The sequence below is a fragment of the Perognathus longimembris genome, chromosome 6, assembly GCF_023159225.1.
Source record: "Perognathus longimembris pacificus isolate PPM17 chromosome 6, ASM2315922v1, whole genome shotgun sequence".
NCBI classification, from domain to species: Eukaryota; Metazoa; Chordata; class Mammalia; order Rodentia; family Heteromyidae; genus Perognathus; species Perognathus longimembris.
In genome coordinates, this window is record NC_063166.1 from 11,851,954 (window position 1) to 11,915,711 (window position 63,758).

Genomic DNA, 63,758 nt, shown 5'->3' on the forward strand with positions numbered 1-63,758 from the left:
CCTAAGACTGGAACCCATGGGCTCTCAGGTAAGCTTGGGAGATTGTCCCTCAGTCACCAGTCGGGATTTGGGCATCATCAAGTGTTTCATCATTGGTTGTGAAATGTGTCTATCTGGGACAGAGTGATGCTTTCTACAGAGGCGTTGCTGAAGTTGTGGGTCGAGCTGGCAGGAGACCCTCTGTCCGGCCTCACACCACAACATGACAGAAAAGTGATTGGAGTATTCGGCTATGATATGAGAAGGCAAGAGTGAACTATCCGCATCTGGCTGCCTGGGTGGTTAAGCTTAAACGGCATCACAGCTATGAAGATGCGAAAGTGGGAAACCACCGGTGAGGGAGAAGATGGCTGTGGAGGGAGCAATGGTTTGGGGGTTTCCACAGCTGAGACCACACACTCAAACACACAGACACTCCCTCCCTGTGGGGGCTGTGTGTGTGTGTGTGTGTGTGTGTGTGTGTGTGCGCGCGCACATGCGCTCATGCCAACACCTGTTCCCAGCAGCTGGCCACCATGACATGCCTGGAGGTGTTGGGGCTGGAGCTGAGCAATGCCTGAAAGCCACAGGCATTCCTAGAGGGGGGGCTGGGGAGCCAACCAGGGGTGCAGCTCGGCCCTCGCCATCCTCCATCACCAGACGCCTAACGCCGAACGGCACGCCGGTCAGTGAGGAGGAGCAGAACATCAAAAGTCACTGGAAAAAATGAAGGAAAAACGATTCAACCACAATAGGAAGAGCCACTAAGCCAACACGAGCTCGCAGGACAATCGGTGATGATGTTCTGTGTTTGAAGACACAACCTGTGTGGCAAGTGAGCACTAGAAATGTGGCTAACACCCTGACGTTTCACTCTTTCATTACACTGCAATGGATGCTTCTTGTATGTGCTGGTACTGGGGTTTTAACTCAGTGCCTCTTGCTCTTGCTTTTTTGTTCAGGGCTGGCACTCTACCACTTAAGCTACAGCTCCACGTTTGGCTTTTTGCTGCTTTATTGAAGGTAAGTGCCTCCTGGGCTTATCTGCCTTGGCTGGCTTGGAACGTGGATCCTTGGATGTCCTTAGAGTAACTAGGATTACAGGTGTGAGCCCTTGCGACTCAGCTTGTAATGAATTGACATTGGATAGCAATAGCTATAAACGGTGGCACCAAGGAATCAATACCTGAGGAAATAAGTTTAACACACAAATGGCAACAAAAGCAGCTGAAGTGGAGTATAATTGTTATCTCCAGGAGATTAAAAAGCAATATGAAATCTAACCCCAAAGAAACAACCCAAGGTTCTAGAAAACGGATCATTGAGTTTTGAACTCAGTTGATGACCTGAGATGGAGTCATTGATCTGGTTATTAGGAAGTTGGGACTAAGGCAGTCTCCTAAGCACAGTGAAAAGAACAGGAAGATGAGCAGTCTTAAAAAAAACACGAAGGGACATTTGTGGGGCAGGCATTACAAATGGATAGAACTTCAGAGTGTAGGGGGAAAAAAGGAAATAAAGAAAGAAACCAATAAAAGAAAAATTCCTAGCTTACTGAAGAAAGAAATTAATCATTAGATTGGCCATTCCAGGAACCTATATACACTACAATAAAATTGCAGAACAAAGATAAAGAGGCTGGGGTGTGGGGTGGGGAGGTGGAAAAGCCTAGAAGTTTCCGGAGAAGAAAAAAAAAACAAGGCAAGTCATCAATAAAATAATATTAAATTGGCATCAGATTAGATGTTAAAGGACAATGGAACATTATCTCCGAAGTCCTGATGGGAAATGAAATATTCAAGTGGGAGGTGAAAAATAATCAAGACATTTTTTGGTTTCACAAAGAGAAAGTTTGCCACCCCCAGTGCTTTAAGGAATTCCTAGAGGAGATAATTCAATGAAATAATAGTGAATTCAAGAAAGAGGAAGACGTGGGATGCCAAAACTCTGGGGGAACAACAACAAAAAAAAACGCAGTAAAACTTCTAGTAAATTCTAAATAATGATTGAAGCATAATGTAAACATTTCAAAAGCAACAATTTGGAACCATAAGCTACCCAGATGATTTCAGCGAGTAGGGGAGGAGAAGGAACGTTAATGCCTGCTAAGGAAGGCCAAGTTCCTGGCTACCTCTAAATTACAGGTTAAAGAGTCACAGGTCAAATCACGTATCAAGCCAGGTATAGTGGTATGTATCTGTAACGCCAGCACTTTTGAGGTGGAGACAGGAAGATAACAAGTTTGAGGTTATCCTTTGCTGCGTAGTGAGACTCTGCCTGGTTCCCCCTCTCTCTATATGATTCTCTACGTGGCAGTAGATTTGGAACTGAAAAATCAACATGCAGATACTTAGAGTGAATTGGAAAGGAAAGAGTGGTGGGCAAAGAAAACTTAATCTAACAAGAAGCAGGAAGAGAGAAAACAAACTAAAGAGAAAACATAAAAATGCCAGTCGTAATGGGTAACAAAGGGACTAGGGTGTGGCTCAGTGGTTGAATGCTTGCCACACATATACGAAGTCCTGAGTTCAGTTCCGCCCCCCACCAAAAGAGGGCTGTAGATGTGGTTCAAGCAGTAGAGCACCTATCTATCCAGCATAGGTCCTGAGTTCAAACTCTAGTACCACCAATTTTTTCTAATTTTACAACTATTAATTTAAAATGTGATAGTCATTTAGATAGTATTGCTAATCTTTGAATTTGCTACACATTTCCTATGTTAGAGGGGGGAAAAACACATGAGGAAAGGAAAATAATTTCCTATTAAAGAGAACTTTCGTTGCTATAAATTGTTTATACAGATGTACTGAATGGAACAACATCTTAAATATTAACTGATGGGGGAAATGTACTAAGCAAATGATAACAAAAACAAAGCCGTTCTATTAGTATTAGATAAAGTGGAATCCTTTAAAGGCAAGACACATTTAAAGAAACAAAGGAGGAAAAATACTGGTCATAATTACAATATTCCCAAAAGAAACCATTTCTATGATCCTTTATGCCCCCGGCTTTAAAATACACAAAGCAAACACAAATAGAAACCCAAGAGAGGGGCTGGGAATATGGCCTAGCGGTAGAGTAGTTGCCTTGCATACATGAAGCCCTGGGTTCGATTCCTCAGCATCATATAGCTAGAAAAAGCTGAAAGTGGCGCTATGGCTCAAGGGGTAGAGCGCTAGCCTAGAGCAAAAAGAAGCCAGGGACAGTGCTCAGGCCCTGAGTTCAAGCCCCAGGACTGGCAAAAAAAAAAAAAGAAGAAGCCCAAGAGAAATGAACAATTCTATATCTGTGGGTGACAGACACACCTCACAAGTCCATTGAACAAGTAGACAGAAATCATGATGAGCCAGGTGTGTGCACTCTGTAGGGGATGATAGCATTTGAGAGGCTGAAGCAGGACAATCTTCGGTTCAAGGCCAGCCTGGGCTACATACTGTATCTCAAAACTAAAGCCAGGCGCTGGTGGCTCAAACCTGTCACCCTAGCTATTCAGGAGGTGCCGACTCCGGGTCAGAGTTGGCCTCCAGGTATGACAGGCCAGTGCCCAGGGCCTCCCATTCCCCCAAGCCATGAGCTCTTCTGCCTGAGTGGCCTCCAGGTAGCAGACTGTCCTGCCTGTCCTCACTATCCAGACGCCACACCAGCTGTCCTCCTGCCCCAAGATTCACTGACTACTTGGTCCCCTTGCCCTCAGTCTTTCCCTTTTTTAGGTCCAAGATCGGGTCTTGAGCTCAGTACCTGACACTTTGGCTCACTGGCTAGCTCTCTACCAGCAGAGCCACACCTCCAGCCCTCTTTTCTCCCTTCTCTGTCATGATCTCTTTCCTGGGCCCAGGCCCTTGTCCACCCACGTCTGACCCTCATGGCTCAGGGAAATCCTGAGGGCTGGTCACTAACTTGATGGGCGCTGAATGGGCCTGGCTTGACCTGAGACTGATCGAGACACACACCTGGTCATCTGGGGGTGGTGGCCTGCCACCTGGGGTCCCAGGGCTTGAAATTCCTGCCACCACTGAGGCTTTTTTTTTTTTTTTTAATGCAGGCAGCTCCTGGGAAGAGGTCGTCTGTGCCCAGGGTCCCGTCTTCAGTCAGGCCTCCTGGATCTCAGCTGACCAGTAGCCCGCTGAGCCTGGGCTATCACCTTCCCAGAGGCGATCCTGGATCGCCGTGTGATTTCACAAGCAGCTCTCAGTCGCTGTGAACCCTGTGAGCAGTTGCCTTGCTGTTTATTGTGGATGGGTGTGTGTGTGCGCATGCGTGCGTCTGTGTGCGCAGGGACATGCACTCACAGGGACATGCACTTACACTCTTGCTTAGCTTTGACTGCTCAAGGTTGAAATTCTACCCTTTGAGCCACACACTCTCACTTCCAGCTTTTTTGGTGGTTAGTTGGAGATAAGAGTCTCATGGACTCTGCTGCCTGGGCTGGCTTTGAACCTCCATCCTCAGCTCTCAGCCTCCAGGGTAGCTAGGAATGAGGATGTTATGGGTGCCTGGCTTTTAAAGTTGGCTCTGAAGAGTGACTGACTAATGCTAGAAATCTAGACCACAAATAAGTGAGAAGGAAGTCAGGATGTGAGGGGCAGGTACTTTTTTTTTTCTTTGCCAGTCCTGGGGCTTGAACTCAGGGCCTGAGCACTGTCCCTGGCTTCTTTTTGCTCAAGGCTAGCACTCTGCCACTTGAGCCACAGCGCCACTTCTGGCTTTTTCTGTAATATGTGGTGCTGAGGAATGGAACCCAGGGCTTCATGCATGCTAAGCAAGCACTCTACCACTAAGCCACGCTCCCAGCCTGGCAGGCATTTTGTTTTTGCCCAAACGGGCACCACCTCTGCCCGCCCTTGACTCTAGGCCAGTCCTGGGTCTTGGCAGAAAGGAAAGGCTGCGGGTTTGACTAAGCTGTTTTCCTATAGGTGTTGAGCCAGGAAGAGCCTTTGCTTTGGCCATTTTCTGCTGCTCTGAAGAATGCCACGGGCTGGAGAATGTAGAGCAGAGGTCTGCATCTCGGGGTTCTGGAGGCGGGGAGGGCCCCGGGCCTTCCTGTCACCCCAATGAGGCAAGGCACAATCCGTGAGAAGGAGCAGAGACAGCCTGGTGGGGCAGTGGCCCTTCCCCAGGACTCCATAAAGATGGAGCCCTGGTTGCCACAGCGCCCCTGTAAAAGCCCCCCTCGTTCTTGCTGTCACCCTGGGGGGAACCCTCAAACCACAGCGGTCCGGGAACTCTTTCAGGCCCCGAGAGAGAAATCGACCCATTCGTCTACAGCAGGGGAACATATGCAGAAAAGGAGGGTGCTGGGGTGCAGGGGGGAGGCGCTGGGGGGCCCTGGGGAGGGGGCAGGAGGCAGAGGGGCCACACGGGGCAGGCAATGCGGTCTTCTTCCAGTGCTGTCGTCAGGCGGGAGAGGGGAGCCATCGCTGTGTACCGCCAGCACAGACACAGACAGACAGACAGACTGGCAGATGGACAGACTCCCTCCGTCCGGGCCAAACACGGGCTCTCCTGGCCGGGCTGCGCTGCAGAGGGGGCCTCCCGTCCCCAGCCCTGGGCCCACGGAGAGAAAGTCGGAAACAATAGACGCTAAACTGAAAACATGTCTGTCTCTCTGCAGAACAATGTCTATTAACAGGCGTGGAACTGGAGCAGAGACTGGCTGAGAGAAGCCCAGGGGCGTAGGGGGCTGGAGGAGCTGAAGTGGGGGTACTGGGGACCGAGCCTCCCCCTCTGTACCTTCTACCACCCCCCCAGGCCCTTCCACTGGGGAAACCACTGGACCCCCAGTGCTCTGGTGGGTTCAGAGGGACTGCAGAGCCCCCCCCCCCTCCCGCAACCCCCACTGTCCACCTCCGCCCGGCCCTGGGCAACCGACATGTAATGTCACCCCAACACCCCCCAAAAGAGGCACCCCTGTTCCCAGAAGCAGTGGCCAGTGACAGCCCCCACCTCTCCAGCTCCATTATGGGACACACACACCCCCAAGCCCGGACTCTGTTTTGGGGAGCAGCTGAGACATTATGACGCATTTTTCTGCAGCCGCAAGCCACTTTTGCTGGGGCCGCCCCATCGGGGAGCAGCGGAAACCTCATCCCACCCAGCCCGGCTTTTGTCTGTGCAACATATTTGTCTTATTTGGAAGATTTTTGTGGGTTTTCCCATCTTTCTCCAGCGCGTAGCGCCCTGAGGGGGATGGAGAAGTGGGGGTGGGGTGTCGGCGTTCTTGGGGGCCCTGGGCCTCGTGGTTTGAAGTACACTCTGGACAGCAGGAGAGAAATCTGCACCCCAAGTGGACATGTAGGGCCCAGGCAGCCCTCGGAGCCCCCCTGTCCTTCCTAGAAATGCGTCTCCTCCGTCTTTTGGTTGGTGGTGGGACTTGAACTCAGGGCCTGGGTACTGTCTCTGAGCTATTTTGCTGAAGGCTAGTGCTCTACCACTTGAGCTACAGCGCCACCTCTGGCTTTTTCTGAGTAGTTGATTGCCGACCAGCGTCTCATGGACTTTCCTACCCAGGCTGGCTTTGAACCAGCATCCTCAGATCTCAGCCTCCTGAGTAGCTAGGATTACAGGCGTGAGCCCCTGGCAGCCACCCAACGTCATCTCTTTTATTCCTTCCTACATCATCCCTCCAGCCAGTTTAGCTCACTGACATTTCCTACCCTCGGGCCTTCAGCCATACCTTTCTCCTGTTTCTTTCAGCTTGACTTGAGTTTCAACAACCTTTCAGGGTGTGTTTCTATCTTGCCTCCTCCTGGGAGCCCCCCTGGATTCCCCTAGCCTCGGTCAGGATCTGTTGCTTCTCCTTCTGAGTGTGTGTTTCCTGTTTCTCCTGGGGTTGCAGACGTACCCTGCCACCTTCAGCTCACTCAGCTACACAAGGACAGAGGCCCTGGCTTTTTGTTCCACAGTTCTTCCTTCCCCGTGTCTTCTACAAAGCAGTTGTTCAGGTAATAGTTGTTGGTTCCCGTTCTTGTTCGGGGCTGGGCACTGAATCCTCAGCACGGAAAAGAGCCTCCACAACGGAAGGGGGACTGAGAACTTGAAAGTGGAGATGTCCTCAAGGACAGGAATCTGTATGGCCAGGTGAGGAGGCGGGAGGGAGGCCACCGGGCAGCCGCCATGTCTATTCCTGGTTCTGGGCCTGGGTTCTCTGAATCACCGGTCCTGCGGGCCACACGTCCTTGGGGGAGCGGGCTAACCGCGCACCTCAAAGCCTGTCTCTTAGTCACTTGTGTGCGTTTTAATAAGGGCTATTCTGGAGGGCAGAGCTCATGTTTTAAACCAAAGGAATGACTCACTGGTGGCATTTCTGGCCAGTGAGGTATTTTGGGACAAGCAGATCTTTCTGGGCCGGGCCTGCCTCTCTCCAGCCCTCTGGGGGTGATGGAGACCACCAGCCCCGGGCTGTCTGTGTTAGGATCCGTGCTCGCTTAGCATGTGCAAGGGCCCTGGCATTCGACACACAAAGAGCACTGCTACTCAAAATCGCTCTGGTGATTGTGGGGTGCTTACACACGTCTAGGCGTTTACTGGAACGCATCAAGCTGGATTGGAAGTGGCTGCGTTTTATTGTATACGAGCGATGCCTTGACTTGGTTTCTAAAAAGTTTTCAGATGGTGCCTGCCCGTGATGCCAGCCCTCTGGGAGGAGTGGAGGCAGGAGGATTGTGGACTGGAGGCCGGCTCAGACTAGGAGAAGAACAACAGCCTGCCTCCAAACAAAACAAAACAAAATCATTTCACTTGCAGAGCCCGAAGCCCCGTGCTGCTGACCCCTGGCTTCCACGGGCTCCTGTGGATTAAGCTACCAGGTCAGGAGCCACAGGCATGAGCTGATGGCTCGGCCTGTCTCCTGGAGCAATGACAGAGCCCTGGCCCGGCCACCCGCCTTGCTCGCTCTGCCCAGTGGCTCAGGCGCGAGTCCCAGGAGGCGCCTGACTCCGCATCCTGTCCGGGCTGCGCGCTGCGCTGCGGTTCCAGTCCCCACCAGCTCTGAGGTGGCGCCTTGTCGCACACGGTGCCCTGCTCAGTCTTGCAGGACCAAAGATATCCTAGGGGGAGCTTGCCAGACCACAGCCGCTGCGCGGAGTCTTCTAGAAGCTCCAAGTCAATGGTCCCTGCCACCCGGGCTTTCCCCCTCAAGCCTCGGGCCATGGTGCTAACCTAAACCACATTTGCCTCTGTCTTCTTAGTCTTGGCTTGAGCTCGTGGGGCTCACCTGTGGGGAGAGACATGAGCGTGGGCAGAGTTCTAACCCTCGTCAACGTCTCAGCTCCTAGTTCTATGCCTGGTGCAGATAGATCCCCTTTAATGTTGTGGACTGAATTAATTGACTCACTGTTTTCCCTTTTTGCAGTACTGGGACTTGAACTCAGGGCCTTACACTTGCTAGGCAGAGACTCAACCAGTCGAGCCACACCTCCAGCCCCCTTTTCCACTGGTGACTTTCTTGCTTTATGCCTGGCTTGGGCTCCTCCTGCAGCTGATCCTGATGGGTATGCACCCCTACCGCCTCCGACCAATGTGCTGCTCTCCAGAGCTAAGATAACAAGCACAGGCTACTGAGCCCAGCCGTTAGTAGAGATGGAGTCTTTTGAATGTCCTTTCACCCTGGCCTGGGCGTGAGCCTTGATCCTCTATATTTACTTCCCAAGTAACTAGGAATGGAGGTTCGAACCACCATACCCAATGCTTAATTTTATTTATTGGCCCTGGGGGAGATGTCCCCCACTCAATTACACAGAAGCAAGGGGGGCTGAGATAGTGAGAATGTGACTTGGTATAATCATGCCTTCACAGGCCTTTTCCTATTATGATTATTATTAATTTTTGTGCTAGTCCTGGGTCTTCACATGGATGGCTATCAGAAACGCAGTAAACCAGAACCTCGCAGGTGACTGTACATAGCACACCAACAGCAGAGCATCCTTAAATACTCGCACAACCATATCTATGGGGCACAGAGATAGACAGGCCGTAAGGCAACGAGAAACACGGGGGTGATAAACAGCCCGTCGGCCATGGGGCTGAGATGCCTCACCGTTTCTCAACAAGTGCCCCGTGAGGCCATCCCTGCCCCAGTGCATAGTAAAATTGTACTTCCTGGTTGAGGGTATGTGTGTGTGTGCACGTGTGCATGCACGTGTCTAACAAGTTCAAGTCGTGAGCTGAAGCCCTAACTTGAGTCTTTGAGATCCTCTAAATCTGTGTTTTGCTGTGACACCATTCAGGATGGTGGCTGATTTCAAAAGGAAGCAAGGAGGGCTGGGGATATGGCCTAGTGGCAAGAGTGCCTGCCTCGGATACACGAGGCCCTAGGTTCGATTCCCCAGCACCACATATACAGAAAATGGCCAGAAGCGGCGCTGTGGCTCAGGTGGCGGAGTGCTAGCCTTGAGCGGGAAGAAGCCAGGGACAGTGCTCAGGCCCTGAGTCCAAGGCCCAGGACTGGCCAAAAAAAAACAAAAACAAAACAAAAAAACAAAAACAAAAGGAAGCAAGGAAGCAGCAAGAAGCAAAAGCAGAGCTGGGTACTGGTGGCTCACGCCTGTAATTGCAGCAACTCAGGAGGCTGAGATCTAAGGATCGAGGTTCAAAGCCAGCCTGGGCAGAAAAGTCCCTGTAGAATAATGGAGACTTTTCTGACTGATATATGCTTGTTGGTGTGCCTGGAATATTCAATTAAAACAAATAAACCAAACGAAGCCAGGCAGAGTAGCGCATGCTTGTAATTCTGACACTCAGGAAAGGAAAGCAAGAGGATTGGGAGTTCAAGGGCAGACGGGGCTACATAGTGACACTGTCTCAAAAAAAAATAAGGTAAATACTAGGAAGTGAGGAAAATTCTCCATGCCTTTCTGGCGAGTTCTTAAGACATGACAAGAGAAAAAGTTTGGGAGAGTCAAAGGCCGGCAAGGCTCCATTTCTAGACCCTTCCTTGCTCCCTTTACCCTCCTCCCCCCATGGGGGCAGTGGATGGGTTGAGCAGAGTTCTTGGGGGGCTTCTGGCTGGGGACTCCCCTGTATTTCATGACGCCCTCTCTTAAAAACTTCCTCAGCAGCTCTGTGCTCGCCCCTGGCTGGGCCTCAATTTCAAGAAGCTTCAACTCGGGCCTGGGCATTGTCCCTGAGCTCTTTTGCTCAAGGATGGTGCTCTACCACTTTGAGCCATAGCACCGCTTCTGGCTTTCTGGGGGTTCATGGGAGAGAAGGGTCTCACCCACTTTCCTGCCCAGGCTGACTTTGAACCGTGATCCTCAGATCTCAGCCTCCTGAGTAGCTAAGATTGCAGGCCTGAGCCACCAGTGCCGAGCTCAGTGCTTGGATTTCTAAGTTGCCTGTCTTCCTAAGGGCTCAAAAGACGTTCCTTCCTCTGCTCTCCTGTGTCAGGCAACAGAGCAAGAAGAAGATGATCTCATTTCCCAGGGAAGGAAGTGGGAGACCAGAGAGGGCAAGCGAATGTTCTGAGGTCACACAGCAGAGTGATTTTGGTGGACCAGACCCCATCTTCCCTTCTACCCTCTGACGTCAGCCCTGCCCCACCGGTGGGCCTGGCATCTCAGTGTGGCCGCCACCCTGGACTCTCACAGCCCTTGCAGAGGGGTGACCTGGCCCTCCCTGCCCGTCCCCCCCACCCCCGGCATCCAGCCAGCCTCTCCCAGGCCTGAGCAAAGATGAGAAGCTGGGAGAGGCATGGCAGCCTCGCCCCTGGGAGCAGTGACGACAGGCTGGCCGGGGTCCCGGGGTCCACGGCTGGGAGGTCAGGCCAGGGAAGCTGCCAGAACACTGGGGTTGACGAGGGTCCAGCGCACACAGCCAGGGCACCCTCTGTGGGCGGAAATGACATTTCTGGGCTTAAAATAACTTGTCTCCGGAGCCCCGGGGCCTCGGCAGGGCCGCTGGTTCCCGGGCTCCTGGGTGGTGTTGGATCGCAGGCACCCCCAGCCCTGGCCCCCCGGCCCCGCGCCGGGCCAACAAGGGCGCCCTTCACTGCCGCTCGCCCGCCTGGGAGAGGAGCCCACCGCAGACGTATTTTGTCCTCCTTCCAAGTGACATGGCTGAAGTCAACGGCGAGCCCTGGAGGGCTGTCTTTGTCGCCTGGCTCTCCTGCAGGGCCAGGCGCTGTGCCAGCAAAGGCCTGGTGCAAACAGATGGCTTTGTTGTTGTGGTTGTTGTTTACGTGTGTGCCGGTCCCGGGGCTTGAACTCAGGGCCTGGGCTCTGCCCCTGAGTTTGTCTGCTCAAGGCTCGCGTTCTACCCCTTGAGCTCCACTTCCAGCTTTTCTTTTTCCAGGGCGTGGGGGTGGGTGGGTGGGTGGCTCATGGGAGGTTAGAGTCTTACAGACTTGCCTGCTGGAGCCTGCTTTGAGCCATGACCTTCAGATCTCAGCCTCCTGAGTAGCTGGGGTTACAGCGTGTCTCCTTAGCCAAACTGTGAGGCAGACCTGGAAATGGAGCTTCTTGGCAGCCCGGCCCACCTAGAGGAGCCTCTGAGGGCCATGGGGCTGCCTGCGGTGTGTGCGGAGGGGATCTTCTGTCTCCCCTTCTCCCTCTGGCGGGGCTCGTTTGGAGCTGCTGTCCTCTAGGCCCTGCCTGAGAATCCTGGGAACTGAGGGGGGGGGGCGGGGTGCCGTTGGAGGGGGAGGGCTCACGAGCTGCCCCTGTCTGTGTAAGTCCTCAGGAAGTTTCTCCCAAGGCTTCATACCAATCAGTAGTCCTCAACTAGGGTAGGCTACACAGTGGGCAGGTGTGGAGACATTCTGGGTTGCTATCGTGTGTGTGTGTGTGTGTGTGTGTGTGTGTGAGTGTGTGTGTGTGTGTGATATCAGTGGTAGAGGCCTGGGAGGATGATGACAACATCCTACAAAGTACAAGGCAGCCCCCCCAAAAAAACTATTAGCCCCAAATGTGACCAGTGCCAAGGTTGTGGGAGCCTGGTCTCTCTCGGTGTCAGCGCAGCAGCAGCGAACATCTAAACCACGAACTCCACTCCGCCCCTTGCCCCGTGGAGGGACACGCCAGCCACCCACGGGCCCCCCAAAACCCTGCGGGTCCACGGCGGCACGGCCCAAGCCAGCCACATCACAAGTGGACACCACTTAACTGATCATCTACTCTGCGACCCGGGCCACCCCAAAAACCACAGCACGCTTTTCAACAACCAGAATGGAGGGAAGCAGCCTGGTCCGGTCTTCCTTATTCCACATGAAGGCCCAGAGGGTTAGGTCGTCTCCCCGACGGCACACAGCTTTGAGCGGCCCCGCCGTCACGCCCTGCTCCTGCGGATCCATCTATTTCCTCCAGGAACCCCGGAATGTCTGTGCTCACAGCACGTAAGCCTGTGTTCTGGGACGACCTGACTCCGGGACCACCAAGGCCCAAAGGCCACGAAGTGGACACAGCGAAGCTCAGGTTCATGAAGGGGTCAGAGAAGGGCCGCTGGGAGCCAGACGGGAGACTTGGGGCCGGGCTGTCTCAGCCCATGGCTAAAACCCCAAGTTCCGTGCAAGGCAGCCTCACTCACGGTTGGCAGAGGCAGAAGCGCAGGGCCCGCAAACACCACGTGCGGCTGCGTGCGGCGGCTCACGCCTGCGGTTCCAGTTTCTCAGGAGTCTGAGCTCTGCCAGGGGAGACATCGCCAATCGACCAGCCAAGAGCGGGAAGTGGAGGTGTGGCTCAAGGGGTGGAGCGCCAGCCTTGAGCCAGAAAGAACTCAGGAACAGTGTCCAGGCCCCGAGTTCAATCCCCAAACTGACAAAGCAGAAACAGACAAAACAGGGACTGGGAGTGTGGCTCAGCAGTAGAGTGCTCGCCTCCCATGCATGAAGCCCTGGGTTCGATTCCCCAGCACCACATATACAGAAAATGGCCAGAAGTGGCGCTGTGGCTCAAGTGGTAGAGTGCTAACCTTGAGCAAAAGCAGCTCAGGGAAAGTGCCCAGGCCCTGAGTTCAAGCCCCAGGACTGGCAAAACAACAACAACAAAAAAACAGAAATAGCTTCTAATACTTAGCCCAGGATTTTGTCCAGCGATCCAACTTCTGAACATGGATACATGTATATCAAAGACTTTATAAAATATAATTTTATTGTTATTTATTAAGGTGTTGTACAGAGATGTTACCATTGTGTCTTTATCACCCTTTTGCTCATAGCAAAATAAGGTTCACTGAGCCCAACACCGTTGGCTCATGCCTATCATCCTAGCTTCAGGGGAAGCGGAGACCGGAAGATCGCAGTCCCATGCCAGCCCGGGCAGAAAAAAGTGTGACTCTTATGTCCAATGAACTATTCAAAAGCTGGGAGTGGAGCAAAGTGGAAAAGCACTAACCTTGAGTAAGAAAGAGCACAAGGACAGCGCCCAGGCCCGGAATGCAAGCCCTAGGACTGGCATACACACACACACACACACACACACACACACACATGCACGCACACACGCACACACACACCAGAAACTTATTTGGGTTTTTTCCCCCCGCCCCCTTATTTGGGTTTTATTTAAGGACACAGAGAAAAACCTGTGGCTCCAAATGTCCTCTTCGTCTGCCGTAGACCTTGTGGTGAAAAGCACGGAGTGAAAGGAGTGCAAGTTTTGTTCTCTGACACAACCCCTGCCCTCGGGGTATCACTGGACGCAGGGAGGGGGAGAGGAGCGGTCCCCTAGGGCCCTCGGCATTCACCAGGCAGGCCTCTCCATTGCCTGCACTGTGCCAGCTAGGCACCGAGCTAGGCCAGGGAGGGCACCCAGTGCCAGGATCTGCACGTCGAGCATCGAGTCCCCGGCACCCGCAGACATCAGACACCCAGGTTCTCGTCTCCTGCTTGGGCCTGGATGTCCCTGCAGGTCCCCAGGCCGCACCAGCCTCCGGGGCCCACAATGCGCCTTTCAGGAGGCTCTGCTTCCCGCAGGTGAGGACTCAGACTTGGTCCAGAGGCCACAGGCGCCAGGGCCTGCGGGTGACTCAGCCCCGAGCCCCACCGGGCCGCCGCCACCTGGCAAGCACACGGGCCAGTGCCCGTCTCAGCCTCGCCCACACTTCTCTGGAAGTTGCACATATGTGTGTATATGTTTGATCCCAGCACACACGTTTAGCACTCCTTTCTTTACAGGGGACCCACACAAAGCCTCTGGGAGTGAACCCTGTTATGTTTTCCTCCATGCTTTTAGGAAGCTGTGCAAACGTTGGTGAAGATAGTTCCAAAGGCACAAATTCATGCACATGGGATCTGGCTCTGAGTTTCCTCTCAGGAACCAGCCTGGGTGTCTAGCAATCGAAAAAAGTTATTTGCTTGCCACTTATGGTTAATGCATACAACAATTCTCTCCCTTGAATCTTTTCTTTTTCTTGTGCCGGTCTTGGGGCTTGAACACAGGGAGCTAAAGATAGTGTTTCACCACTTGAGCCACAGCTCCACTTCTGGCTTTTGGGTGGCTGATTGGAGGTAAGAGTCTCACAGATTTTTCTTCCCGGGCTGGCTTTGATCTGTGATCCTCAGATCTCAGTCTCCCTGAAGTTAGGATCACCTGCACCTGCAGAGTTTCTGGGGTTTGTACCAAATGAGTGTCTGGTATTTGTACTACAAGGAAAGCAGATCAGTAGTCAGTCCCTGAGTCAATCAAGAGGCCTGCTGGCGGGTGGGGCAGGGAGGCGTGACAATTTCTAGCTTAAAACAGAACAAAAGTTCCCTCCTGAACTGTGCATGAAGTTTCAAGGCCCAGTGAAGGGGGCGGAGAAGGCTTTCTTCTTCCTTAGTCCTGGGCTGTTTGCCAGGAAGAGGGGGAACAAATCAGCCCGGAGAATTTCCCCGAAGGGAAGGTACCCAGATTCATAGCACCTAGGTTGGGGAACAGCCCCTTTGCAATGCAAAGAGAAAGAAAAAGTACTTCTAGAAAGTCCAAGTCCAGGGTTAGTGGCTCCAAGCGAAAGATTTTTCTACCTGGAACCAAAAGCAGAAACTAGGTCATACACCAAAATCGAGCTTACCAGGCGACCGGAGCTGCGAGGGAGTCGCAGCAGTGATGGAAAGAAAACCTGGCTTGGGTCAAAAGGCCGCCATCGGGCCCACGGCCTCAGTCTCTTAAGATCGGCCTGGTGACCCGGGGAAGTTCCTGGAGTTCTCTGAGCCCCTGTTCCCTCCTCTGTAGCATGCAGTCTCCAGGTGGATCTGAGTTCAGGTCCCGGCAGCAGCATCCAGCACCGCCCAAAGGCGGGAACCAGCGTCCCGCAGTGGCGAAGGGGCCAGTGAGGTGCTGGGGCCACGCAGGACATAGTGTGCAGCCCTAAAATAAAATGCCTGGAGCTCTGGGCTGGAGTCGCAGCTCAGCGGGTAGGGTTCCAGCCTAGTGCGTGAGATCCAAACCCCAGCGTGGATTCAAACCCCAGCATCCCGCCACCCACAACAGAAGAGCCAGGCGCGGTGGCTCACACCCATCCTCCTAGCTACTTAGGAGGCTGAGGATCTGGTTCAAAGCCAGCTGGGGCAGACAAATCTGAGAGACTCTTATTTCCAATTACCCAGAAAAAAAAAAACAAACCCAGACATGGAGGTGTGGCTCAAGGGGTAGAGCACCAATAGTGACTGAAAAAGCCAGGTAAAGAGTGCAAGGCCCCGAGTTTAAGCCCCAGCACTGGCGTGTGCACGCGCACATACACACAGAGGGTTAAAATGGCACCTTTTATAGGACACGTGTTTTTCCACAATAATTTTTTTCCCCCAGAAAGCAGGCTGTGGAACCTGATTGGGGGGTGGGGGAAGGAGTCCCATTTTTTGCAGCATTCTTGTGCTAAGTCCCAACAAGAAGGAGGAGCTCCACAGTCCTAGGGCAGAACGATGCAACGCGTGTCATCTCCTCAGGGGTGAAGAAAACAACACGTGTAACAACACATGTTCTTACATGTGTTACCTCTTACAACGCCTGTAACAGACACTATGTTGGATGAAAGAAGCCAGACACAGACAGAGGAAGCCCCCCTTGCATGAGTCCCTTTATGCGATGTTTGATGCGGTTGGTGACAGCATGGCAAAGGGACTGTTCCCCAACCTAGGTGCTATGAATCTGGGTACCTTCCCTTTGGGGAAATTCTCTGGTCTGATTTGTTCCCCCTCCATGCTTGCTTCTGTAGCATTTACATGCAGAGAATGGGACACTAGAAAGCAAAGCTACAGACATCAGCGACAGGGACAGGAAGTGAGCCAGGACTCGTTGTTCTTGGTCCCTTCCTCCAGGCCTCAGTGACTAATTCGTTTTCATCAATGGCAGGCGTTCTGTAGCTCACTCTGCCGGGACATGGGGAGGAAAGTGGGGTTCAGGCTCTCCCCCTCAAATGCAAGGTCTCCCACAGAAACTGGCTATGGCCCCTGGGCTAGTAGAAAGTAAGTCAGAATTCCTGGGGACTCCCCCGGGGTTCCTCTGAGCCCGCTCACCTATGGAGAGGGGCTGTCTGCAAGCTCCTGGAGCAGGATGGAGGAGCAAATGGAGCCTGGGGCCTGGAGGAGGAGCTGCCCGTCCCATCACGGCACACGGTGTGGACGGCGTGGGGAGAGGACAGGGTCCATGCCGGCTGACCTCGGGCGACTCCGAGGCTGGGAATGGGGGAAGGGCCTCCTTTCCGTGTTTGCTCGGTGACCGACTGCCAAATAATAGATCCCACTGGGGTTTTGGTTTCTGCCCCACAACTGGCTTGAACGGTGTATCATCTGGTGGCCTCGATCGGTAGGTTATTTTGGCCTTGTGGGGGCCGGGGCTGGGTTTCTGCTCCCCTCCCCCGGGCCTTTCTTTCTCGCCGGTGTCTGGGCCTCCCCCATAGCATCCTGTTTGTTTGCCCACCCGTCTGATGGCGACTGAGTAGGCAGGAGGGCCGTGGCCACACTCTGGATCTTGCTGTGGCCTGGGCATGTGGCCTGGGGAGTTGCCTCCTGCCCGAAGCGGCCTTCCCAGGAGGCTAAGCAGCAGGCAGTCCTCCTCCCGCAGCCAGCGCCCCGCTCGCTGCCGCCTGCAGCCAGTCCCGCTTAGCCCTGAGCACGGCACTAGCAGCGGTGATTCCCGCTCAGCCCTCGGTCATGAGATCATCCCGATCATCCCAAAGCCGCTCTGTGTGGAGACTGAGGCTCAGGGAGGTTCTGGGACTTACCCCAGAGTGTGGACTCACAAAAGTTAGTGTGTTACCTGGGTTTGAACTAGGGTCTGGGTGCTCTCACTTAGCTTTTTCACTCAAGACTGGTACTCTACCCTTGAGCCATGCCTCGACTTCCAGTCTTTTGCTAGTTGATTGGAGAGAAAGAGTCTCGCGAATTTGTCTTCCCAGGCTGGCTTTGAAGCTTGATCCTCAGATCTCAGCCTCCTAATAGGATTACAGGTGTGCGCGCCGGTGTCAGGCTATTGAATCATGTCCTGATCATCCATCCCAGCCTCTCTCCTCTGGCCCTAGATGCCCTCTTGGTCTGGAGGTAGGCACAGAGGCTGCTCAATGTCACCCCAACTCCATTTCTTCCTAACTACAGAACCCCATGGTTCCCCTGACCAAAAGGAGAGTCCTCGGCCTTAGTGACTTAGAAACTGGCTTTTTTTGTTGTTGTTGTTGAGTCCTGGGCTTGAATTCGGGGCCTGAGCTTCTTTTGCTCAAGGCTAGCACTCTACTACTTGAGCCACAGTGCCATTTCTGGCTTTTTCTGTTTATGTGATACTGGGGAATCGAATCCAGGGCTTCATGCTAGGCAAGCGCTCTACCACAAAGCCACATTCCCAGCCCATAGAAACTGGATTTCTGAGCACCTGCCTCTAGAGGCTGGCCTTCCTTTTCCCTAGTCTCCTCATCCATCATTCTTCTCCCCATAACTTAGCCCTTAAAGTGCTTTCGATTCCAGCATTCTGCGAGACTCCGTTTTCTCTCTAGGAGGAGGCAGCATGAAGCTCTGGTCTCTACCACAGCCAGAGGGTCGCCCTTCCAACACTCCACCCCACCCCAAACATCTTCCGACCTCTGAAAATGGACTGAGTCCTCGAACTGGGAATTTCATCTCCTACGAGTGCCTCCTAGGTAGCTGGAATGCCACCATGCCCAGCCCACTGTCTCAAATTTCTTAAACTGTGTCTCAGTCACGTGGCCTTGCGTGGTTACGTCTCATCACATCTGTAAATCCTGAGCCACTTGAGAGGCTATGGATGACGTCTCCATATTTCATTCCAAATATGTCAGCATTCACCCATCGAGGGACGTCAGCCCCATCGTTGGCTCAGGAAGCCAACACTGGAGTAAACTACCACCTCATACACCACTGTGTCCAAACGTCCCAGCTGTCTTAAGAGGTCCTTAATAGCTGCTTTTTATTTTTTGTTTTGTTTTTTGCTAGTCCTGGGACTTGAACTCAGGGCCTGAGCACGGTCCCTGGCTTCTTTTTGCTCAAGGCTAGCACTCTGCCACTTGAGCCACAGGGCCACTTCCGGCTTTTTCTATATATGTGCTGAGGAATCGAACCCAGGGCCTCATGTATACAAGACGAGCATTTTATCACTAGGCCATGTTCCCAGCCCCAATAGCTGCATTTAAAAGTGATATAGAAAGCCAGGCCCCAGTGGCTCCTGTCTGTAATCTTAGCTACTCAGGAGGCTGGGATTGCAGTTCAAAGCCAGCATGAGCCGGAAAGTTCACGAGACCCTTACCTCAAATAAATTACAAAAAGAAAGAAAAAAGTCCAGAAGTAGAGCTGCGGCTCAAGTGATAGAGCTCTACCCTTGAGCAAAAGAAACTCAGGGACAGCGCCCAGGCCCTGAGTTCAAGACCCAGTGCCAGGAAAAATAAATAATAAAATAATATATAGAGTCCAAGTGAAGACCACATATTAGTTGTAATGTTTTACAAACGTTTTTATTGAGACATAATTTACATCATAAAATTCATTCTTTATATTAAGCTTTTTATTAGCATACATTAGTTATATAGGGGGTTCACTGTGACATTTCCACACAAAAGCTATGTACGCCATCAATCTATCCCCTCCCACCCTCTCTTTCATCTCCCCTCCCCTTCTTCGAACACTACCAACAGGTTCCAGTGTTGTTTTCACACATGCAGAACAAGTGTACACTGTGAGCTGGGTGCTGGTGGCTCACGCCTGTGACTTTAGCTACCTAGGAGGCTGAGATCTGAGGATCAGTTCAAAACCAGCCTGGGCAGGAAATTCCCTGTGAGACTCTTATCTCCAATTAACTACCCGAAAACTGGAAGTGGCACCGTGGCTCAACATGGTAGAGCACTAGCCCTGAGAGAAAGAGCTCAGTGCCCAGACTCGGAGCTCAAGCCCCACGACGCACAAACAAACAATGTAATCACTCCAAATGGGGTCTTTTTGGGGGAGGGGGAGGGGATTGTTCACTTCACGTTTTCTGTTCACTTCACGTGTTCCTGGCTTATTGGTGGTGGAGCATGAATGTCTTGGACGGCTGAGTCATTTTCTGCCGCAGCTGTTGGTGAAGCTGGGCTGTTTCTCTTGGCTATGAGAATGCCGCTGCTCTGACACGGAGCGTTTGCTGGCTGCCCGCCCATCCGGATCATCCGACAGGTTCCTTCGCAATGCCGGTCAGGACCACTGAACTAGCTTTCACAGCCAAGCAGATGGCTTTCTCTTTGAGGCCACCATAGTCCCCACCTCTGCTCTGCCCCGTGGCCGGCAGAAGGAATGGCCTGGTGGAGGCAGAGCCGCTCACCTCCTCACAAAGAGGCCCCATCCCCGTTGTTCCTGCCCGCAGCACCTGCCCATGCCCTCCCCGCCACGTGGCGCAGAACCTCAGAGCTATTTCAGGCAGCTCCGCGGTGGAGCCAGCCTGGGAAAATCTGACGTCCTGGCTGCTGCTGGACCTTAGAAGCGAGAAGGTCACTCCTGGGTGAGGCTCCTCCGACCGGAAGGCCCAGCCCCTTGTTCTGCTCCCCACTGGCCCCCAGCAGGCACCCTGGGCAGGGACGGGCAGGATGCCAGGACCCAGAACTGGATGGGCTTCCTGCTGAGTAATGCCAGCTTGTGGCCTGAGGAGAGGTTGTTGCTCAAAGGAGCAGGGATCTAAAAATGCATCTTCGTGCCCTGACAGCCTTTCTGCCCCTGCTGGTCCCCCAGGGTCCCTGTAGCGCTGACCACCGGGGGTCCCTGCTGGACCTGCTCCCCAGACTCCAGCCCAGCCTTCCAGGCAGACTCTGCAAGGTGCTGTTTGTTTCCAACTTACTGTGTGGCTTTGAATAAGAACCCTGACCACTCTGTGCACCCAATTTCCCAGCTGGACTGAGGGGATGGACACATTTTTTTATTTTTTGCCAGTCCTGGGGCTTGAACTCAGGGCCTGGAAACTACTCCTGGCTTCTTTTGCTCAAGGCTAGTGCTGTACCACTTGAGCCACAGTGCCACTTTCTGCTTTTTCTGTTTATGTGGTGCTGAGGAATCGAACCCAGGGCTTCGGGCATGCTAGGCAAGCACTCTACCGCTAAGCTACATTCCCAGGCCGGATACATTCTTAATAGATCTTATCCCTGGACTGAGGTTTGTTTGTGGCTGAGGGAAGGGAGCGTGAGACAGATCCGGGCTGAGCCTGTTTTCTCCTTGGTGATGGAGACAGGCAGCAGTAGGTTGGGTCCCTGTCCTGCCAGATAAGATACAGTCGAGGGGAAAGCACAAGCTTTTGCGCCAGACATTTGTCTCTCAGCATCTTCCAAGCTGTGTGTGGCCTTGGGTAAATCATTGAACCTTCCTGCATGGAGAACATGAGGTAGAAGGAGAGATGAGAAAGTAGATAACTTCCATGGAGTGATATGGACAGTTTCTAGAATGTGCTCGATGCCCCATAACCCACTGCCATTGAGAGAGCTGCCTATGGCATAGCACCCCACGCATGTCTGGCGTCTACTGCCCTCTGAGCTAAGCAGGGCCTGGCCTGCCAGTTAGGTGGTGGGGCAAAACCTCAGCCAGGTCGGTGGCAGTGCACCGGCCCCTTCCTCCCTCTGCGGGCTGGCTATCTTGCTGCGGTGAACACAGTGGAAGGGTTGCTGGGTGAACGCCCTTTGTCTCTCACCCTCTTTTCTGTCCGGTTCCCATTTCACCTCTTGGGACACCAGAAATGGACTTGGGAAGTGATCCTGGGGAAAGCCTTCCAGAAGGTGAGCCGCCTCTCCCGCCTCCCCCAGAGCCGAGAAGCACGCTGCCTCCCGCCTCCATGCCGGCTCCAGCAGCCCACCTGAGGGCGGGGGGAGGGGGGGATTTGGGGATGACCTGAGCCACAATCCTCCTGTCTTCTGGGCTAATTCTTGCTAGTCCTGTTGACGTAAAGCTTTGATCCCTGCTGGAGAGACAGCCCTGGGAAAAGCTGCCGCCCTAATCCTCTCCAATCATGGGATGCCATGAGTTTAGCCACCCCTGAGCCCCAGGTGTGGGGACAGACATCTCCCCTATTGAGAGCCATTGAGTTAAAGACTACATGTCCCAGCCTCCCTTGCGGCCAGCTGCAGCCACTTAATGAGGTAATGCCCAGTGCTGCATGACACGGGACTCTCCAGCAGGCGGATGGGTGCCATTGCCAGATCATGGCTTTAAAGGGACCCATGGGCCTTCTGCTCCCTGCGCCTCTCTCCCACTGGCTGGAATATGAATGCAGTGGTAGGAGCAGGGGCAGCCGTCTGAGGCCTGGGATAGAAGTTATTGTTCTGCACAGCTATAATCTGTGCCCTCATGAACCTAAGGAGCTGGTAGCCTGCCTGACTTTGAACTGCTAACCTTGCCTCTGTGGGTGGGGTTCCTTCTACGTTTCAGGTACTGGGTGGGGGTTAGTGTGAGTTCTCTGAGTTCTTTGCAGGAGGCAGTCTCTTACCTGTGATTCACAGGCCAGGCCTGTGAGAGGCGGTGTGGCTTGTGCACACTGCATATCTGGTAAGGGACAGAGCCAAGATCCACATTCTGCCCTGCCCCCATTGAGCTCGTTTGGTTGGTGGTGACATGAACCTCGAAATAAGCATTGGAGGCCAAGACCCTGACCTCCGTGCGTGCCTCCCCGGTGGCCACAGGCCTACGGATGCATAGGAACCAGGATCCTAGCATTATTTCTGTCCACACCAGCCGTGTGACCTCAGGCAAGCTGCTATCCCTAGCTGGGCCTCAGCCACAAAATGGCAAGGTAAGATGGAGCTAGCCTTCTGGATGCCCGAATCCTGATGTTGCATGACCTTGGCACAAGGACTGGAGGAGCCTACAGGACAGCACAGTCCAGGCCTCGTTCTCACGTCCAGGCTGGGCTGGGGGAAGCCCCTGGCTGTGGAGGCTGCCCTATGAAACCACCATGTTCCAGCCTGCTTACATTACACTGTTCTCCGCCCAACTTCAAAAGAGGCACCAGGGCGCCTGCGCAGACAGCTGCCCGCCGGAGCGAGCACGCACACACGGGAAGGGGATCCCAAGGAGATCATAAAGAAGACATGGAGGCGACAGGCCTGAGCAGCTGTGCACAGGGAAGGAGGGACATGGCTTCTAGTGAGTGGCAGGCCAGTCCTGTGGCACGGGGAACATGAAGCTTTGGGCCCAAGCCCACGACCTGGGCACTGTCCATATATATATGCTAAAAGCTCACTCTCTACCACTTGAGCCACAGCTCTACTTCCAACTTCTTGATGGTTAGAGATAGGAGTCTCTTGGACTTTCCTGCCCAGGCTGGCTTTGAACTGGGGATCCTCAGATCTCAGCCTCTCAAGTAAGCTAGGACTATAGGCACCAGTCACTGGCACCTGGCTGACTGGTTGTTAATTTTTTTTGCCAGTCCTGGTCCTTGGACTCAGGGCCTGAGCACTGTCCTTGGCTTCTTTTTGCTCAAGGCTAGCTAGCACTCTGCCACTTGAGCCACAGCGCCACTTCTGGCCATTTTCTGTATATGTGGTGCTGAGGAATCGAACCCAGGGCCTCATGTATACGAGGCAAGCACTCTTGCCACTAGGCCATATCCCCAGCCCCTGGTTGTTAGTTTTTAAGACATATATATATTCCATACTGGCCTCAAACTCTCCCCCCTTTGCTCAGCCTCCTGAGTGCTGGGATTACAAGTGTGCGCCACCATGTTGTTCTTCGTGTTGAAATGAGGCTCCCTGTGCGCAGGCCTCCTCTGAATGCTCACCTTCTTCCTGGAGGGCCGTGCCCTCAGCCAGCGAGGACTTGGGCCTCCTCCTGGGATCTGTTCCCCCCTTTCATAAACACAAGCCCAGGGTTTTTCTTGGCTCCGGCTCGCGGCTCAGGGGCTGTTCGGTGAGGCATTTGCTCCCAGGTGACTTGAATCCGGATCTAGCAGGAAGTTTGTTTTTCCAGGCCTTAGTCAACATGTGGGTGTGGACCGGCCAACCAAATTTCAATGTCGAAGTCACCTCCTTCTTAAATAGGGACCTTCACATTAGTCAGACTTTTCCAAACAACTCCATATTTAAACAAAATTCCGTTTCCCTTTCCATTACCCACAGAAGGTATTTCTGTCCTGCCCAGGGGCTTTCCCGGCCTCGGTTCAGCGGCTTTCCCTCTTGAGTCAGTGTCTGGGCTGTGATGTCATAGCGCTGGGAGTGAGATCATATCTCCACAGGCCTCAGTTTCCCCTTGGGCCAGGGGCTTCACGTACTTTCCTTTGCTCCCTTGCTTTGTCTGCTGCTTGGGACAACACTCACCAAGCCCAGAAGACTCAGTGTCGGGGCCTCCTCACTCAGGCTGGGGTTCCAGAGTTTGGGGTGAGATCTTTCTCCCAGCGAGGTCACCCCAGGCGGGCTTAGATCGACACCTTCCTCACACCTGCATTGGTGCATTCACACCTGATGTCCTTCCAGGTGTCTGAGCCTCTGTCTGTATCTACTCCGCTTCCTTCTGTCCCCAGGCCCTGTGTTCCCCGAGCTCATCAGCTGTCGGGACTCCATAGGACATCCTCTTCTGTCTACTGCTGCTCAATGAATCAGGCCACATGGTCACTGTGTCCTGTCCTACTCTGTCCTAGTGGTTGTAGCAGTTAGTGCTTCCCAGCCTGGGTCTCGGGGGAGCTAGAGTGGCCCATCAGTGCCTCGGCTGTGCGATCTGTGCAATGGGCATGCTGGAGGCCTGCCTCCTGGGATTGGCTCCACCGCCGCCGCCGCTGGTAGCCTTGTGTCCAATCAGTCTTCACCACAGCCACGTGTGATGGGGGCTCTGCCTTTCTCATTTGCGAATGGGGACCCCAGACTTGGCTTTAGTAAACTGTCCAATGCATGTACCAGAAAGACGCTGGGCCGGGCTGTGTGACAGGAGAGTCTGGGTTGAATGCCAGCTCAGTGGCTTCTGCCCATACAACACCCATGTACTCAAGAGCCAGCGGAGCAAGTGATGGACGGAGCCCAGGAAACCGGGACTGGAGCTGGGCCCACGCAGGCAGGCTCCGGCCTAGGCCCCGTTCATGTGCAGCCGTCCCCGCTGGCTTCACCTGGCTCATTAAAACCAGACACGTTCTGAGTGTACTTAGCATCTGCAGAGAGCGTCTTTCATCTTCAAAGGCACCAACCAATTAATCCTTACAACACCCTCATCTCGTAGACAAATATTTGTTCTCAGTTCAGACCCAGGAAAACAGAGAGAGAAGGGGGTGGGGGGAGAGGGAGAGAGAGAAGAAGACTTAAGTGGCTGAGGTTAGCAGAGAATGCCCGAGCCCCTGACCCCTCTAGCTCTTGACCCCTCCGGCTCCTGGCCCCTCCAGCTGCCTAGTCCACCTAGAGGATTCTGGGAAATTCTTCCTGTTAATACCGTCTTTCTTTTTTACTTCTGCTTTTTCTTTTTAAGTGGAAGCAGAACCATTTGTAAGTGTGTAAGAATTACATTTCTTTCATAGTAACCTGCAGGAAATACATTAAAAACACATTCTATCAGTTACAAATCTTAATGTCACCAGCCAAGGATGAGGGAATTAATGTCGGGCCCCAAAATACATATAGTCAGCAACTCCAGGGCAAGAGCAGAGACGATTTATAGAGTGCGAGGTTTGGGTGTCTGGAGCAGGCAGGCTGAGCTCAGCAGTGAAATGGAAACAGGGCTGCTTGCGACGGGGTTGGGGGGGGGGGGATGTGGAAGGCGGCTTTGATTTAATCATTGTTTCTCATTTCTTCTCCACGTAAATTATGCTTTTTTTTTTTCAATGTTGTAAAAACCAGGTTCTGATCTGTGTTCAGAAGGCTGCTTTCATGAACCTAAGTGCCTATCATGGGTACTTTGAAAAATCAGCTCCTGAAAAAAATAGACTCCCCCCCACCCACCAAAGCCTGGCTCTCAGGTGCCATGATCTCTTCTGTGTATCAATGAGGGTCCCAATGAGGGAGGGGGCAGATGTGCCAGCCAGGGAAGACAAAATACACGTGTGCTCGATATGGCTTGACTTGTTTTTATAGCAGGTAGTTTTCTTTACCTATTACACAATAAAGCCAAGATGAAGAAAAGCACAAGTTTCGTCAATAATGGTAAAGCCAACAGTGGGGGTTTTTAAATTAGTTTCTTTGGGTGTGTGTGGGGTGGGGGGAGACTGAGCCCTCATGATGGCAAACTTGAACTTGAACCTTAGTCTTGGAAAAGTAAAGTTTTGGGAAGCTAAGGCAGGAGGATGGAGAGTTTGAGGCTAGCCTGGACTACACAGGAAGATTATTGTCAGCAAAGGCTAGGGAGGCTCTCGGTATGGGGGGTGTGTGTGTGTGTGTGTGTGTGTGTGTGTGTGTGTGTGTGTGTGTGCGCGCGCGCGCGCGCACCTTTTAGGAAGGAAAGTAAACTGACAGCATGCACTGTTATTTGGAGGCAGAGCCCCTCCCAGCTACCTGCTTGCTTGTCACAAAGGAGGGATAGTTAAAGGACTTAGCAGGCATGAAGGAGCTGAAAGTTGGTCTCCAATGTGTCCATATGCTCTCATCTCAAGCCACACAGTGTTGCTGATGCCCAATACCCTTGGCTGACAGCCAGGCACTGAACCAAGGCTAGAGATGGAGCTCAATGGTGGACTCTGTACCTACCATTGGAAAAATGAGATCTGAGCATCCTGCTTCAAAGCCATGCTGGGAAGACAAATCTAAGAGACTCTTACCTCCAATTAGCCAGTCAAAATCCCGAAGTGGAGCTGTGGCTCAAGTGGTAGAGTGCCAACCTTGAGGGAAAAAAAAAAGCCAAGTGAGAGTGATAGGCTGAGTTCAAGCCCCAGTAGGGGTACAAAAAGAAAGCATAAAAAGGGAGGAGGAAGTAAGAGGCATTTGTTCTGAATTACAATAGTTAACACGCTGCAAGTGGCTTGTGATTGGAGTTTACCTTTTCACTTCCAGATCTTCATTGACTTGGCCTTTCCAGCTTGACTTGGTGATCTGGGTTGTTCTGCCCACTTAGGAGGGATGGAACTTTTTAGATTTGATTTCTAGGATCTTGGATGAACACTAAAATAATTCTTAAAGGGGACAGAGCTGCAGGGGGGAACTAGGAGGGTCAGGATTTGATAGATCAAGGCCACGGGGCTGCCCGGGTCCCCAACCACGTGATTATCCAGCTCCTGAGCTGGCACTGAAGCTGCGCCAGTGCCATTCGACCTTCCCCTCCCCCCCCAGCCCAGACACGGCTCCCACTCACACGTGAGCAGCCGGCTCTGCACTTCTGAAATTGGAGCTGGCAGCACGAGGCTTAGACAAGCGGGCTGCGTGTCAGTGCCTCGTTTCTCTCCTGGCTTTAACTGCTTTTTCTGGCCTCAGGGAATCCCTTGCAAGTTCATAAAACTTTGACATCAAAGGGCATCACAACCATTACCCAATTAAAACCCCACAGTGCTCCTTGCAGTAGGTAAGCGTGATTAACCCCGTTTCACAGATGGGGAAACTGAGGTTAAGTGGTTTACCCCCGGCTACTGAGGAAATGAGCCTCCTGGCGGGCTTAGAACTCAGTGGTTTGTTCAGATCACCTACAGATGATGGTTTCTGCCAAAATCCATATCTCAAAGCACCTCAACGTATGTGTACGTATGTGTGTGTGTGTGTGTGTGTGTGTGTGTGTGTGTGCTAATACTAGGGCTTGAACTCTGGGCCTAGGCATTGTTCCTTAGCTCTTTTGCTCAAAGTTGGTGCTCTCGTACTTGAGCCAAATTCTACTCCCACTTTTAGTGGTTAATTGGAGATAAGAGTCCCATAGACTCGCCTGCCTAGACTGGCTTCAAACCTTGATCCTCAGATCTCAGCCTCCTGAGTCTCTGGGATTTACAGGCCTGAGGCACTGGCGCCTGGCTTCCACACCTCTACTCTGGGAAGATTTCTTTTTTTCTTCAGAAAACGGATTCCTCAGGGGTTATGCTCTGCATGGCACATTTCTCCAGAGCAGATTTTCCTCACAGAAGCGGCAGCTCCTGCCTGCAAGCAGGAGAGCGGCTATAAAAATAGCGAGGAGTTCGGTGCAGTCCTTTAGGAAACAATTTGGGCCTTTCAGAAATCAATGTTATTTAAAGGTGCAGATTCATCCACCCTGCCAGCCTCCCCTGGGAGCGCTTTCCGAACCATCTGGTTCAATCAGCTCATTTTCTTCCCCCTAATCCCCCTGGCTCTGGCATTTGTAATGTACAGCCCAGGTTCCTGGGAACTCCAGCGCGAATGAAAAGCAAAGACCTTTCTCTCTGGCCAGCCACCTCTCCTCTTTTCCAAACAGCATAAAATTGCTAATCCTGTTTATCCTTTGCAGGGGTGTAAAATTCATGTTCTAGCAGCAAGGAGGCCTGGTAAGGCCTTCCCGGCCTCCTGGCCTCTGTTTGGCTCCAACCAAGATACGGGAATATTGTCCCTTTAGCCTTTGAGAGACCTTATAAACACCTAGTGGTTGTTGGGAACCAAATTTGCCCAGGCCTGCTGGAGGGGAAAAAAAAAAAAAAGACCTCCCCCCAATTCTTTTGGTCTGGCTAAAGTGATTTCAAAGACTCAGGTGAGTGTTTTCCCAAAGCCGGCTTCCGTGCCATCTCCCATGCCTGTCCCGCGTCCAATTATAAACTGTGTTTACGTAAATAATTACCAGATTTTGGAGAGTCGGACGTGTTGCAGCACACACAGGAGGCAAGCCCATAAATTACACTGCCGGAATTAAGGGTCAGATTGATCTTATCTCTGTAAATCCAGCTGAATTCCGGCAAGCTAAAGGAACATCCGGTTGACTGAGCCTTGGAAAGCAAGGGCCCCCCGAAACCTGCGATCCGGAGGATGGTTACTACCCCCCCCCCCCACTTCTTTACTTTTCTACACTCCTGTTTTTTTCAGGTTGGCGGTGGGAGCAGAGGGTGGCAGGAAGACGAGCCGCCCTGACTTGCTCTTTGCCCAACCTGCAAAGAAGGAAAGGAGGAGAGAGGTGTAGACACCTCACTTGCTACTTTTTTCCTCCTGGACCACACAGCATCTTCTGAAAGAGCATCACTCGTGTGCTGGCAGCCATGAGAAATAAGATGGAAGAGTACCAGGACACAGGCTGTGGCCAAGACTCCTGCACAGGCCAAGCCTTCATATGTTCATTTCCCTGGCCCAGAAATGGCTGGGGCTGTAGCTCAGTGGTGGAATGCTTGCCTAGCATGTGTGAGGTCCTGGGTTCAAGACCCAGCATGGTACACAAAGCCATGTTTTGAGTGACTACTGTACTGGTAACTGCAGAGTATGGCAGATGAGGGCGGAAGGTGGCGGGCTGGGGCAGGCAAGGGCTTCGAGCAGGAAGCAAGGCGGAAGCTGGGCTTGGGGAATATGCCGGGTTTGGCTGGGCCTCAGCCAGGCATGGAAGGGGGGCGGCCGCTGGAGGAGGAAGGCTGGGCCCCAGGGAGCCCGATGCCTCCTTGAGCAGAGGTCAAAGCTCAGACTCACAAACGAAGCCTTCAGCCCCAGTTGTAGAGATGGGGATGGAGACTTGTGTGAGTCCCCCCCCTACCCCCCACCCCCGACAAAATGAGGCCACGCAGTCAGGCCGACTGAGCCCAGTACGCAGGCCAGGGGAGGCGGGAAGCTGGAATGTATAAAGTGAGGGTCACCTAAGGAGGAGAGGGATTGGAGCGGATGATGAGTCTGTTGCAGTAGAAAAGTTTTCTGTCCAGAAGCGTCCCATAGGGCTGGGAGTATGGCCTAGTGGCAAGAGCGCTTGCCTCCTACACATGAAGCTCTTGGTTCGGTTCCCCAGCACCACATATATGGAAAACGGCCAGAAGGGGCGCTGTGGCTCAGGTGGCAGAGTGCTAGCCTTGAGCAAAAAAGAAGCCAGGGACAGTGCTCAGGCCCTGAGTCCAAGGCCCAGGACTGGCCAAAAAAAAAAAAAGAAGTGTCCCATAGGCCCATCATGCTTTGCCTGTGCCAGGCAGCCTGGGTGCCCCAGGTTTCTGCCACAGAGGCGTTGATTCCACATTTTTAATTTTGTGAAAAGTCAGGAAACAATTCAAAGTATTTGAGGCATAGGAAACAAGTATTGAAAAAAACATTTTCTTTCTTTCTTTCTTTTTTTTTTTTTTTTTTTTTCTTTTTTGCCAGTCCTGGGCCTTGGACTCAGGGCCTGAGCACTGTCCCTGGCTTCCTTTTTGCTCAAGGCTAGCACTCTGCCACTTGAGCCACAGAACCACTTCTGGCCGTTTTCTGTATATGTGGTGCTGGGGAATCGAACCCAGGGCCTCATGTATACGAGCCAAGCTCTCTTGCCACTAGGCCATATCCCCAGCCTTCTTTCTTTCTTTCTTTCTTTTTCTTTTTCTTTCTTTCTTTCTTTCTTTCTTTCTTTCTTTCTTTCTTTCTTTCTTTCTTTCTTCCTTTCTTTCTTTCTTTCTGTCATGGGGCTTGAGCTCAGGGCTTGTGCACTATCCCTGAGCTTTTCACTCAAGGCTAGTGCTCTACCACTTTGAGCCACAGTGTCACTTCTGGGTTTTTTGTTGTTTTGTGTTTTTTTTTTTTTCTAGTAGTTAATTGGAGATAAGAGTCTCATAGACTTTCCTGCCATGGCTGGCTTTGACCCGTGATTCTCAGATCTCAGTCTCTTGAGTAGCTAGATTACAGGTGTGAGCCATCAGCTCCTGGCTAAACAAAACATCTCTAGATAGCATGTCTTCAGAAAAACAAAAACTGGTTCCATGAAAATTCACAAATACAATTTGTTGTTTTTTTTAATTTACGATTAAAAACATGCTTATATCTTTTTCAAAGACAACTGCTTGTACAGAAAATTATGATGTATTGTATAGTTTCTAACATGGCTAAGTGACAAATCACAATAAAAGCCCACATGTGGAGTGGGCAAGGCAGATATAAAAAGGCCCAAAGTTATAGCTATTAGATCAAGGAAGGCGATAAAATGGAATCATTAGAAATACCAATTTACAAAACACGCAGGAAAAGTAAGAAACAAAAAAGGAATAGGGCTTGGCCACGTGGCTACTGTGTATGTTCTTGATACATTGTATATTGTATATGTGTCTACCTGACCTAGAGAAGGGAAAGAAAAACAGGGCGTAAGATATCACAAGAAATGTACACACTGCCCTACTATGTAACTGTACCCTTTTTGCACAACACCTTGTCAAAAAAATTGTGTTCAATTAATAAATTAATTAAAAAAATAAAATTACTTGAACACACACACACACACACACACACACACACACACACACACAAAGGAATAGGGCAAGATGGGAGCCTTAGACTTTGTTAATAATCACATTAAAGATAAACAGTCTTCGCCTGGTGTTGTGGCTTAAGCCTGTAATCACAGTTACTTGGGAGGTGGAGATCAGTAAAGGCTAGCCTGGGCAAAAATGTTCAAGATTGCATCCTGACAGATGACTAGGTGTGGTGGTATGCACTTGTCTTGACAGTGAGGCAGCACAGACCCAGGGAATCTCAAAATAACAAAACATAAAAAAGGGCTGGTGGATTGGCTCAAGTGGTACAGTACCTGCTTAGCAAGCACAAGGCCCTGAGTTCAAACTCCAGTACTGCCAAATAAAACACAAAGTCATGAAGAACCTAAGCAAAGCATGGTTACATACACCTGTAATCCTATTTGGTCCTGAGCCCAGGAGTAGTGTGTGTTGTGTGTGTGTGTGTGTGTTGTGTGTGTGTGTGTGCGTGTCTGTGTGTGCTGTGTGTGTCCTAAGCCCAGGAGTTTTAAGACTAGTTTGGGCAACATAATGGAAAAACTTGTGTATAAATAAGTAAATGCAAATACATATTCCACCTAAAAGAAGCCACATAAAGGAGGCCAAACTTACAAAAAAAGATATGGAATGATATGGCCAGGGGCCAAGGGAAGGAGAAATTGTTTAAAATGGATATGGAGATTCAATTTTGCAAGATGAAAAAGTTCTAGAGACGGGTTGCACAACGGGTTGAATATACTTTACTCAATTGTATACTTAAAGTTGGCTGAGATGGTGGATTTTATGTCATGTGTATTTTACCGCAATTAAAACAAAACAAAAACCCCACACATTTCTTTGAGGTGAAAAACAAAAGCAAATGGTTTGAATGTTCTAATTAAAAGGCAGAGATTGTCAGACTGGATAAAATGGCAAGACCAAATTATAGGGTGCTTATAAAAAGCATACTTTAAATATAGAGACAAAGATAGGCTAAAAAAAATTAAAGGATGGAAAGAGGTATACCATATTAACACTAATCAAAAGAAAGATGAAGGGCTGGGGATATAGCCTAGTGGCAAGAGTGCCTGCCTCGGATACACGAGGCCCTAGGTTCGATTCCCCAGCACCACATATACAGAAAAAACGGCCAGAAGCGGCGCTGTGGCTCAGGTGGCAGAGTGCTAGCCTTGAGCGGGAAGAAGCCAGGGACAGTGCTCAGGCCCTGAGTCCAAGGCCCAGGACTGGCCAAAAAAAAAAAAAAGAAAGATGAAGGGATTGTTATTAGACAAAGATTTCATAGCAGAGAATATTACTGTTTAGTGACAGTCAATTCATCAAAATTCTAAAAAAGTTTATGTACCTAATAACACGATGCAAAAATGACTAGGACAATATAGCAATCATAATTATAGCTGGGAATTTCAATATTCTCTTACTAATTGATATATGAGTGGTAGAAAATAAACAAGGGTATAGAAAAGTTGGACAACACCATCAATCAATTTGACCTAATGGACATTCATAGGTTGCTCTAGTAACAAGAACAGAAACTGCACTCCTTTCAGATACAGAAAGAACATTTACCAAAATAATCCCTGCTCTGAGCCATAAAAGAAGTCTCAATAAACTGAAAAAGATTCAAGTCAATAACAACAAAAAAAATTCTCTCACCACAATGGAATTAAATTACAAGCCAATAATATATTCTTGGAAAATCCCCAAATATTTAGAAACTAGATAATATAGTTCTAAATAACTCCTGGGTCAAAGAAAAATACAAAAGGGAAACTTGAATGCATTTTGAGTGGAATGAAAGCGAAGGTCCAATGCATGGCAACCCAATCAGTACTGAAAGGCCACAAACCAGTCTCCCCAGCTTCTACCTGAGGAATTAGAAAAAGAAGAGCAAAGGCACCCCAAGATGGGCAGAGCAAAAGACATACTAAAGATGAGAGCAGAAGTGAGGGAGAGAGAATGCTGAAAAACAATGGAGACCAACCAACGAGGACAATGAAGTCAAAAGCTAACAGAGGGCTGGGAAGGTGGCTTAGTAGTAGAGTGCTTGCCTAGCATGCATGAAGCCCTGGGTTCGATTCCTCAGGACCACATGCACAGAAAAAGCCAGAAGTGGCGCTGTGACTCAAGAGGTAGAGTGCTAACCTTGAGCAAAATGAAACCAGGGACAGTGCTCAGGCCCTGAGTTCAAGCCCCAGGACTGCCCCCCCAAAAAAACTATCAAAGCACTCTCAATGTCATTTATTGATGTCAATAATACTGATAAATCCCCAGCCCAAACTTTGTCTTACCAAGTCTCCATTTCTGTCATCAAGTGAAGCTGATGTTTTGCCAGGCCTGGGCTGAGTACTTCTTCTGGTCATCTAGCCTTCACCTTTGACTGGGTGAGGGGATCAAAGACCCTTTTGGATGCTTCCTCAAAGAGATGGAAGCTTTTCATGGCACTAAACCATGTCTGACCTAATAAGAGGGAAAACCAATCCAGTGGGCTTCCATTGTCTTTTTGCAACTACAGATGGTCATATGACACAGTTAGCTAAAGACATATATTGAACATCTGAAAGGAAAGAGGGTTCTCAATAATTTTAGCTTTTCTTAATCCAGTACTGCTTGATAGTGGGAGAAGGAAGCTGTGGATGGAACTTTGGCAGCCATCTTGCAGTCCTGAGGAAAGGGTCAAGAAAATAAAGTTATGGCTGACACCATTGAGCAGTCTTTACCTAAGAATCTGATTTTAGTAGCAGCTGATCAAGACTAAGAACACTTATGGGTATTTGTCCATCTTCCTTCTTTCCTTCCCTCACTTTCTTGCTTCCTTCCTTCTTTCTTGTACTGGGGGGGGGGGGGGGGCGGGGCTTGAACTCAGGGGCTCACACTCTCAGCTTCTTCCATCGAGGCTGCAGCTCTCCCCTGGAGCCACAGCTTCATGTCCAGCTTTTTGTTGGTTAATTGGAGAAGAGAGTCTCAAGGACTTTCTTGGTAGGGCTGGCTTTGAAGTGGGATCCTCAGATCTCCGCCTCCTGAGTAGCTAGGATGACGGGCAGGAGCCACCTGTGCCAGGCTCCAAACTGGTTTCATACTCCTATTAGGCAGAGTTGGTGGGTGGTGGGGTGGTTGAAGGCAACTTTGGGTTTCAAAGCGTCGTAAGCAGTTAAACCCAGCGTGAAGGCCGCACGTCGCTGGCCCTGCGCTGGTCACCGTGGCTACTGCTGGTGTAAATTCTGCAGGGCTGGGGCTTTTCATGGAGTTTGTGGGTGCTCAAGAGGGCCCTTTGGGCCTCTCCCAGCACCCCATCTCTCAGGCTGGCCAGGTCTGTGAGTAATCCACGCTGTCCCCGCTTCCCCCTGACTATTGAAGTCAGAAAATTCCTGCCATTCCTGAGCTGGTGAGGAGCCCCAGACCCAGTGACCCTCCCTTTGTTCTGGCTCCAACCGCTCCAGGAGCCCAGGCTACTCCTGCTGGTAGGGAGATGGCACTGGGAAGAATCTAGATGATGAGGAGGAGAGAGGGAGGCTAACAACATGCTTTCTCTCACTGTGAAAAGGGGGGAAAAAGCCCAAATGAAAAAGAAAAACACCTGAAGTACTGTGGAGAGGAGGGGAGGAGAGGAGTTAGACTTGGGGTGCAGACAGCTGGGGTGAGGGGAATTTATTATTTCATGGGTACAGAGGGAACAGTTCCTGGTAGAGATAGACATGGTTACACAACCCTGGAAATCTAATTTATTCCATGCCACTGAATTGTACACTTATGAATAGTTAAAGCGATAAATATTAGACTCTTTCACCACAATAAAAAGAAGGCCCAGAACTATGTCCCCTAAGCCCTTTCTTTTGCATTGCTTTTGAGACGGACTTCAAATAAACTGGCCTTTCTCATCTAGGGGCCTGATTCTTTGTCAGATCATTACATTCGGCTCTTGGCATCATTCTGAAGCCTGTGGATGGCACGAACGATTGAGACTGATTTATTTCTAAGTTGTTGGAGAGGCCTTCATCTCTAACCCAGTCATGTCTAGTGAGGAAAAACCCTTTACCCCAGGCAGAAAGAGAAAAGCAAAGGCATCAGCCAGCCAGCTCGCGTGGGTCCTGTGTGAAGCAAGTCTCCTGTGTGAAATCACAGATTGCGAAAACCAATTGGTGGGTGATTACTCGCCTCACAAAAGAAAAAGCTGCACAGAACAAAAGACTTCCCTCCGATGTTCCTTTAAGAAGAGAGCCCCCTGGTGCACTTAATGATATTATTGGATTAAAAAACCAAATTCACTCACTCGGACCATTCGAGGACACTGCAAATGCGTGAATGCGTTGTATTGTGTTGGAAGAAGACTCTGACAAATGGGCAATTCTTTTTTTTAAATGTTGGTCCAAAGTAACACAAGGAGGAAGCGAGATGAATCTTCTTGGGCCCAAACCCCTGGTGTTTCAAGGCCTGGGGAGTTTGTGTGATTTGTGGGGGATCAGCGAACCCCCTGTGCTGTGTCCATTTTTTGAGAGAGGGGGCCAGAGCCAAACTTGGGGACCCCTGTCACCTGCCCCGATCAAAAGGGCTCTCAGACATGAGCTCAGCCCCGTCCTGCGACGGCAGCAAAGCCCATCGGCGGCCAGAAAGTGGATTCTCTGGTCTTGAAGAATGATCCTTATTTATGTCTGCGGAGCCACATTCTGGGGCCCATAAAGGTTTAATTGTCCCTCTAACTAGGTGTGTGTTTTTTTTTTTTAAACCCACAAAGAGCCTGCCAGCTTTTCCCTGAGTTTAAAACCAGCTCAATGTGCTTCTGTAGAATAGCGGCTCTAAGTAGGGAACCCGCGCCCCAGTCCCAGGGCACAAGGCGGGATTGTTTGGGGGACTTTTTCAAGTCGGTTTTTGTGGCTGCTGTTGACCCTGGGTTGCTGGGGGGTGGGGAGGGGAGGTAGGTACACATACACACACACACACACACACACCAGAGATTTCTCCCGGGGCTTCACTGCCCCCTGCTGCCCCTTCTGGGAGCAAGGGCACCTCAGGGTCACCGCTCTAATTTGGAGGTCCCTCCTTTTCTCCTGGGAAAGCCAGACATAGTTCAAGAAAAATTAATGATGCAAACCAACATGATCATAAAGTTCAAGGTGTACTATCAAGAAAACGGGTCCCAGAAGTTCCTCTGAGGAGAGTCGGCCTGGCCAGCCAGATCTGCAGAAGGGGAAGCCCGGAAAGTGGGAAAGCATAGGGGGAAAGCAGGGAAAAGCATGCGAGACAGAAGGAACAGCACGTGGGTGGCACCTAGTAAATATGGTGGCGTACGATTTGGCTGGAACACAGTTCCCAGAACCTTCTGTGTCCTCTGCTTTACGCCTCCCTTCCTTGAGGATTTGTAATGGGTTCCTCATCTGTCATCCTTTACTTTGAGCTTCAAAAGGCCATCCCCAGGTTACCTCAATTTGCCTCATTTTCCTCTTGGGGGGTGATGTGAAGAAAATACATTTGTCAGGGGACTAGGACAAATAGTTTTGACATGTGGTTCTGCATGGTGAGGGACACCATCACAAAGTCAATCTCAGTTTACAGGAGTCCAAATGGTTCCATTTAAACGTCCCTCCCAGCCTGTATTTACTTACACGTTCCCCGCTGCAGTTGACTGTTTATCTTCCAGGATGCTGCACTCTACTTAAAGTCTTGGCTTGTATTTAACTTCATCTCTGACTTTTTCCATTCCCTGGCCTGTCATTTACATTGTTCCTCAGGAAATGTAAATATTTATTTACAGTATTAGCTCTGACTCTTGTATAGCTCTATACATTGTAGGATAAACAATGGGCAATATGAGTTCTCCTGAATTTTCCACACATGGGTGGTGACCTTAGCCAAGTCATTTAACCTCAATCAGCCAAAGCAGCTCTTTGTAAAAGGAAATGTTGGGGGGGGGGGGTGGAGGAAAGTTTTGTTAGCTACCAGACCTGTAACCAGGATTTCTATTAAGATCTGAATCTCTGCCTCCTGCAGCCGCCTTCAAAAATCTCTCCTTTATCTGTCTCCATCGGCTCTCTTTCAGAATGTCTTTGTGAAGATGACCAGCTTTCTGCAGAATGTTAGTGGACGCAGAACAGTATTTAATAAAGGAGAACAGCTCATCCTATCCAGCATGGATTCCAGCTCCAGTTAGCTGCAGGCTTGAAATTCCTACAGGCTGTCTTCAAACTAGGTTGTAGGTGCCCCACTGGGATACGCAGAGGTGGGCCAATGGGTAAGAAAGCCCTTCCTTCTAGAATGGAGGAGGGAAAACAGACTTCAGTAGTAAAACAAATGGGCATGTTCTGAATAGAAGATAAAAGTCATATGACATCTCAGCTTTGAGCATGCATCCATGTGAGCAGAATAAGGCTTCTGCAGTATGTGCACCTTATTTTTATTTATTTTGTTCCAGATGGAGCTTGAACTTGCTGTCTGACATCGCTGCTCGTTGGCTGGTGCTCTACCGCCGGAGCCATGCCCCCCACCCTGGTGTGTGCATTTTAATGGGAGAAAAGTGTTGGGTTACCCACAAGACACTTCGGCTGTTAAATAACAGATACATATAGATAAATCCAATTATACCATTAGGAGAGTCCTGAGGTGGAGGGAGAATCAGACAGGAGACCACAGGAGGGGTAAATCCCAGGGTCTTTTTGGAACCCCCCCCCCAGAGAGACTTGACTTGAACCTAGATGAACCCCTGGTAGATAGCTCACCCTTGCTCTGACCACCACCCCCCCTTCCAGGTGCTTTCCAGACTCCCACATATTCTATTGCCTAGCATACAGATAACTTCTCAGGCAGTCAAGCGGTGGGTGGTGAGTTAAGGAAAAGCTCATGACCTAAGGTCAAGACCTCATTTACCTAGTTGCTCACCAACAACATGGATCTATAATGTAAAAGCACCGTGTAAATCATTAAATAAAAATCAGTTATTAACTAAGACCCCCAGAAGGTAGAGGATATCTCTTGCAATATCTTCCTATCCCCTCCCCCCGCCCCAGCGTTTGCCTGGTTACTTTTCAAGCTATTAATGATTACGATCATGAGACGCTGTACCTAGTCTGACCCTGGAAATCTGATTTTGTCTCTCTCTGTTATTCCTTGCCCCTCCCCAGCTTTTTCTCTTCTAGGTACAGTCTCCCCCCACCCCCAGGCTAACTTTGTTCCTACAAACACTACTGGAGAATTGGGATAGTTAGAAAGCACTTTAAGTGTCTACAGTATTTCGTGGAGACGAACTGCTTGTGGGAATAGCAGGCATTAATAAGGACAGTTTTATGGCAATGTCATGTAAATGTTGTGATGTGAGATTGGGAAGGTCATAGTTCAAAGGCAGCCTAGGTAAAAAGTTCATGAAACCCATCTCAACTAGTAGCTGGGCCTGATGTACATGCCTGTGATCCCAGCTATGGACAGAAGTGTAAACAGAAGTATCCCAAGCTAGGCTGGCCAGGGCAAAACAGCAAGACCATCTCAAAAATAAATACCGCAAGCTACAGGCCAGTGGCTCACACCTGTCATCCTAGCTATTCTGGAAGCTGAGATTTGAGGATTGTGGTTGGAAGACAGCCTAGGCAGGAAAGTCTGTGAGACTCTAATCTCCAATTAACTAGCAAAAAGCTGGAACTGGAGCTGTGGCTCAAGTGATAGAGTGCTAGCCTTTAGCTGAAGAGCTCAGGGACATGCTCCTATGAATGGTGGTTGTTTCCATGGGTAAACAGGATTTGGAGCTATTCTGTGTTGACATCTAAACTGGAGTAACTTAGGTTGAAACTGTCACTTCATAAAATGTAGTCCAGAGCGGAGAACCCATTTCAGGGGAAGGGGAGGGTTTGGGAGGAGCAGGTTTAGTATGTTTACTACTAGTTTACCATGTTCCCCAGTAAATGAACTTCACTAGGCCATTCCCTTCATGTCTCTCTGGGCTGTATAGAACTTTTCAAATGTTCTCAAGCCTCTTTAACTTCTGACTTCACAATAAGTGGTTCACACTAACAAGACAAGAGTTATGGCTTTTTAAAAAGTCAACTTGGAGTGTGTGTGTGTGTGTGTGTGTGTGTGTGTGTGTGTGTGTGTGTGTGTTGGTACTGGAACAGCTCTATTTCTGGCTTTTTTGTGTTAATTGGAGATAAGAGTCTTACAGACTTTCTGGGCTAGCTTTAAACTGAGATCCTCAGACCTCAGCCTCCCGAGTAGCTAGGATGACAGGCGTAAGCCACCAGTCCCCAGTTTAAAAGTAAACTTTTAAAGTCGGAGTAAGGTGAAGGGGTTTGTAGCTATGAGGCTCTCTTGGTCCTGGCCTTGCTCCAGAGGTGACAGAGCAGAGTTAGAATCAAGAAAGGTCAAGGAAGAGGTGAAGCACAGTGGCTCATGTCTGTAATTCCAGCTATTAGGGAGGTAGGGATTGGAGAGTCACGAGGCAAAAACAAGATCTTAGAAAAATAATAACTAAAGCAAACAAGCACTGGAAAGAAAAAATGCACAGAAGATGTGGCTCTGGTAGTAAAGCCTTTGTCTAGCACATGACCAGGGCCTGGGTTCAAGGCTCAGTAGTAAAAAAAAATAGAAAAAAAAGGGGGGGGAGGGAGGGAGCAAAGTGGGAGCAGAAGGGGCCGCCCTGAGGCCACAGATCAGGTCCCAGCCTCAGGTGGGGAGTGGGGGGGGGAGGGGGGGGAGGGGGGGGAACCACCCAGGGCCCCGGGCCGCCTCCGCTCGGGGCCTGATCATTCTCGTAAGCTGGAGGAAAGCCACCCCCCGCCCCCGCCAGCCCCCCACCCGGCCCCGGCTTGCAGGCGTGCAGAGGACAGGCAGAGCTAACAGTTTCCCGGGCCCGGCTCCACTGTTCCTCCAGCTACCTGCAAACAGGCTGCAGAGAATCCTTCCCTCCCTGAGTGGCTGCGGGTGAACTTTCTAGAAGCCAATGAGCGGGCGAGGGCGGTAACCGAAACCCGCCTGCCGGGCTTCGAGCCCTCGAGGGCGGCCCGCGGCAGGCGGCTCGCACGTGCAGCTCCGTTGCCCTGGAGACGGCGGCCGGTAGTTTGTTTCCAAACCTCCGGACCGTACCACCGGGCCCCTGGCGGGGGGGAGGAGCGCGTGGGCGCCGCCCGGCTCCCTGGGAGGCTGCGCTGGTTCCGGCCGTCACCTCCGCGGCCCCCCTCCCGCCGCCTGCCGGATGGTACGGTCCGGGCGGGGGGGGGGGCGCTCGCGGCCGCGGACCGACGCTGGAGAGGGCGGCCGGCGGCGGCGGCGGCGGCGGAGGTGAGGGAGGCCGTGGCCGAGCGGAGGCGGCTCTCGGGGTCAGGGGGCCCTTTGTGGAGGAGGAAGGGGGAGAGCGCAGGCCGCCTCGGGGTCCCCACTGTGGCCGACGCGCACCGCCCTGGCTCCAACCGGCGCCCTGGCCCTGCTGTCACCCCAGGAAAAACCCCCGTCCGCGCTCCCGGACCCCCGTGGGACGTTGGGGGAGGGGCGGACGGAGGGCTTTACCCGACGGCAACAGCGGGTCCGTTCTCCCCGATTCAGACATCACCAGCAAGATGCCGGACGTGAAGGACAGCGCGCCCCCGAAGAACGCCGGCGCCGAGAGCGGCTCGCGGGAGCCGAAAAAGCCCGGGCCGCCCCGGAAGGAGGACAGCGGTCCCCAGGACCCCGCCTCACGTAGGTCCCCGCCGGGCCCCACGCCGCGCTCCTCGGCCCCGGCGCCGGGCCTGGACGGTCAGGTCCTCCCCTCGGGGCGTCCGCGAGCCGCAGCCCGAGCCCCGGCGCCCGAGTTGGCGTCGTGGCGCCGGCGGCCGCGCGGGGGCGCTGCTGCCTAAGGAAAGCGCGCCAGCCCCGGCGCGCAGGCCGCCCCGGGGCCCCGGGCCCCCGCTGTGGGGTGAAGGAGGGTCTGCCTGCGAGGGGGGCTTCCTGTCCTTGAACTTGGTGGCGCCCCCAGGCTATCCGTGTGACCTGGTTGACTTGTGTACTGTGCTTGTTAGGCTGTGTCAGTGAATCAGTACACAGGTCAAATCACGCCCCGTCAAACTCCTTTAGAAAACTTGTGAAATACATCGCAGAGTAGGTTGACCAGGTTAAATGACTTTTTTATCTTCATCATTCCTTTGTCCTCGGGATCTGGATTAAAAAGACAACAAGCTTACACGTTACACTTTTATCTCTACTTTTTGAGTCTTCTTCTTTACTGCAAAGGCAGACTGTTTGCGTTCGTCCTTTCAGTAAGCGGCTGTAGCTCCATCTCCCTTCGAGGATTTCTTTTCCTTTCTCATTTACAGCATTAAGAATTGGCAGTGGAGGACTGGGAATATGGCCTAGTGGCAAGAGTGCTTGCCTCATATACATGAAGCCCTGGGTTCGATTCCCCAGCACCACAAATATAGAAAACGGACATAAGTGGCGCTGTGGCTCAAGTGGCAGAGTGCTAGCCTTGAGCAAAAAGAAGCCAGGGACAGTGCTCAGGCCGTGAGTTCAAGCCCCAGGACTGGCCAAAAAAAAAAAAAAAAAAAAAAAGTATTGGCAGTGGCCCTAGCTACTCAGAATGCTGAGATCTGAAGATGGCAGTTCACAGAAAAGGCCACACAAGACTCTTATCTCCAATTAACCACTCAAAAACTGGAAGTGGTACTGTGGCTCAAGTGGTAGAGTGCTAGCCTTGAGCCCAAAGAGGCTCAGGGACAGCGCCCAGGCTCTGAAGAGTTCAAACCCTATGACTAACAACAACAAAAAAAAGATATTGCAGTGGGCTTTCCTAAAGCTGATTTCCTACAGTTAATTTCAGCTTAAAGGACTTCTTCGGCACATTTTCTTTTACTTCTGCTAGGTTAAGCTGTCATTCAAAAAATTTTTTTTGCCAGTCCTGGGCCTTGAACTGAGGGCCTGAGCACTGTCCCTGGCTTCTTTTTTGCTCAAGGGTAGCACTCTGCCACTTGAGCCACAGTGCCACTTCTGGCCATTTTCTATATATGTGGTGTGAGGAATTGAACCTAGGGCTTCATATATGTGAGGCAAGCAGTCTTACCACTAGGCCATATTCCCAGCCCCTTTTGATTTTAAAATTTGATTTTATTGTACAGAATGGTTTCCGTTACATACATACGGTAGTGAGTACATTTCTTGTTAAACTTGTTACCCCCTCTCATTTTCCTCCACCTTCCCTCCCATTTATTTTATTACGTGGCATCAGTGGTGGTAGAATGGAACCTGCGGTTCTTATTTGCTTCATGTTTGACCAAATAAGAAGTTGGCAAGTTGTGATCAGTTGCTTAAAATCTTTTTGGAAATTTGGTTAGCCTGTGAAATCCTACATTGTAGGAACTACTGCTTTAGGAAACCAAATTATTTTGTGTTATTTGTAGGAAGAATTTAGCTTTAATATTGTATAGTGTCAAAAGCACAGAGGAAAATTAACTCTTAATTCCTTTAAATACTTCTTTTGTATAAGTCATCTCTTTACCTTTAGTTGTGATTTTACCTTTTTTTTTTTTTTTTTGCTACTGGTCCTGAGGCTTGAACTCAGGGTTTGGGCACTGTCCCTGACCTTTTATAAAAGCTGAAGGCTAGTGCTCTATCACTTAAGCCACAGCTCTACTTCTGGCTGTTTGGGGTAGTTAATTGGAGATAAAGAGTCTGTCTCGGGTGCTTTCCTGACCAGGCTGGCTTTGAATTGTGATCCTAAGATCTCAGCCTCCTGAGTAGCTAGGATTACAGTATGAACTACCAGCACCCAGGCTTAGTTATTATACAGAGCTTTAGAGTTGAGAAAACATGGATACGTAGTGTGTTCAAGTGAGTCAGATACAAATTTAGAGCCTACTTAGGTTGAGTAGATCTTTGAATACAGCAGAAATTCAGACATGTTCACCCTAGATTTCTTCATGTACAGGTGTGACAGAAACTGAAGCTTCCAAGACTAACACCAAGGTTGGGACAAATCATGACACCCACACAGAGGAGAAGACTTTACCTCCCAGCAGGTATCGGCTCTTTTACTCTCTCCATTTTACTACTCCTGGCATCAGTACCGAGCAGTAAGGGCTTCTCATCAGACTTGAAACATTTTTTGTGGTGTTGACAATCAAATGCATGGTTTTATGTGCTAAGAAAGATGTCTCCCAGGCTAGGAATGTGGCTTAGTGGTAGAGTGATTGCCTAGCATACATGAAGCCTTGGGTTCTATTCTTCAGTACTCCATAAAACAGAAAAACCAGAAGTGGCACTGTGGCTCACGTGGTAGAGTGCTAGCTTTGAGCAAAAGAAGCGCAGGGACAGTGCTCAGGCCCTGAGTTCAAGCCCCAGGACTGGAAGAAGAAAAAAAATGAGATATATATACCACTGTTGCACCTCAATCGCATTTGTATTTGAGAAGTCTCCACAGCTTAAACAGAAGAGAAGTTGTAATGATTAGGATCAGAGTTTCAAAAAGCCAATGTTATTTCACCAGTGAATAAACCAAAAACAGTAGTTGTTGGAATAAATTTGGTGCTCTCAGATCTTCTCTGACGGACTTCGAGAAAGTAGCTTGGAACTTAAAATCACTCTGGTTTGGTCTGGGCATTTTGGCACAAGCTTCTAAACTAGCTGCTCTCGAGGCAAAAATGAGGGCATCAATGTTCAAGACCAGCCTGAGCAAAAAGTTTTTGATACTACATCTCCACCAATGCCTGGGCCTGGTAGGACACACGTTCTGTCCCAGCTACAGGGGAAGCACAATGGCTTGATGCAGCGGCACACCTCTGTCATCCCCAGTGACAGGTAGGATTGCAACCTGGGCTGGCCTGGGCATAAAGCAAGACCCTGTTTGCAAAATAACACCAAAAGGGCTGAAGGCTTTGAGTGCAATGCCCAGTACATCAAAGTTTCCAGAACATTAGAACTACATTTCAGACTACAGATTTTCAGATTAGAATACGCAATCTCTATTTGCCACTTAGAGAAGTAATGTACATCTCAAAGGCAAAGACAAAGAATTCCAGCGCTCCAGGAGAGAGTGTGAGGCATATCTGGTAAAACACAGAAAAGGGTTTCAAGTGAATGTTAGAGGGGATACAAAATAGCAGAAATTCACTACAGGATTTTACAATGTCATGTGTGAAGGTAGGAGGCAATCCAGAAGCTTATAGAAAAGAGCTGGATAGCTGAGTGCCAGGAAGTTGAATATTGGTGACCAATTTCATTAGCTTAGGTGACTCGGATATTTCACTTATTTCTTAAGTAGATTACTGTCTTCAGGGTAAAGAGCATTAGCCAGTAGGGCCAACAAAGCATTTGTATATTCTAGGGTCTAGTAGTTAGATATTTATTGATTGATTGATTGATTGCTGGCTGGTCCTGGGGCTTGAACTTGGCCTGGGATCTTTCCCTAAGCTTCTTTTGCTCAATGCTAGTGCTCTACCACTTGAGTCATAGCTCCACTTTTGGCTTTTTCTGAGTATTTTATTGGAGGTAAGAGTCTCATGGACTTTCCTGCCTGGGCTAGCTTTGAACCATGATCCTCAGATCTCAGCCCCTTGAGTAGCTAGGATTACAGAAATGAGCCACCAGCACCCAGATTAGTATACAGAGCTTTAGAACTTAAAGATCACTTTTTTCCCCCCTTGAATCTGGGTCTCTCAGTGGGGAGGTTAAAGTCCACAATGGAAACATTGCAGGGTTATGCTGGACAGTGTTTAAAACATTGCAGCTCAGCTGGGAAGGTGGCTTAGTGGTAGAGTGCTCGCCTTGCATGCATGAAGCCCTGGGTTTTGATTTCTCAGGACCACATACACACAAACAGCCAGAAGTGGCGCTGTGGCTCAAGTGGCAGAGTGCTATCCTTGAGCAAAAAGAAGCCAGGGACAGTGCTCAGGCCCTGAGTTCAATCCCCAGGACTGGGAAAAAACAAACACATACAAAAAAACAGTGCAGCTCGCTGTCTGATGCCCATGTGTGACTTCCTGACATGGGCGGGGAATCCAGCATTGAGCAAACACGCTCCTTCACCAGCCCGTCCACGTGCGTCTTGCTCTGTGTGTCACTCCTGTAGCCTCCATATAGTTACTATACCTACCATTAGGTTGGGTTTGGAGCTCTTAGCCTATATATTGCCATAAGTAGCCATTTACCGTGACTTTTTATTTGACCCAATATAAAATCTGAGGCTTTTTCTTACCTGAGTGCAAAGAAATGAAGTAAGTAGAAAGGCAGTTTGTCTCTACAGTGATATCCAATCATGGAACCCCCGTCTGATTCTTTGAAATTGTAGCTTTTGCCAGTGAGCTGCGTACCCTTAGAAATTTATGCCCTCTCACAGCACAAACCCTTGGGGCCCCCAAAGAACCAGAAATCAGGGAGGCAGTGCTAAAGAGCAGTTTCAGGTCTGAGAGAATCTGCTTCTGATCTTGGGGCCCAAATCCCCAATGGGTGAGGGGCCTTGCAAATGCCTTCAGGATCTCACAGTGGCTGGGAGTCTCCGGGGCAGGTATTGGGGTGCAAGCTGACATGGTAAAGGGACTGGCACACCTGTCCAACGGTACTCATTTTCTCTTTTATATCTGGTAGTAGATACCTAACATGGAAAACAAAAGATTTCTCTATCCGATCTAAAGTTGTTTGAGATGTTTTAATAAAGCAGTTTCTTTCAGAACATGTAAATTCCATTGCAGGTTAGGAGAGAAGGGTGAAAATTCTTAGGCCCTGAATATATGCCAGACTTCTAAACCAAAAGTTTGTCTACAAGTGGCACAAGATACCCAATTTTTACCTAAAACCAAAACTAACATGACTCGCGAGCCTAGGAAGAGTGAGGCCCAGTGCCTGCCCAAAGAAAAACCAAATACAAAAAGGAAAAAAAACCTAACAAAATATTTTATGGCTTTAACCAAGGTCTTCAGAAGAGGAAGCAAAAGATGCAGCCTTTTCAAGACTCAGACCAATCGTAAAGATAGGCAAAAAGAAAGAAGAGCTTAGACAACGCAACAGTCGGTATGCTTGCTGCAAGTGGGGCGCAACTCACATTTCTGTCTGGCCATTTTCTTGGGGTTCCCAGCCTTTTGGCTGGCCCCTTCCCTAACAGGCCCCATAGGTGGACAAGGCAAACTGTAAAACCACAGCTGTTCATAGAAATGAGGAGAATCATTAACAAGTGGGTACCCCAGTAGCTAAGAGTCAGTCACTCACATTCAGAGCAGATGTTTTACAGATGTGGTGAGCTTGTGACCAGAGTTTCAGGCCAGAGGCCAGGCTGTGGAGGTTCCAACCAAGCAGGTCCAGCCACTCACCCTGTAGGAGATGGAGAGCAGTGAGGATTAGGGAAAGGAGATCTTTGAGCATTTCAGCTCTGCTTCGGGGTACTGACATGAGCTTCAGATGTAAATAAAGGGGCAGCCGGGGCAGGGCGTGAGGCATGTGTAATTAAGCAGTCCTGGAGAAGTTACTCTCTCTGCCACTATTGCAGGGGACATCCAGTTTCCAGGGCACCCCATCACCTTAGGTCATTGTCCTCATTTTGGGGGTGACCTGTCCCATGAGGCTGTACTGTTCTCTACTGGTTGTGTTCCTTGTCATAAAGACGTTGTCAGTCTTGTTCTTGGCGTCCTGAGTAACTGCAGAGGAAAAGAGACATGCAAAATGTAGGCATGGATGCCTAGGTTTTATTGTGTTTTAGCGAGCTGCTTGTGGGCCCAGGTGAGGAGTGAGTGCTTTGTAGCAAAAGCAGTTTTAAGTGCCTGTTACAAGCACTAGGAATTTACTAAGGAAATGGAGCTCCAATTAGAGATAGGGACATTCAAACAATAGTCTACAGATCTGAGTGATCTGGTTTAAAGGATTGTAATTCTAGTCCTGACTTCGATGTCTCGTACGTTTTGCATTTATGACTATAGACTATTGATTTTACACAGACCAATACAAAAACGAATGCTTGCACATTCTCTCCTGTTCACCCATTTGAAAGGGAAACAGACAGTGCTGCCTGCCAGCTTTCTAAACAGCATGTCAGGCAATGCCTGGGAGAGCAGACTTTGGCAAACATTCTTTTCTTTGCTGGCTTTTTTGTCACTTACCAGGATCCCACCTGCAGGCTAAGAAATGAGCAGAGGTTTGCTACTCACTCACTATGCCAAAATTGTAGAGCAATTCAAGCTTGCCCTCTGAAGGTTTGATGAGTCTGATGAAATAAACGGACAAAAGACTGATTAACAGAAAAAGCATACAGGGGCTGGGGATATGGCCTAGTGAGTGGCAAGAGTGCTTGCCTCTTATACATGAGGCCCTGGGTTCAATTCCCCAGCACCACATATACAGAAAATGGCCAGAAGTGGCGCTGTGGCTCAAGTGGTAGAGTGCTAGCCTTGAGCAAAAAGAAGCCAGGGACAGTGCTCAGGCCCTGAGTCCAAGCCCCAGGACTGGCCAAAAAAAAAAAAAAAATCCAGAAAAAGCATACAAGCCTATTAATATCCAAGCACACAGAACTCACAGGGCTTGGGCGCTGTCTCTGAGCTCTTTTTGCTCAAGGCTAGGGCTCTACTACTTTGAGCCACAGCTTCACTTCCAGTTTTTGAGTGGTTAATTTGAGATAAGAGTCTCACGGGGACTTTTCAGCCCAGGCTGGCTATGAACAGTGATCCTCAGATCTCAGCCTCCTGAGTAGCTAGAATGGCAAGCATGAGCCACTGGTGCCCAGCTTAAAAAAGATTTTCTTTTAGTGTATATTGTTGTACAGGGAGGTTTTATTATGGCATTCCCATGCATGCGTACAATGCACACTATCAAACTCATCCCCTCCATCTTTCTCCCTCATCTCTCTCCTTAAAACGATTTCAACAAGTTTCATTCTTTTTTCTCACTTTTTCCATGAACATTAATTGGACAAGTTTCACCATGGCAATTCACATGTGTGAATTGTTTTTTGTCAGTTGTGGGGCTTGAACTCAGGGCCTAGGCACTATCTCAGCAATTCTGCGCAAGGCTAGGGCCCTATCACTTTAAGCCACAGCTCCACTCTGTTTTCTGGTGGTTAATTGGAGATAGGAGTCTCATGGGGACTTTCCTATCTGGGCTGGCTTTGAACCAGGATCCTGAGATCCTGGCTATAATAGTTTTTAAGGGTAGCTTCAGATTTATAGACAAATGATTGGAAAGCAGAGTCCCCATAAAGCTTTTTCCTGTCTCCCCCTCCCCCGTGCGTCCCCCTCCTGTTGTTTACTCTATTTTATTGGGGCACCTTTGTTTAAACTGATTAAATATTAGCTTAAGTTCATAGGTGACACTAGGGTTTACTTTTTTGTATTGTATATTGTAAAATTTTAAAAACTGATGCATATCCACTGCTCCTGTAATTCATAGTGATTCTACTGTTCCAGAAATCTCTTGTGCTCCGGCTCCACATGCCTCTCTCAGCAGCGCATACCATAGCTTTTTCAGATTAGCTTCTTTTCATATCATAATATATACTTAACATTCCCTCTGGGGCTTGAATTCGGGGCCTGGGCACTGTCCCTGATCCTCTCTGTGCTCACGGCTAGCATTAGACCACTTGAGCCACAGTGCTACTGCTGGCTCTTTCTGAATAGTTTATTGGAGATGAGTCTCCCAAACTTTCCTGCCAGGCTGGCTTTGAACTGTGATCCTCCTAACTCAGCCTCCTGAGTAGTTGGGAATACAAGCGTGAGCCACCAGCACCTGGGCTCTCTCATATTTTTAATGACTCAACAGCTAATTTTTTTTCTACCAAATATTACTCTATGGTGTGGATGTACCACGTTGTTTATCCATGTGCCAATCGGAGGGCATATTGAAGACTTTCAGGCTTTAGCAATTACATGTAGACATAGGTCTTCAGGTTGCCTGGACAAACACTGAGGTGTGGCTGCTGATCTATTGTAAGGTTCTGGTTACTTCTGTGAGGAGCTGCCAAGCTGCCTTCCAGACTTGCATTTCCACCAGCAGTGAACAAGCCTCCTCTCGCTCTGCATTTGGTGCCCTGTGTCTGGGTTTGAGCCATTTCAAAAGGGTATAGGGATTGTCTTTATTTCAATTAGCAATTCTGATGATGTTATATATCTTCTTTGTTGAGATGCCTTTTAAGGGCTTTGATCCATGTTTTAACTGGGTTTTTTATTCTAGTTGTTGAATTTTTAAGAGTTCTTTGCATATTTTGGATGTATATCCTTCAGTAAAGATTGTCTCTCAGTCTGAGATTTGTCCCTTTTTTTTTTTTTGCTTTTAACAGTGTCTAAGGTTACAGAATAGAAGTTTTTTTTTAATGGCATCTAACAATAGTTTATAAGGATTGAGCTTTTAGTGTTGTCTTTAAAAAGTCCTTTACAAACACAAGATTGTTCTTGGATTGTTCTCCTGTTATTGCTTTTGAGTTTTAGGATTTTATGTTTCACTGTTATTTCTATGATTTATTTTGAGTTAACCTTTGTGAAGGATGTTAGGTATGTGTTGAAATTCATTTTTCATGTGTGGATGTGTATTTGTTCTAACACCATTTGTTGGAAAGATTCTTTCTAAACTAAATTACATTTTGTATTTTTAAGGAAAACAACAACAGAAGACCGACTTTCTGGCTTCTGTAGCTAGCTAGATGACAATGACACTGAGACTGGGAATGTAGGATGAGGTGTGAGCAGGGAGGGGAGTGAATTTGTTTTAGACTGGCTGATTTGGAAATATCTCTGACATTCATGTGTTATCAAAGAAGAAAAATCTTTTCCTTGATCTTAGGAGTATGAGCAAATGAAAGATTACTGAGTTCAGTGCCACATTCAGCAACTAGGTCATTCGTCTAGATGATAAATAGTGTGTGCTGAAACTCAGCCTGACTCTCTCCGAGTTCTTCCACTGCACAGAGAGGCCTCTCGGACCACGAGGAGCCCCACAGAGAGGCTTTGCTGATGACCTTAAAATCCATGTCTAACCTTAGCTTGTTCAATTCTGCTATAGCTCAGTTTCTAGAATTTTGTCAGTATGATTTTTTTTCTATATCAAATACTGTTTGGGGTTTGAGAATAGCACCCCATAACAGTTTGGGGGTAGAGAAAATAATTGGCTCATTTAATCCTCTTTCAGTCTGGAAAGTAAGGTCAAGGAGACAATGCACAATGACTTTTGGGACCATCTTAAAGAGCAGCTATCAGCTACTCCTCCTGACTTCAGTTGTGCTCTTGAACTTCTGAAAGAAATTAGAGAGGTAAGTGACTGACCTTCCATTTGTAGTTGTAAAGTGCCTCCATATTCCCAACTGTTGGAGGGCAGTGACTAGCAAATCCTAACTGAACTGGTCTAGGAATCAGTAAGACAGAAATCAGACAACAATTTGAACAAGGAAGATTTAACATAAAATTATTATAGCAGGAAACTGGAGAAATGAGGACTTGCCTAATTAGAAGGGGGAAAAAATCTCTAAAGAAACCTGAAATAGCAAGTAGAAAGGGGTATCTACCGTACTCCGGGAAAATACCCACCCAGAGAGCACACTGGGCTAGGGGAAGGGCTGTCTGCGAGCCTCTGATCACCACCCACGGCAGAAGCAGCAATGGAGGAACTCGCCACAGGACTGTGGGCGTCCACTAGTAAGCACACAGGAACTATCAAGAGCTCTTGTCCCTCCCAGTGCTTCTAGTGTTGGTGACCCACAGCAGTCTCTACACCCAGGTATAAGCTTAACCCCTTGAGTCTGGACAAGACCTACAATGTAAACCAGCACAACGTATCAAAGGTGATGAGATGTTACTCCCATTATTACATTTCCTTATCAAAAGTCATTAGAAAGAAACCACAAAGCCAAATAGCTCTATTTCTACCTAGTAATATAGCTATCTGCCTTCTAAGTTCTCATCCTTCTCCAAAATGAGGAGCTCACTGCCCACAGTTACTTCCCCCCCCTCCAATCACTGCTCCACCAAAGAACCTTTTACCTATGGGTTAAAATGTAAAGTTAATTTCCAACAACTTGTGTATGAAATAATGAGAAGAGGAAGAGCCTAATGTTTAATATATAATAAATATAATAAGAAACAATTTATAGTCCTAGTTTTTCTTCAACTGGTCACATAGCTCTGTTAATATCTGTAGTTCCCTTCTTCCTCTGCTCATTTTAGATTTCCCTTGTCCTTAGTCCAAACCCAAAAGATCTGAGGATCGAAGTTCAAAGCTAGCCTGGGAGGAAAAGTCCATGGGACTCTTATCTCCAATTTGGCATCAAAAAGCCAGAAAGTAGAGCTGTACCCCAAGTGGTAGATAGGTAGCCTTGAGCAAAAAAGCTCAGGGACAGCATCCATGCCCAGAGTTCAAGCTCCAGGATTGGCAAAAAAAAATTATGAAGTGCAGTTTGTCTCATTTTCTTTTAGTGTCTTGTTTGTGTTTTCAGTATCGTATCTTGCCAAATTCAAAATTTGGACCATCTACATCTTTGTTTTCTTCTAAGTATTTCATAGTTTTCACTCTTATGTTTAGGATTTTGATCCATTTTGAGTTATTTTATGACTTAAGGCAAAGGTACAATTTGGTTCTTTTGCATGTGGATTTCTAGTTTTCCCAGCCCTGCTTAAACCTTTTTTCTCTCTCCATTAAGTCATCTTAGCTTTGTTATTGAAAAATCATTTGACAACATCCAAGTTTTATTTCTCAGCCCTCCTGTTCTGTTCTGTTCTATCCTGTATCCTTTACGAGTATCCGTGAATGCTTGGTTGCTTATAGGTCCTTTATATCGATTGCTGCTGATCCAATCTTACCATACTTGCTAGGTATATTAACGAGATGCTCAGGTCATATAGGCATTTGAATGAGGTGTGTACTTTCTACCAAGCCTATCAAGAAACCAGAAGCTGTTTTTCCAAAATCCTGTGACAAATCTGAGATGTCTGCGTTACAGTTCCTTTATTAGTGCTTAGAAGACACTCTCTGCGCAGCCTTAAAGACTATGGACCCTGCACATGTTGTTGGATCTGCTAGATCACAAAGCCCAGGATGGTAGAATGGTCTGGGATGCACTTGAAGGTGCTGTGAAATGCTCTAGTACTCACTTCTAATCAGCAGCTTTATTCTCAGTGAGTGTAGAGTAGCAAACTCAAAAATGCAAAAGACCTACCAAGTATGGTGCCGTTTGTCCATCATGGTAGGTGGTTTAGCCTAACAGCCTGTCTTCGATCTTGGTGGGGTTGTTACCTTGATATGCTCCAGACCACTGATGTTCCAAGAAGGCACTAGGGGACAGGCCTCTGAGAGTCTATGGCACTCATCTGCTCACCTCCAGTTTGCATATCTCTTTACAGCATCTACAGTACATTCTACCTGTTGCTCATCAGATGCAGTGAATATGTGACCATTGGCTTCCAACCTCATGTATTCCTACCAATTACACCAATTTGTTAGTCACAGTGCAGTCAAGAGGCAGAAACCACACAGTATTTTGAACAAAGAAAAGTTGCCATGATATAGAAACTTGCTGATCAGCACACACCAGAGCCAGGACAGAGCCCTTCTTATGAAGGAGCACTCTCCACAGACTAAGGATGCTAAGGCGCTGTGCTAACCAGCTCCATTCCAACGGCCACCACCAAAGTAGGCACTAAAGGGTAGATATGGAATAGAGAGGCTCTAAATTGGTTACTGTCCTTCATAGCTTCCCAATTGAAGTAGATATTATAGAGCAACTTTCATTTTATTTAACAGGAAAAGTAAATAATTGTTATCTTTGGCTATTACAACACGGTAGTCCAATCAAGCCTTCACTGAACCATCACTGAAACATATAGAGTTCCAGTTCGCTAGGAACCTATATTTTGGGGTTGCCTCATTACAGCTCCTTGGCCTAGTTCATCCTTGCCTTCTGAAGGAAAATGATCTGAAAAAATACCTAGTTTTTAAAATGAAGAGTGTTCATCACTACCACATGTTTAAATACGTTGTACCCTATACTTGTTTCTCACAGTCCTGAATTTTATCACTTTTTAAGTCTCATTCTTTCTAGAAAACAGTTTACTATTTTATGTAATTGATCCTCTTAAGCTTTTATTATCATTAGCTCCTCAACACAGGGAAAAGTCTTCTGTAAGAAATTTAGGAACCAAATCTGGATCTTTGGAATGTCTAGCTAAAAGGATTGCCCACTAGAGCAAACTCGGACCTCTAAGCAGAACATAACTCCCTTTTGTCTTTCCTGGGCAGATCTTGTTATCGCTGCTATTACCACGCCAAAACCGCCTAAGAACTGAGATCGAAGAGGCTTTGGATATGAATTTCCTCCAGCAGGAAGCCGATCGTGGAGCCTTGAATATCTCTTACCTTTCTAAGTACATTCTCAACGTAATGACTTTGTTGTGTGCACCAGTTCGAGATGAAGCGGTGCAAAAACTTGAGAACATTACAGACCCTGTTCGGCTGTTGAGGTGTGAAACTGATAACTTCCCCTGAAACCCACCCAGTCTCTGGGGTAGAGAAAAGCTGAGTCAGGGCTGGGAATATGGCCTAGTGGCAAGAGTGCTTGCCTCATATACGTGAAGCCCTGGGTTCGATTCCCCAGCACCACATATATAGAAAGGCCAGAAGTGGCGCTGTGGCTCAAGTGGTAGAGTGCTAGCCTTGAGCAAAAAGAAGCCAGGGACAGTGCTCAGGCCCTGAGTCCAAGGCCCAGGACTGGCAAAAAAAAAAAAAGAAAAGCTGAGTCAGATACTAGGTTATAACCATAGTTATAGTCTTCCCTGCTGTGGACAGACAACACTGCTGTGAGCTTCTCTGGCTTATTGAGGGTGTTTTTGTTTCTTTTCTGAAGATGCATGTTCCAAACAGGATATTTTGGTTGTCTTTAGAACAAATTGGGGAAAAAAGTTGGTCTAAAGAGCCAGGAGAGACATCACCTCCAGTCCGACCTCCCAGCGAGGACTGCTGACGTCCCGGTGTATTTCTTCTGGTTACCTTCTTAAGAGACAGCCAAGGTCCGCATGAGACTTAGCTGATGCTGTTGTGCCCCTTAAACACATCAGGATCACGGACCACACGTCAGCGTTGTCAATGCAGGGGTTAGAACAAAGTCAGTTTGGCAGTCCCTCCCTTCTGATTTAATCACTTCTGGTGCGGGTTTTCCCCTCACTAGACCTTTCTGTTATATTCGCTTCCCTGTCAGGGGGATATTCCAAGTTCTGGGCCTGATGAAAATGGACATGGTGAACTACACTATCCAGAGCCTCCAGCCCCAGCCCCAGGAGCATTCCATCCAGTACGAGCGCGCCGTGTTCCAGGAGCTCCTCAACGAGCAGCCTAGTATGTGTTCCGTGAGGGCAGAGGTGGGAAGGTGCGACCCGCGTAGGGCTCTCCTGAGAGCATGCTGAGCCTCTTCAACAACAAAGTGTCACTAGAGCTATGTTAAAAATGAACTGAAGATCAGGAGGCTGTGGCTCACATGGTAGTCTTGAGTGGCAAAGCTCAGCGACAGCACCCAGGCCCTGAGTTCCAGTCCCATGACTGACCAAAAAGAAACAAAACAAAAATGAACTGAACAGCCTGTGGGTGGCGACAAGAGGGAAAACTGGGAGAGGGGGAAGAGGTGCCATTGTCCAAAAGGAAATGTGCTCTTTACCTGACTGCTGTAACTGTAACCCCTCTGCACATCACCTTTACAGTAACAGAAACTCACTGTGTGAAAAAATAAAGTGTATAAAAAGAATAGCAAGTTTCTTCCTGAGGTGAGGAGGAGGAGGAAAGCTCACACACGTCTTAAGCAGGAGTGGGTCCTGAGGGTGGCCTCGAACCCCTGGAGACTGAGGGCGCTGGCTCGCTCACACAGCCCCCCCCCTCAGGCCTCCTCAATCACACCACCAAATGGTTGACCCAGGCGGCAGCCGACCTCACCGCGCCACCACCAGCCTGTCCTGACGCCTCCGACTCCTCCAGTGCGGCCGGCCCCTCTCCCAACGAGGGAGCCGCCAACCAAGAGCCTCTCAACCCCGCCATGGTGTTGTCCCAGGGCTTCTTGAACCTCCTTCTCTGGGACCCTGAAAATGAAGAGTTCCCCGAGGTAGGAAGGGAGGATTGGCCCTCTGACACCCTCAGGGCTCTTGTCAGGCCTCCCTCCACAGCCCTCTCTTCCCTGATCCGCAGACCCTACTGACAGACAGAGCCCGGCTGCAGGAGCTCGAGTCTCAGTTGCACCAGTTAACCATCCTGGCCTCGGTCCTGCTAGTGGCCAGTAGTTTCTCTGGAAGTGTCTTGTTTGGCTCACCCCAGTTTGTGGATAAACTGAAACGCATCACCAAGTCCCTCTTGGAGGAATTTAATTCCAAGTAAGTGGCAGAGATCATTTCTTAAAATTGGTCTTAGGCCTTGTGACGTAGAAAATTTATTTCTAAAGGTGGTATGGAGGATAGTTTGCTGCCAGTGAGCCATTAGCTGAGGGAGGAGGGCGGGTGGGTATTCTACCTCTGAAGTAATGGTCAGGCCACTTACAAAGTAAGAAGAATCAGAGCTGAGGATGTCGCTCGGCCAAGCACTTGCCTAGCATGTGTCAGGCACTAGGTTTGGTCGCTAGGATCTCAGGAGAAAAGAAGGCCAAGTCTGTAGTCATAAATGGCCACATAGCAAAAATGACTGGAAAATCTGAAAGGACCAAAGAATGCTAAGTGAATCCTAGGGCAGAATGAAGCCATTTTCCAGAAATGGCTTATGGTTTATCATTTCTAGGAAGTAGGACATGAAACCACGTAGAACAGTGGGCAGCAAGTGAAGATGTCATAGCTTCCCAGTGGGTCCTGCTGGCCGTGGGCCAGAGGTTGGGACTCTTCTTTCAGGTGGGCCTGACCTTGGTGTAGTGCTTCCTGAGTGTCTGTACAAAGTGCCTGCCTCTCCCTTTCCTCATCCAGGCCTGAGGAGGCGATGCAGAGTGTGAGCGAACAGGTGTCCCAGGAGATCCACCAAAGCCTCAAGACCATGGGTCTTGCTGCTCTGAGCAGCGACAACACGACATCTCTGATAGGACAGCTCCAGAACATCGCCAAGAAGGAGAACTGTGTCCGTAGCGTCATTGGTGAGTGCTGTGGGTGCTAAGAACGTGGGCGGGATCGCAACCCAGGAAGCGGTTACTGAACAGTGAATGCCTCCTGGGGGCGCGATAATGTCCACCCAACCTGGTTAAGTCACCCTGGCTTCCTGAGTGCAGTCAAGACATCCTCCCACCCCCTCACTCTAACAAGAAAGGGAAAACCATAGCAGTTAGCGCCTCCATGTTGGAATATACCCATTTTGGAATGGAGACCATGAACTTAGCCGTCTTGCTCCGAACCTCAGCCTCCTGTTATGAAAATCCTAGGATCTGATGGCTGCTTTAACAAAACTGAACTCTCAGAAATTTACTAGCCCACCAATTTTTCATCTTTTTAAAAGTCTTTGTTTTATCATTAATAGCCTCTTTCCCAAACAAAGCCATTTTTTTACCCACGAATGAATGTACATGTTGATGAGTTTCAGTTTATGTAGAACAGGCACAAGTGGAGTTTAGGGCCAATGTTTCTCCCTGAAATCTGTGATCCCTTTCCCTTCTCATTGTCTTTTCCTGCTCACAGATCAGCGGATCCATTTGTTTCTCAAATGCTGTTTGGTTCTTGGTGTGCAGAGATCTCTGTTAGACCTTCCGGGAGGCCTTTCTCTCATTGAGGCGGAACTGGCAGAGCTGGGCCAGAAGTTTGTCAGCCTCACACATCACAATCAGCAGGTGTTTGGTCCCTACTACACTGACATCATAAAGAAACTCATCTCCCCATCCCAGGCTGTGAAAACCAAGGTGGAGTCTCTCTGACAGCACTGGCTCAGAGCTCCAGGAGAAAAAGCCCATCATCTTCCTGGGGTAACATTGCTGGTGACCAGCAGAGTAGTAATCCTCCCACCTGCCCCTACCAGCCAGCACACCAGGGCTGTAGGAACAAAGCATATGAACTGAACAGTTGGCACAAATCTACTCCCTAATAAACTTCTGAACTGCAAGCAACATCCACTCTCAGTGTGCTGCAGCTGAGCCAGCTAAGAAACCAACAAGCCCCCTCTGGCCGTGCGCACGCAGCGATGACAGCCAACACCCCGGCGCCAGGGCTGGGTTTCCAAGGGTAAAGCATTGCTCTGAGTGGTCTGAGAACTTGGCAGAGGTGTCTAACGTGAGTGCAGGGCTTCTCCGCAAGCCTTTTGCTTGCTGTCCAGTTATCTTAGGAGAGGTCATGGTTACCAGGTTCATTTCCAGGACTGGATCCCCTGAGGTTTCCGATGCTACATAAAAGAATAGTTAGAACTTGAGTGTCGTCTTTGGTCCAAAGTAGTGTGGAGCCAGCAGGCAGGAGGGAGACAGAGGTAAGCAGCCATTCTGTTCTGTTGAGGACAGGTTTCAGTGTTGATCTCTAATCTTTAAGTTTAGAGCAACTTGTGGTTCATGACAGGAGACTGGTTCATGCCAAAGGGAAAGCAGCCTCTACGCTCCTGCTGCTGCCAGGCAGTGTGCTGGTGAGTGTTCCTTGCCACTGATGGCAAGTGGGAGTCATGCTGGGAAGGGCCTGGCCTGGACTCCTCTCTGTACAGTTCCAACCCAAGGCTTTCAGGCTGCCTCACAGACCAGCCCAATGCAGTATGGCTTATGCTAGGAAAGTGTCTGATCCAGATCCGGTCCTTTTTTGTAATGGACAAGAGAATGTAGAGACTCATTTACATAGGTTCTCTTTGCAAGGTAAAGAAAAATAATGTCCTCACTGCCTTTAGGAGATGGAAGTTGCTGAGTCTTAATACAATTTAGGAATGATGTAAGGAGGGATTTCCTTAGGCCCAGGCTTTTCTTCTAATATCCATTTTTAAAGGGAAGGTCCTAGACAGGTGGCAGAGCTAGGTCAGTAGACTGTGACCAGCACACTAGAGGGCATAGATCAGTGAAATCTTGTAACTGGACAGTGTGATGGGGAAGCCCAGAGTAAGTGGTATGCTAAACAAACAGGTTTGGCTATGTGGAGCCTCTGATTTGCTATTAGTCATTTGAATTTTTTGAAAGTCTCATTTGGAAGCTTCACTGTCTTAGAAGCAAATGTATCTCTGTGAAGATGCCTGTCTGGTGGTGCAGACACGACACTGGTAACAGAACCTTGCTTTGTGCTTCATAATTAAAATCTGGAGTAATAAACTTACTCAAAATTGAGTTGATTGTTCTTGTGCTTCCACATGGAAAAGGACAGGCATTCATGTCTACGCAAAAACAGGACCAATTGCTGCCAACTGATACGAGGGAGCTGAAAAAGTTTGTTTATGCTAAATTGCAGCAAAACATATATAACCTGTTAGCCACTAGTGATATTTAGTTCATTCACAGCTGGTGCCAGCATTGTGCTTGGTCCAGGACATTTTCATCACCAGAAGGAATCCCACACCGGCACCTTGGCTCCACCAGTCTGTCTCGAGGTTTTCTTATACCACACATTTCATATAAATGGAAATATAACATGTAGCTTTCTATGACTGGTTTCTTTCACTTGTGGTTTTTTTTAAATTAAAATCAATTTTACATTAATATTTATATGGTGTTAGGAAAGGGCATGACTTTATACTCATTTGCATGTAGAAATGTTTTCCCAGCATGATTGAGAGACTGCTCTTTTCGTACTGAATAGTGTTGGTACCCTTGTCAGCAACGAATTGACTGGCTAGGCAAAGTCATTTAACACAAAACAAAATCTACCCTCTCTCCCTCCCCTGCTCCCTCCCTCCCTTCTAAAGGTAAGTCTTCGGGGCTGGGTGCTGGTGGCTCATACCTGTAATTCTAGCTATTCAGGAGGGTGAGTGTTGGGGATTCATCTTGGCCTTAAGGGGGGAAGGGTGATAAGAGATGCCGCCCTTCCCCCAGCCCTGGGGCAGTGTGGAAGTGAGCCACACCTATCTCCTTCTGGGTCCGGGACCAGAAGGGATAGCTTTGAGACCATCCCCCACTTTGTGCCAGCAAGCACATGTGCTCCCTTTTCACGGGCTTTGCCCAGAGGACGGTACTATGGGAAGTGACGTTAGCCCATGAGGGAGGTCCTTGGGAGCTGCTCTTGGACAGACAAGCTCACCAGCCTATCACCAGGTCATGCTCAATCCTCGTCATCACTACTATATTACTGTGAGCCCCTCCCGATTAAACCGGATTGCTCTCCGAAGCGTCTCTGAGATCCGTCTGTGCCTGGCTTCCTTGGTGGGTAAGGAGGGAGGAAAAGGGGATCTCTTTCGGCCACATGCACTTTAGGCTTGCCCGTGTCCCTTCGCTCCACCTTGGCTGCCCGCGGGTCGGGCGCCCAGGGGAGGGGGTGAAAAGGGGAGCACTGATAAGGGAGTAAGCTTAGCATCCCCACACCAGGGGAGGTAAATCTAGCCCAGCAGATGAGATTGGAGGATCATGGTTTAAAGCACCCCAATCAGGAAAAAATCCATGAGACTCCTTATTTCAAATTAATCACCCAAAAGCCAGAAGTAGAAAAAGCTACCAGAAGACTCCAGGAAGCATGTGGTGCTGGCCTCTACTACCACCATGGTTAAGCTCTCTCATCACTCCCCACCACACTGAACTCTATACACTGGATGGCCTTTACAAACCCTGAACCCAGATTTGTAATTCACAGCCAAAGATCACAAAATTCATGAACAAACAAGACAACATGCCACTCTTAAAACCCAACAACAACATAGAGGAAGACTTAGGGAGAGGGAAGAAGAAAGGGCAAACAAAATCACTGGTAAGAGAAATGGCTGATGAAATAACAGCATATACTTGAAAAACTGGAATAATAAGAGAAGGAAGAAAAAAGACAAAAGAATGAAGAAAATGCAAAACATGAGAGACTATATCAATGAGTTAGAAAACATGAACAATTTTAAGGACATGAGATGGTATCAATAAAGAGCTGGGAAGTATGAGGGCTGTCTCTATTCCCTATTACAAAACACAGTTAAAAGCACAGGCAATAGAACAAAAGTTGAAAACAGGGTATTAGGAGTTGAAGATAAAGCAGAGGAATTAGAACAGTCAAATGTATTGAAAAAACATACCATATTCAAGAACTAGCAGACTTGGCCAAAAGATCAAATCTAAGTATAATTGAAATAAACAATGGAGAAGAATTTAAAACTAAGGGCACTGAGAACCTATTCAGTAAAACAGAAAACTTCCCCAACGTCAAGAAACAGAATCTCTCTCATCTGACAGAGGCATAAAGAACTCCAACTAGGACAGGTCAGCCAGACAAAATATCAGCAAAGAAAACAAATGGTATCACAGCCCAAATGGATTTAATGGACATCTATAGAGTATTTCACCCAGCGACCATAATATGCATTTTCCTCAGCAGCCCATGGAAATATATTTCAAAAGTATATCGTAGGACACAAGCCCGAGAAAAAATTTAAAAAGTTGATGTAACTCCCTGTGTCCTATCTGATCACAACAGCAAAAGATACTACAGAAAACATTCATGGAAACTGCACAACACACTGAAGAAATACAAGGAGAAATCAGAAAGTTCCTGCAATCTAGTGAAAATGAAAACACACCTTACCACAGCCTCTGGGATACAGCAAAAGCAATATTGAGTGCATAGCTATAAGGGCCTACATAAAAAGGAAAAATCATACAAGTAAATAACTACTGCAGCTAGAAAAACAAAACAAAACAAACCCCAAACTACTAGATGGAGAAAGATCAGAGCAGAAAGGAATTAATTAAAAGACTAAAAAACATTACATAGAGATTCAACAAAATAAAAAGCTGATTCTCTGAAAAATAATTTTGACAAACCCTTAGCTAATTTGACAAAAAGGGGGATTCAAATCAACAAAACTAGTGATAAAAAAAGGAAACATGATTACAAACACCCAAGAAATCCAATATATTAAGAGGGATTACTTTTGAAAGATATATGCAAATCAAAACATATGCAAATAGATGGAAAATCTAGTAGAAATGGATAAATTCCTATAGACATGTAAGCTGCCTAAGCTGAATCAAGTTAGACCCATAAACTATGCGTTAATAGTCTTCCAACAAGGAAAAGCCCAGGCCTGAGGGATTCACAGCTGAATTTTATAAGACTTCTTTTTGGCTGATCCTGGGGCTTGAACTCAGGGCCTGGGTGCTGTCACTGAGCTTCTTTGGCTCAAGGCTAGTTACTACTTTGCCACTTGACCCACAACACCACGTTTGGCCTTTTCTGAATAGTTTATTGGCAATAACAGCCTCAAGGCCTTTCCTGCCCAGGCTGGCTTCAAACCGTGATCCTCAGGTCTCAGCCTCCTGAGTAGCCAGCATTACAAGGCATGAGCCACTGGCGCCCAGGTTGAAGTCTATAATGTTAGAAGAAGAATACTAGTATTCCTCAAACTTTCCCATGAAACAGAAATGGAAGGATAACTACCTGAACACATTTTATGAAGCCAGTATTACACTCATCCCCAAACCAGGTAGGGACCCAACATAGACACAAAGCTCCTTAATAAAATACATGCTAACAATTCAACAATAAAAATTTTACTTATTAGGATCAAGTAAGTTTTATCCCAGAGGTGCAAGGCTGGCTTAGTATATGTAAATCAGTAAACAAAACATTATCAGAACTAAAGACAAGAGTCACATAATCATCTCAATAAATGCAGAAAAAGCCTTTGACAAAACCCAATATCCAGCTAGGTTATATATACAGGTGATACATGACGGATCCACTATACTAAATGGTGAAAAACTGAAACTGTTTCCTCTAAAATCGGAAAGGCAAGGATGTCCACTTTCTCCACTTCTTTACAATAGGATACTGGAACAATAAGGAAAAAGGGAGACATAAAACAGGATTCAAATAAGGGGAAAAGACTATCCTTATTTGCAGATGACACGCTCCTATACCTAAAAGACCCTAGAGAACCCACCCCTAAGTTTCTAGAGCTGATCAATTAACTTTGGCAAAGTCACAGGTACAAAATTAACTCACAAAAATTAGTAACTTTTCTATATATCAACAATGTGCAAACAGAGAAATCAGAAAGATAATTCCATTTGCAATAACTGCCGTGTGTGCGTGTGTGTGTGTGTGTGTGTGTATGTGTGTGATCAAGGAAGTAAAAGACCTCTATAGCAAAAACTATTAAAAATATGAAGAAACTGAAGACACAAGGAAGTGGAAAGATCTCCCATGTTCTTGGATAGGTAGAATTAAAATGGCCATATTGGGGCTGAGAACATGGCCTAGTGGCAAGAGAGTTTGCCTCGTATACATGAAGCCCTGGGTTCCATTCCTCAGCACCACATATATAGAAAATGGCCAGAAGTGGCGCTGTGGCTCAAGTGGCAGAGTGCTAGCCTTGAGCAAAGAGAAGCCAGGGACAGTGCCCAGGCCCTGAGTCCAAGCCCCAAGACTGGCAAAAAAAAAAAAAAAAAAAGGGCATATTGCCAAAGGTGATCTGCAAATTCAGTGCAATTCCCATAAAATTCTCATGGTTGTTTTTCATCAAGATAAAGAATCCAAAAATTCATATGGAACAACAAAAGACCCAGAATAGCCAAATTTTAGGCAAAGAAAGGAATACTGGAAGTATCACAATTCCAGACCTCAAACTTTACTACAGAACTTTAATAACAAAAACAGTTTGGTACTGGCATAAAAATAGACCTGAAGACCAGACTAGAAGACCCAGAAATAAACCCATATACAGTCATCTAATAATTAACAAAGAAACAAAAAATAAATGTTTGAAAAAAGGGAGCCTCAATAATTGGTGTTGGGAAAACTGGATATCCATATGCAGAAAAGTAAAATTGGGTCCCTATTTGTCACCTTGCATCAGTATCAACTCAACATGGATCAAAGACCTCAACATCAGATCTGATACATTGGAAATACTACAAGACAGAGTAGGAAAAACAGAACTTACCAGCATAGGCAGGAACTTTCTGAAGAGTCTCTAGGGCACAGCAAATAGGAGAGAGACTTGACAAATGGGATTGCATTAAAAAAAAGTTTCTGAGCCAGGCGCTGGTGGCTCATGCCTGTAATTCTAGCTACTCAGGAGAGTGATATCCGAGGATGGTGGTTCAAAGACAGCTCGAGCAGGAAAGTCTGAGAGACTTCCAATTAACCACCAGAAAACCAGAAGTGGCACTGTGGCTCAAGGTGGTAGAGCAGTAGTTGAGCTGAAGAGTTCAGGGACAGTGCCTAGGTCCAGAGTTCAAGCCCCATGACCAACCGGCCCCCTACCCCCAAAAAGTTTCTGTACAGCAAAGGACATAATTACTAAACTATAAAGACAGCAAACAGACTGGGAAAAAATCTTTACCAGTTATACATTTAACAATGGCCTAATGTGCAAAATATGTAAGGAGTTCAAAAAACTAATGCCTCTCCCTGTTGGGATCTCTGGGACCCCTCTCCCCACTTCTCCAGAGGAGATGCCCAAATTCGAAACTATGAAAGAGCATTCGGCTTTGTCTCCCGCCCGCAGAAGGCAAAACATGCTCTTGTGGATTGCGTTTGGCCGAGAAGAGAGTTGCCGAAAACCTCCCCCCCACCCCCACCCGTCCCCTCTCACGTGTCAGAGGTCGGCACAGAAAGGAAGGCTCCGGGGAGACAGTCTGAGGTTTGAACTGGTCTCACCCGCCCAGGGGGCAGGCAGAAGAATTTATTACGGTGACAAAGGCGGAAGGGGAGGGACTTGGGGTGACTAGCTAATTGGCTGAACTGGGCTGCCCATCAGGTGATGTCATGGAACTTCCTCTATGGGCGGAGACTACAGCCCCCCAAGAGCTGGGTCTCTGTAGAAGTCCCCGCCATGATGGCACGCAGGTGTTCGCCCCCCAGGGGCAGGGACTTCTCTTCCGGTTGAAGCCGGAAGATGGGAGTGGCTAGCTTTTTACACTGCCCCAGGGCTGGGAGAAGGGCAGCGTGAATCCCCAACATCTCCCCAAATTAATAACCCAGTCAATAAATAGGCAAAGGAGCAGAAGAAAGAATGGCCAATAAACACCTGAGGAAATGCTCAATATCCCTGACCACAGAGGAAATGTAAATCAAGACAACTCTATCTCCCTTCAGTAATATTGGCAAGAATGAGAATTCAAACAGTAACAAATGCTAGTGGGAATGTGGATGAAAAGAAACCCTATTACACTGTTGGTGAGAATGTAAACTAGCACAACCACATTGGAAGGCA

General features: G+C 48.8%; 1 protein-coding gene across 3 annotated transcripts; it reads left to right on the forward strand.

The window, feature by feature from the left end:
• The first annotated feature begins 39,812 nt into the window (after nucleotides 1–39,812).
• Nucleotides 39,813–57,724, forward strand: Tcp11 (t-complex 11). Of its 3 annotated transcripts, none has more exons than XM_048347909.1 (11): nucleotides 39,813–39,855; nucleotides 40,120–40,256; nucleotides 42,478–42,568; nucleotides 45,456–45,554; nucleotides 49,647–49,767; nucleotides 52,746–52,966; nucleotides 53,701–53,837; nucleotides 54,374–54,591; nucleotides 54,675–54,856; nucleotides 55,433–55,596; nucleotides 56,132–57,724. In XM_048347909.1, the coding sequence occupies exons 2-11, from the start codon at nucleotides 40,136–40,138 to the stop codon at nucleotides 56,362–56,364; spliced, it is 1,587 nt and encodes a 528-aa protein (XP_048203866.1). In that variant the 5' UTR covers nucleotides 39,813–39,855; nucleotides 40,120–40,135; the 3' UTR covers nucleotides 56,365–57,724. The 3 variants fall into 3 exon arrangements, with proteins under 3 accessions (XP_048203866.1, XP_048203865.1, XP_048203867.1); XM_048347908.1 differs by having other exon boundaries at nucleotides 39,849–39,860; nucleotides 40,122–40,256; XM_048347910.1 differs by lacking the exons at nucleotides 39,813–39,855; nucleotides 45,456–45,554 and having other exon boundaries at nucleotides 40,027–40,256.
• The last annotated feature ends 6,034 nt before the right edge of the window (nucleotides 57,725–63,758 follow it).

Excerpts from the sequence above, each read along its gene's own strand:
- Tcp11 (XM_048347909.1), top strand. The coding sequence starts at position 40,136 with ATGCCGGACGTGAAGGACAGCGCGCCCCCGAAGAACGCCGGCGCCGAG. Across the intron at positions 40,257-42,477 it reads TCCCCAGGACCCCGCCTCAC|GTGTGACAGAAACTGAAGCT; the intron begins GTAGGTCCCCGC and ends CTTCATGTACAG. Across the intron at positions 52,967-53,700 it reads GACCCTGTTCGGCTGTTGAG|GGGGATATTCCAAGTTCTGG; the intron begins GTGTGAAACTGA and ends CTTCCCTGTCAG.